The 60,948-nt window shown below is 33.0% G+C and overlaps 7 protein-coding genes across 7 annotated transcripts in view; 1 reads left to right on the top strand and 6 right to left on the bottom strand.

The window, feature by feature from the left end:
* Positions 1–3,562: 3,562 nt before the first annotated feature.
* LOC25489731 (probable methyltransferase PMT24) lies at positions 3,563–7,975 on the top strand. The gene is made up of 9 exons (XM_013605886.3): positions 3,563–3,883; positions 4,422–5,318; positions 5,425–5,574; positions 5,796–6,066; positions 6,170–6,280; positions 6,516–6,690; positions 6,810–7,079; positions 7,168–7,368; positions 7,451–7,975. The coding sequence occupies exons 2-9, from the start codon at positions 4,458–4,460 to the stop codon at positions 7,677–7,679; spliced, it is 2,268 nt and encodes a 755-aa protein (XP_013461340.2). The 5' UTR covers positions 3,563–3,883; positions 4,422–4,457; the 3' UTR covers positions 7,680–7,975.
* Positions 7,976–12,026: 4,051 nt separating this feature from the next.
* Positions 12,027–19,170, bottom strand: LOC25489730 (uncharacterized). The gene is made up of 6 exons (XM_039832087.1): positions 18,276–19,170; positions 17,659–17,833; positions 16,062–17,158; positions 13,764–14,579; positions 13,372–13,549; positions 12,027–13,119 (listed from the first exon to the last, which is right to left on the bottom strand). The coding sequence occupies exons 1-6, from the start codon at positions 19,168–19,170 to the stop codon at positions 12,027–12,029; spliced, it is 4,254 nt and encodes a 1,417-aa protein (XP_039688021.1).
* A 3,434-nt stretch (positions 19,171–22,604) lies between these two features.
* LOC25489728 (wall-associated receptor kinase 3) lies at positions 22,605–25,223 on the bottom strand. Its single transcript, XM_013605883.2, has 3 exons — positions 24,683–25,223; positions 23,847–24,017; positions 22,605–23,647 (listed from the first exon to the last, which is right to left on the bottom strand). Exons 1-3 carry the CDS (start codon positions 25,221–25,223, stop codon positions 22,605–22,607), a joined length of 1,755 nt encoding a protein of 584 aa, XP_013461337.2.
* An 8,867-nt stretch (positions 25,224–34,090) lies between these two features.
* Positions 34,091–37,373, bottom strand: LOC25489726 (wall-associated receptor kinase 2). Its single transcript, XM_013605881.3, has 3 exons — positions 36,490–37,373; positions 35,750–35,920; positions 34,091–35,445 (listed from the first exon to the last, which is right to left on the bottom strand). The coding sequence occupies exons 1-3, from the start codon at positions 37,370–37,372 to the stop codon at positions 34,244–34,246; spliced, it is 2,256 nt and encodes a 751-aa protein (XP_013461335.2). The 5' UTR covers position 37,373; the 3' UTR covers positions 34,091–34,243.
* Positions 37,374–40,543: 3,170 nt separating this feature from the next.
* Positions 40,544–43,876, bottom strand: LOC25489725 (wall-associated receptor kinase 2). Its single transcript, XM_013605880.3, has 3 exons — positions 42,913–43,876; positions 42,191–42,373; positions 40,544–41,902 (listed from the first exon to the last, which is right to left on the bottom strand). Exons 1-3 carry the CDS (start codon positions 43,844–43,846, stop codon positions 40,698–40,700), a joined length of 2,322 nt encoding a protein of 773 aa, XP_013461334.3. The 5' UTR covers positions 43,847–43,876; the 3' UTR covers positions 40,544–40,697.
* A 1,144-nt stretch (positions 43,877–45,020) lies between these two features.
* LOC25489724 (putative wall-associated receptor kinase-like 16) lies at positions 45,021–48,555 on the bottom strand. The gene is made up of 3 exons (XM_013605879.3): positions 47,612–48,555; positions 46,778–46,960; positions 45,021–46,503 (listed from the first exon to the last, which is right to left on the bottom strand). The coding sequence occupies exons 1-3, from the start codon at positions 48,495–48,497 to the stop codon at positions 45,299–45,301; spliced, it is 2,274 nt and encodes a 757-aa protein (XP_013461333.1). The 5' UTR covers positions 48,498–48,555; the 3' UTR covers positions 45,021–45,298.
* Positions 48,556–58,826: 10,271 nt separating this feature from the next.
* LOC25489723 (gibberellin 20 oxidase 2) overlaps positions 58,827–60,948 on the bottom strand; it is a 3,190-nt gene continuing 1,068 nt past the window's right edge. Inside the window, exons 2-3 of the mRNA XM_013605878.3 lie at positions 60,592–60,916; positions 58,827–59,236 (exon numbers count right to left, since the gene is read on the bottom strand). Coding sequence (XP_013461332.1) covers positions 58,949–59,236; positions 60,592–60,916 — 613 coding nt within the window. The 3' untranslated portion in view covers positions 58,827–58,948. The remainder of the gene's footprint in view (positions 59,237–60,591; positions 60,917–60,948) is intronic.

The following is a 60,948-nucleotide window of genomic DNA, read 5'->3' as shown; positions in this document are numbered from 1 at the left end:
GTGTATCTGTGAAGTATCCGATAAAATATTTTTTAAAAGTTAAAATAATTAATTCTGATACTTTCTTGTACGTATCCACGAGTATCCGTGAAGTATTGGTATCTGATACGTATCCAATGCGATACATCTCTGTTTTGGAGTATCCGGGCTTCATAGGTGTTTTTATTTAAAGAAATCGTCATACTAACATGTGCCCTCGACACCAGTTAAGAATACAAAAAAAAAAAAAAAATTAAAAATGAAACTTTTTTGTCTTTTAATGAATTAGTTACACAATTTTCAATGCAATAACTACTATATAATTTCCCTTTTTAGTATCCTTAAAAAGTGTTCGGGACTCTGGAGGCACCACCGGTTAGCATTTTCCTCAGAGAAAGGGTCTTGTTAACGAGTGCCATCCGGGGCGCTCTTTAAGCGTTCTAAATTAAGTAAGTAATTATTCTTTAAAAATGTCAATGTTTTCAATTTTCAATGCACTTTATTACACAAACTTTCTTGAAAATTTACATTTAAAGTTCTTAACCGGTGTTCGGGAGCACTAGCTAACATTTCCCCTTTTCAATTATATACTACTTTTATCGTTCCCAATTTAACATATTTCACTTTGCATTCATGATAATTCTGAATGCACCAATATTTAACAAGGACACTCAAAATTATTTTTTTCTTTCACTTATATATATTTTTTAATATGTGTGAAATGAACAAAAGACTCAGAGACGAAGAGAGTATTTTTTTTCTACATGTAAGGAGTTTCTGCTAACAATTAGATTAGTCTTCCTTTGAAAAATGTTTGATGTACAAAATGCAAGTAATGAGTACATGTATTGACACTTAGGAGCCCATAAGGTATAAGAAAGATACTAAAGTTGTTGTCTATGAGAGTACGAGTATTTTTTACAAGCGTGTGTATAGGGGAGTTCATCTTTGCTCCATTTAGCAAGCCTCCATTTATCCCTGTTCATTTTGTAGATGTCTGACATGTGGCACATATTAAATCAAGGGCTGAAATTAACAGGTTTAACATAAACACTTGTTTAATGAAAAATAAAACACACTCTTTTCTTCTTTCTCTGAATCAGTACTACGCCTCCTTCTTCCCCCTTGTTCCTCATGTCATCATCGCTGCCTCTCCCTCTGCTGGTGCCGCCGTCCCTCTCCCTTCATCCACCAGCGACCTTCTCACTGTTCAATTCCACACACCGCCTCAGAACTCAATTCCGCCGCTGGTTCCTCCTTCAAATAACTGATTGATTGGAGATCTAAATCAAATTACGAGAAACATGTATTGATTTATAAAAGTTCAATTCATAGATGAATCGAAAGTTCGACGATGAGTTAATTGAAAAAGGTGTATTTAACCTCAATTATGTATCATTCATCTTCAATTTTTGTTTTTTGTTTCAATTTTAGATTGTTCCTGTACCATGTTTGGATGAAAGAAAATATCTCATGTTCATGGCAATTTTAATTTTGTAAATGATGGTTTGGAGGGAGGAAGAAGATGGAAAAGGGCGGCTCCGACGAGAGGAATCAGATGGAACGACGTAGGATTTTGTATCAGAGAGAGAAGAAGCGTTTTTTCTTTTCTTTCTATTTTTTATCAAGTGGAGGAAGGAGTAAATGGAGTAAATCTACCTTAGCCATTAGATTTGTTTTTTCCACATGTCAAACATCTATGCATTCAAAAGGATTAAATGGAGTAAGGTTAAATGGAGCAAAGATGAACTCATATAGGGAGGGGGACTACAATACACTGTCCATAAGGTATCCATTGTCATCCCTTTTTCAGACCAATAAACTACGTGTGAAGCAAAAAAGTAGTAACTAATAATCAAAGTAACTTTAAACAAAAACAATAACATACCTATATCCGAATGTTTACAAAGAGATACAAAATTAATAAAAAAAATTGGCTTTCAATAAACTCTTCAAGAACAAATCTAATTTTTACCCATCTCACAATATCTTTTCATGAACAAGAGACTCAATGATTTTCACTTGCCAAGTTGTTTAGCAAAAAAGTAGTAACTAATAATCAAAGTAACTTTAAACAAAAACAATAACATACCTATATCCGAATGTTTACAAAGAGATACAAAATTAATAAAAAAAATTGGCTTTCAATAAACTCTTCAAGAACAAATCTAATTTTTACCCATCTCACAATATCTTTTCATGAACAAGAGACTCAATGATTTTCACTTGCCAAGTTGTTTACAATTATTTTCCAAACCAAGAATCTCACCCAAAGACCTTTATGTTTTTGAAAAGTTCTCTCCTTTGGTTTCATGAGATCCTCAAACCTAGTTAGTACTTAAAATTCATGATTTTATTTTCTTATGGTCTTTAAATCTTCAAATCTATGATCATCGTCTATGTTTGCATAATAATTTTAGATTTGAAGGTTGAAAATGTAACAAAAAGGACAAAATTGAAATGAAAAAAAAAGATAAATTACCAAACTGTTACCTGAAATTAAATTAAGAGAATTCAATTTAATAATAGATCAATCAAAAATCAAAACCCTAAATTAAAAACAAAAACAAAAAAAATCCTAAATGTGTCTCGACATCATCCATGGCAGCTTCCTTCAAAAAAAAAAAAAAAAAATTATCCATGGCAGCTTAACTTTCATCATTTCCTTCTTCTACTTCAATAAACTCATTTTTATATCTATCGATTTTGATGTGTTGTAAGATAGTAAAGTTGGATCATTATTTGAATGGAGATGAAGAACTTCTGATTTTGTATTCAGAAACTGAATCTCCATTTCTTTCCGTAAAACTTTCAAAAATGTGAGAAACTAAAGGAAAATGATTTTAGTTTGTTTCTGAGGGTAAAATGGACAATTAATGCAAAATGTAGGGGTGAAGGTATAATTAATAGGGTACAAGTTAAAACCTCCTCCACTCTAGTACATTTTCTTAGCTGTCATATACATTTCAAATGTATCAATTTTACCATACGCCTCTAATTTTCATGTCTATCCATGTGACTAACTTTGGATTCTGAAAAATAAACTGTTGTAACTTTTATTTTTGAAAGAAAACTATTGTAACTTGTGATTCAATAAATTATTTCTATCACATAAAAAAATTTGCAGCAAAATCTATTATTGATTTTCAATTTTAACTCTTAAAAATGTCTTCCAAACTTTGATAACGAAAAATTTAAAGGATCAAAGTTTAAAAAATTGTTTTTTGGTAACCGCATCAAGAAAGTTTTTAAAAACACCAAAAATAAAAGTCGATATATTTAAAGAATTATGTTATTTAAACAAGTTTTTATATAATAATAACTTATGAGATAATTGTTCTATATGTGAGTTAACCGAGACAATGTATGAGATTTGAAGTTTAAACTTCAACACCACAAAAGTCAATGTAATAATATGAAAAAAATGTTGTGACGTCATTTCTCATATTTAAATAGATTAAAATCATATTCCCACGATAATTATTATAGTCTATCGTGATAAAAAGTTGAATACCGACACCTATAAGATAGAAGTAAATTTTTATAAAAATATGGAGGTATATGAGAAAAAAAAACATTTGATGGCATGATTATTAGTTGCTGTAATTGTCAGAAAAAACAATTTGCAGACAAACCGCTGTTGTCACAAATGAAACTGAAGCTGCTAGCACAACACAATACAACTGTCTCTCATGCTTTACTTCATATTTCAGCTACTTCATATCAACATACACACTGTTCTTTTTTTCTTCCAAAAATCTCTTAACAACTTTCTCCTTCTAAATTATAAATCCATATTCCACAAAAACATCATTGTACTTCTGTCTGGTTGTAACAATAGAACTGAATCCAATTCATTCATTCTCAGATGTGCTCTACTGTGTTGGTTGGATGACATATGAAGGTGACCAAACTTTATGCTTTTTTTAACTTCATTCATCTCTGTTTTTTTACTCAAAGTTACTTACAAACTCAATGCATCTGACTTTCTGTTTTTTCATTTCAATTTCCATATGTTTTTTCCAATAAGGTATGTGCAATTATTGGATTTCCCACTACCCTTTAATATATATTCCTTCAATAGTTTGGTTGGACTATTTTGGCAAAGTTTCTAATCTTTTTCTTAATCAAACTTTACTTTTTTGACTAATAGTACAAGTTTGTTTTTTTTTAACAAAGAAAGAAACTTTTAAGGTATTAAACAAGATTACAAGTTCATAAAGTTTGATCCTTTTTTTGTTGTCAGCACCAAGTTAAATAGTTGCCAATTCTTCTCTTTCTCTGTTAATAGCTACCCCTTTTGTTTGTTTGAGTTTTGCTGAACCAAATTTGTTTGATCTATGCTTCTTCTCATTTCCTTCAAATTTTGAAGCTTATAAGCAAATTTGTTTGATCTATGATTCTTCTTAATGGATTTGGTAATGCTTTGTTTCACTGTCTAGGTGCATTTATCTTGTAATAGAAGTAACTAAGAATAAATGGCACTAGTGAAGAATTCCCGAGGAGGGGACGGGAGGAACTCATCAAATTACTGTTCAACGGTTCCAGTAGCTGTGTTTGTTGCATTTTGTTTAGTTGGTATATGGATTGCGATGTCATCCATTGTTCCACTTCAGGATTCAGTCATGGAGGTATCCGAGACGATTAATGAGGTGAAAAATATAGCTAATCAAACTGGTTCTAGGCAATATGAAGACAAGATAGGGGATACACCAAATGAATCAGCAATGAGAGATAACCTCACCCCGATATCTCAGAGCGAAAATCGTTCAGAATCTGCAGAAACAGAAAAACTTGATGGTCAAAATGATAATAACCAACTCAGAGGATCATCGGAAACTTTAGATGAAATTAAATCTGACAAGAGCTTAGACGATAGCAAATTAGGGACAGAAAATAGTGTCAGTGAAGTCTCACAACAAGATGAGGGTGAGACTAAGAAGGAGGAAATCAAGGAAAATCTGCAAACAAATACACAAGATAGTACTGGAGAGAGTAACATGGAAAGCCTTGAAAATTCAAAAGATGAAACTTTAATTGAAGCTGGAACCAAAAATGGAACCTGGTTAACTCAAGATTCTGAGTCACAGCATGACAAGGATTCACAGAAGTCTTCGATCTCTATTGATAGCAGCAAATACGACTGGAAACTTTGTAATACAACATCGGGATCAGAGTACATCCCTTGTCTTGACAATTTGAAAGCAATTAAAAAACTTCAAAGCATAAGTCACTATGAACATCGAGAGAGGCACTGTCCGGATGAAGTTTCCACTTGTCTTGTTTCACTTCCGGAGGGCTATAGAAGCCCAATTAGGTGGCCCAAAAGCAGGGAAATGGTATGGAAGCACAAACAGGATTACAAGCCAAATGCTACTTATTCTTGAAATTCAATAACTGACCCAAAATAAATAATGAAATTCAATATTTTGGTGCCTATTGCAGATATGGTACAACAATGCTCCTCACACAAAGCTTGTAGAATCTAAGGGTCATCAAAACTGGATTAAAGTTTCTGGTGAATACCTTAGTTTTCCTGGTGGTGGAACTCAATTTAAGCATGGTGCTCTTCATTACATCGAATTCATTGAGAAAGTAAGTCTTTTGCAGGTTGCTATGTTGCAATACTTCAATTTGTTTTTCTAATATGTTACTTTGCTTAGCCAGTTGATCATAATTTTTTTCAATCAAAATTGAAAAGATTAGAACAAGCTTCGTAGACATGGGAAAACAAAAGCCTCTTACATAGGTTCTGTGCACATAATATATCCAAGTTTTTTGAAGTTTTGTAATTGGGCTCTGGTTTAACAATGCAGTCTTTGCCTAATATTGCATGGGGGAAGAGAAGTCGTGTCATATTAGATGTTGGGTGTGGGGTAGCAAGCTTTGGTGGCTATCTGTTTGAAAAAGATGTTTTGACCATGTCATTTGCTCCTAAAGATGTGCATGAGGCACAAGTGCAATTTGCACTGGAACGTGGAATTCCTGCAACTTTAGGCGTCATGGGCACCAAAAGATTACCATTCCCCGGTTCTGTCTTTGATCTTATCCACTGTGCCCGTTGTAGAGTCCCTTGGCACATAGAAGGTTTGATCGACATCTTGATTAAATTTTCTTTTCCTCAAATATATATATTTTTTCCACTTATGTTTGTTTCTTCTAGTTATACTATATTGTTTGAATTATGCAGGTGGAAAGTTACTCTTAGAGCTTAATCGTGTCTTGCGACCTGGTGGTTACTTTGTGTGGTCTGCTACTCCAGTGTATCAAAAGGATCCAGAAAGTGTTGGCATTTGGAAAGGTAAAACCATTAAATCCAAATTATTTTCACTCTAAAGCCCTGTTTTATATATGCTATACACTGTTTTTATAAACTATCCTGGAGAACTTATGGAAGTAAGCTGAAAACAGCTTATGAATGCTGTTCCATAATCTCTGTCAAACCGTTTCACTAGATAGGCTCATATAGTCAGTCCAAATAGGCTCTAAGAGATGAACTGATGAACTGCTTTTTTTACAAAACCATTTTGTTGCAGACATGCGTACAATTACAAAGTCAATGTGCTGGGATCTGGTGGTTATTGCAAAAGACAGATTGGATGGAGTTGCAGCAGCAATATATAGAAAACCAACCGACAATAAATGCTACGAGAGAAGACTGAAAAATGAGCCACCAATGTGTAGCGAATCTGATGATCCCAATGCAGCCTGGTATATTTTTTTCTTTCTTTCTTGTATATATGAATTCACGAGTCTTGGTAGCACTTTATTTATTTGGAGATTATTTGCGGTTGCTCTAAATTTTTATTTTCCAACTTCCATATCTTCAGGAACATATCACTACAGGCTTGTATGCACAAAGTGCCATTAGGTGAATCAGAGCGTGGAACAATCTGGCCAGAGCAATGGCCACTGAGGTTGGAGAAACCACCTTACTGGTTAAACTCTCAGACCGGTGTTTATGGAAGAGATGCTCCAGTGGAATTCACCGCTGACACCAGGCATTGGAAAGTTGTTATTTCACATTCATATTTGAATGGAATGGGAATCAATTGGTCTTCGGTAAGAAATGTCATGGACATGAAATCTGTTTATGGAGGGTAAGCTATTCTTTCTACTTGTCTATATTCCTTGGTCTCTAATCAACCTTGTCAATTTTTATTAATATTGCATTCTGTGTGTTTTTAGATTTGCCGCGGCACTCAGATTGTTGAAATTGAATGTTTGGGTAATGAATGTGGTTCCAGTTGATTCTCCAGACACATTGCCTCTAATATACGAGCGTGGATTATTCGGTATTTATCATGATTGGTGCGAGTCGTTTAGTACCTATCCTAGATCTTATGATCTTCTCCATGCGGATTTTTTATTCTCAGCACTTAAAGAAAGGTATGTTATGTTCACTATCCTTAATTCATCATCCTTGCGATTTATTCGGCTGATTTTATTTTACTTTTAATTTTGGATTCAGGTGCAATATTGTGGCAGTGATTGCAGAAGTTGATAGAATGTTGAGACCAGAAGGATACTTGATAATAAGAGACAATGAGGAAATAATTGGTGAGATAGAGAACATGGCAAAATCTCTACATTGGGATATTCGGTCGAGTTATGCTAAAAACGGGGAAGGTTTACTTTGCCTTCAGAAGACATTCTGGCGACCAACAAAGGTTGAAACTGTTGTGTCGGCCTTTGCTTAATTTTTTATGCTTCAGCTTCACTTTTCACTCATTGTTTTGGCAGAATGGGTATTTTCTTATTCTTTACTTCTATGTTTGTATTATTGAAGAATGTCTTTTTTTTTTTTTTTTTTTTTTTTTTAACCTCCGGTTCCTAGGGGAATGTGGCCCTAGTAATCTGGAGTTCGGCCGAGAGGTAAGTAAAGCCGATTCGTCCTATGGGAGCTATTGAAGAATGTCATTTGTAGAACTCTGTAATGTAATATTTATTTATTATTTTAATGTAAATATATATGTGGTTTATCATTCTTTTGGCACCCTAAATGTTCATATTCCATATCAGAGAAGTCTTTATAAAAGTTTCTAATATAAGAGACCCTGTTTTAGCATTAATCTTCAGTATTCACCATATACTATTTGTTAAATAATATCAAACATTAGTATTGTGATCAAATATTTAACTAGAGTAGTACGTGGTATTTGAATATTAAATCACTCCAAGGGTTAATGTTATAATGGGTTTTCCTTTACTTAGGTAAGCTACTATTCCATAGATGAGATTTGAGACATATGAAGCAATTTTTAGGGAAACTAGTGATTTGTGAACCTGTTTGATAAGAGGCTCTCACAAACCTGCACTGAGAAGGAAAAAGGGTAACAGTGGAGGTGGAGGGGACAAATAAAATGTGACATTTAAAAATGAAAAGTAACTAGGAGATATGTCATAATTTTAAATTTTGATTATTTATCAGATTTAATAATAGTGTAACTAATAAACATACTAAGAAGTACGGAATAAAAAAGAAAACTATAAATCAAATTATTGAAAGAGTTATAGGTAAGTGGCTCTTAAATTTGAATCTGAGTATTGGCTTTAGTTTGTACACACCAACAGCAATGTAAAATAATTTTACCCATTAGTTCAATTGAATATCACCAGTTAGATATTTATTTAGATTTTTTGAAATATAATACTATGTTGTATTTAAATAGTTAAATTTGATTCATCGATATTAGTTTTTTTTTCCGTGGAGGTAACTACGAACATTACTTCGCCTCAATATGAGAGTTTAACCCCTTCTGCTAGACCCAACCCCGTAAAAAGAAGTGATCCAATAAACAGTGGCGGATCTCTTTGGTGGCTGGCAGGAGCCACAGTATCCCGCAAGATTAACTTATATAGTATAATAGATGTACTATATTAGTTAGATCTCGCTGCTGCAGTGATAAGGGGTGCCAGAAATTGCCTAGGGTTGCGGGTTCAACCCTCCACACTCTTCTTTTTACATATTTATTTCCTATTTTTAGATATTGTATTATTAATAGGAAATTCAATTAATTCATTGCTGATAAAAAGAAGTGATATATGAAATTCAATTTATTTCCTATTTTTAGATATTGTATTATTAATAGGAAATTCAATTAATTCATTGCTGATAAAAAGAAGTGATATATGAAATTCAATGATTAAATTAATTCATTTTACCTACTTCAAAAATTTATTTATTTAACCTACTATAGAAAATATTTCATTTTACATATAGAAACTAGTATTCTCACACGTTACTATATACTGCACAGTTTTCTGAGATGTGTTTATATATTGGAATATATGCTAACTGATTATGTTTGTCGCCATCATATAATTACTAATAGTATTTTTAATTACTTGCAAAATACGTTTATGTTTTTCCTGGGAAGGTTCCATTTTTCTTTCTTTCTGGATGTTGAGGAAGCTGAAGCAATGAAACAAAGAACATTACAGAGCTATGAAGCTAGCTAGTAGCCACTAATCAAACTTGAACCACCCTAACATACCACTTTCATTTTTAAATCCATTTTTCTACAATTTTAAATGTATATATATATATATCCCTTGAATGCTATAAACTATACACACTTCACTGACACCACTGGTTCAATTATCTTCCTATACTTAAATACACTGTTGTCGGAAAAAACAGCATATAAAGTGTCAAGTACACTTTTCCTTTTGTGGACACTTATTCTAACTACCTAACTTTTTTCATTAGCCACTGAAAATGAGCCCTCTCCTCATGTTTGCATGATTAATATTCAGGAAACAAATAATAACTCTTTAAGCATATTTGATAATCTTTTCCTAGCATGCACTCTAATGCATAAATATAGGAAATTTTTTCTTCAGAATGCTAATTATACAATTTAGAACAAAATCTGTCTGATAACAAATATATACCATTATTATGTACCTTAAATGTGTGTCATACTAGGAATATTTTTTTTTTTGTTGACAAATGGAATATTAATCTCTAGCTTACTGAATAAGGGATACTGTGATTATGAAAGACATTGATAATTAATTATCATTAGCATTCAAGTAATAAGGAGTCAAAGTGATTACTATTATTTTATTCAACAAAAAATTCTCACACATGCACACTCATATTCTATTAGTTTATTACATAATGAGAGCAACAACAAGGATTGCTTAACGGCTTATAATTATCAAATACCTCTTTGTCTGCCATTGACACATCTTTCCCCAACCAAACAAGTTGGCATTCTCCTTACATTACTGAACATGTCAGCTTCCTAAAGCTGCTGCTCCTTTTTAAGCCAATGTGCACTTCTTCTGAGTAGGAATAATCTTAACTCTTACTATTCATCATAATGTCTTGTTATTGGAGGAACCAGTTTTTGTTCTTCATTCTGCTTACTTCTGTTGTTGTATCACAAGGATCAAGATTTCCAAAGAATTTTTGGGAGCAGATGCTTCCAAAGAAGCTGCCAAGTCCTTCTTCTTCTCCCTCCAAAGGCACAAACTCCGTGTCTTCCACATCTTTCACAACCTGGAAAAAAGATAGTATTCCTTCATCAGATGGAAAAGTTTAATGTAAATCAAAATTCCTACATCTCTCTCTTAAGAGTAGTACAGTTATTGTAGAGTGATGATTTTGACGAAAGCATCGAAATTTTGTAAAGGAATCCCTTAGATGTGTCTGATATGCTGCTTAATACTTACAACTCAATCACACTCTTTTAGATTTATTGATCTGTGTTTGAAGATAGTTCCTTGTAAAGATAATTGAGTAATAATAACTCTATTGGATAAGATAAGTTTAGTGATGACAGTAATTTAGCATGAATAAATATTGCTGGCTTGACCAGGTTACTTGTAATTGTAAAATCCCTTGAGAAGTATTTCAATTCTAAGAAATCATCATTGTCATGTTTCCCTGAATGCACAATATTTTGGTTGTTCTGTGTATTATTCTTAGAATCATCAGTTTTCTTTTTCTTTTTCATTATTCTTAGTTCTAATACTTCTGTTCCAAAGTACATTAAAACTAGAGTTGTGATTTCATTTACCACTCAAGTCTAAGCCAATAATCTTTACCACTCAATAACATTGGAATTTAGTTTCGTTGTGGAGGATCTTGCTCTTTATTTTTTTCCACACTATCGACATTCCTTCGCTACCATTGAGAAAAAGAGAAGGGAAGGAAAGAAGGCATCTTGTTTGTTCGTACCCAATCGTGAATCAAATCGTCCAACAGCTGACGGGGCTAGGCTAACTAGCAGTGGTGTTGCGTCACAGGTATAAGCAGACGCGGGGGAGATGCAGGATTTTGCGCATCAAGCGGCGGAGTCTTAGAAGAAGTTTGCTATAGTTAGATGCTTATCTTTTGTTCGTGCCTTCATTTCTATCTGTGTTTAGGATAATAATCATAGCCATAAATATGTTTGTTATATGCATGCACAATTATTTTGCTCTTTTCTTATTTAATTTTATATTTTATTATGCCAGTTATTCAATCTAACTACTGACAAAATAAATTTGAACACATAGATTAAACTCAATTTACATGTGAACGATGTTGTTTCAAAATCTAACCGGTTTCTCGAGGTTCATATTCAGATCCGTATTACATATAAATCCTTACAAAAGTGACTTATTAGTAAAAGATGTACTTTAAAACGATCATAAATTACTACAAAGATTTAGTACCGTGTAACTCAGATGTCTTGTGCTTGTATTAGGTTCTTTTTTTCGACAATTAGAATTTTATTAATAGAATCCAACTCAACATCATAATGAGAAAATTATAGCCACCTTCTAGGATCCACCCTATCATATGCTAGAAAATTAGACTAAGAAAATACATCAAACAGAGTCTAAAATCAAAACAACTCCAAAAGGAGCACAACAGCTGGCCTAACACCCTAACCAAAACAAGAAAACCTGCCAAGCTACACCAGATAGACTAACATCTAATTCGAGTTTTACTATCAACTAATCATATTCCACCAATCAATGATATCCTAATCTGCTTTAAGCTACATGAGTTGGAAGAATGAATGCCACCTCTTCTGCCAACACAATATTCAACATTTAATGGATGACGTCTCATTTGAAGACTCACTTCCCAAAGGCTGCTCTTCAATAACTAATATTCCCTCTAGTTCCACTGCCACTTCTTTCATGGTCGGTCTTTCCTCACTGTTCATCTTTAAACACCTTTCTGCAATTATGGCAACTTCCTTTAGATGATCAACATCTTCCCAATCAATGCTGCTGTCCAGAATATGAAGCAACTGATCTTCTTTCATTGAAGAAACAAAATGCATTGCAAGGCTTCTTTCTACATCTGGCCTGCTAAAACATAGTGCTTTCTTTCCTGTCAATAGCTCTGCTAGAACAACCCCAAAGCTATAAACATCACTCTTCTCAGTTAACATGCTTGTCTGGAAGTATTCTGGGTCAAGATACCCCAATGTCCCCTGCACAAGAGTGTTTATCTGAGTGTGATCAAGAGGAACAATCTTTGAAGCTCCAAAATCAGAAACCTTTGCAATGAGATTGCCATCTAGGAGGATGTTTGTAGATTTTATATCTCTATGAATGATTGGAGTAGAAGCAGCAGAATGTAAGTATGCCAAGACTCCAGCAGTTTCTGTTGCTATTCTTAATCTTGTGTTCCATGTAAGCTTTATAGACTGGTTTTGATCATGAAGATGATCATAAACAGTACCATTGGAAATAAACTCATAAACAAGCAATGGAACTTCTGTTTCTAAACAGCAACCCAAAAGCTGTACCACATTTCTATGGTTGATTTGAGAAAGAATGATCACTTCATTGATGAACGGCTCAATCTGGTTTTGGTCACTGATTGTGGACTTTTTTATTGCGACAATTCTGTTATCTTGTAAAACTCCTTTGTAAACTGTTCCCTGACCACCTTGGCCTAGGATCCTGCTTTCATTGAAGTTGTTGGTTGCTTTATTTAGCTCCTCAATAGTGAAGACTTTAGGTGTTCCGGCTGATCCTCCATGCTTTGCTATTTGTTGTTGTAACAGTAAACCACCGTTTTGTTGAAAAAAATGTTCTTTAAGTTTAACAAGACTTCTTTTCTTCAATGCTAAATATGCATACATGCTTCCTACCAGTAGTGCTACGAGGCCTACGCAGACACCTGTACATAAAAAATGGAAACATAATCACTTTCTTGTTGTTGTGCTTTGTTGATGTTTCAAGTCAAATTCATGTATTCAAAGACATTAGTTAAGATCTCAAAATGTTACTGTTCTGATGGATTAATGTTGTTGATTTCCAATGAAATTCCTTTCAAGTTTCAACAATTTTCATTGTGATAGTAATCTTGTAGACATGATGATCATGTTATGAATGAATTGAAATAGAGAATAAAATTAGTTTTACTAACTCAATGCAATGATATCCAAGATATCATTCCTTGATTTGGTACTGGAGTTCGGACTGCATCCTGTTCCATTATTTTTCCCGTCTCCCTCATATCCTTCTGGGCATGAACAATGGTAGCTTCCGGGATGATTGATGCATCTCGCCTCCTCAACACAGTAATTGGATTCCATGCAATCATTAACATCTAAAGGATAATATGTCAGTTTCAATTTTTGTTTTCACAATGAATAGTAGAGTTTTCAAAGAATAATAGTTATCTTATTATGTAAATGTGTAAATAAAATCCTTTTTAGCCAGAAAAATTGAAATTTGCACCAAAATTCTAGAAATATGTTCATTAAAAGCATACTATGTCCCTCGAGAAGAATCATACAAATGTCTCAAAAAATATATAATACCTTGGCAACCATGAACGAGATAAGGATTTCCCCGATATCCATGAGAGCATCTACAAAGGTAACCAGATCTGTCAGTTGTTGCATCGTAACATGTACTTTTGTCGGCCTTACACGCATAAGTGGAAAGATCCTTCTGAGCTTGATGACAAGTTTGGTTCCCTACTGCCCAGTCCAACAACACAGGAAACTCCTTGTTATTCAACTTGAGGTCTGTGGAATTGAAGCTGTAGGCTCCATATTCAACCACAAAAGCATAACCACATGAACGGAAGTCATGTTCTACTATGTGATTATTCAATACACTTGCAGAATCATATGATACCCCTGTTGTCACATGACCGGTGGGCATTGAACTCTCACAAGAACAAGGTTCATGGACCGTGATATTATCATTCGTGTTGCACAAAGTCAAACATCCAGTGGTATAGTTGTGTCCATCAGAATCATATGTTGTGAGTAGTCCAACTGTGTAATAGCCAACTACTATCAATTTGTTTCGAGTCGGTGAGACCTGAAAATGCGTCACGATGATATCTTGAGATGTTTGGGCCAAGAGCATGACACTGTTTGCATAACAATGACTGGCTACTGGCCATGCGACACGCAATTCACCATTGAGTGAGATATTTAGGACCCTTTGGTTAGTGTTTGCCAAGAAAGGTTTGTATGTTGTGGATTTTGGTGTTGAAGATGTATTGTAGCAACTAATGATGAACTTACTGTCGAGGGAACAATCTTTTGTGATTCCAAATGGAAAGGGTATGGTGACAGAACCACATTTTGTTTGACAGTTTGGTAGTGACATAGGTTGACTTGCTACTTTTGTATAAAAAACAGCAAAAACTACCATCAGAAGCACCTGTTTTGACACAGCCATGGTTTTTTTTGTTTGTTAAATCTAAGGAGTCTGTCTAACAAATAACAATGCAGTTCACGTTTTGATACTGGTTGTGCTTTTATTTTGTGTTCATTACTAAAATGGAACTAATCATTCAATTCATAATCAATATATCTTTTTTTCGGAAGGTAATCAATTCATATTCAATATCAATCAAATATTAGAAGCAACATTTACCATTTTCAGTACTAATCATTACCCTTTCTCTTTGATTTACCTCCCTATAATTTCTTCAAACTAAAAAAAATAAAACATTTACACCAAAAAAATTGGAATTTAGAAATTTTTTTTGACTATGACTTTTTGGAATATATTATTGCCATAAAAGCATTTGGAGTTTGCATCATGAAATTTCTTTGTCATATCCTACATTCGTTTTTTGAGGGATATCCTACATTCGTAATAAAAAAAAGGTTAATAAGAACCTTAATTTGTGTTATGCATATCCGATAAATATTCAAATTTTAAGTAACCTTAACTATGTACACCTAATTAGAATAAATATATATCATGTACCTTGACTGTGTGTCATATATACCTGGAATATTAATCCAGGTATTAATCCAATAAATTTTAATATTAAGTGAGGCCTAAAATAAGTTTAAATATTTGGGGCCTTTTTTGTCTACATATGAGACTTTTTTGTTTATAAAACTCTTCTGAGTAATATTTTGTTTGAGTCTAAAACTAATAGCCATACATACCATTGGGTCGGCATTGAAGAATTCTCACAGATGCACACTCAGATTCGATTAGTTTATTAAGAACAATAACAAGGACTGCTTAGATGTGATGATTTTGAAGAGCATCCAAAGTTTTGTAAAGGAATCCCTTAGATGTGTCTAATATATGCCGCTTAATACTGAAACTCTTGTGCGAAAATTCTTGCCAAGTTAGGAGCTAACCATTTGGGACCTCTTGTGATGGTGCATGAGTTGCTGCCTTATTTGAATCTCTCTACATCGTTTTATCGGATGTAGTTTGTTTTCTTCTTTTATTTTTTCCACTTTTTAATTTTCTCTCATCTAAAATTGCTGTAATTTTTTCAATTTATAGGCAGAAGATTAATGTCTGTATCTCACGAGACAACACCAACTAATGTCTTATTAAATTTGATGTAGTACACAATAGAAACAAAAAACACTATTACTCCATTGTAACTACACTGTAATACTCTTCTTGGAAGAACATTTGTGATAACATCATCCCCAATCCAGCTTAGAAGATATATCCTTCACGACATCCCCTTACAAATGAAAGCCATTTGAATTATCAATATCTAGTCATGAGTATAGATAGATTTATTAATTACTATAATTTCACAGTCAATATCAGGTAATCATCTTCTACCAATCAATCACATGGAAATTTAGTTTAAGTTGAGTACGAATAATTAAAACCACTTCCGCCATCGCCATCTTCAACATTGATAACGGACGGTGTTGCATTGATCATGTTTTCATTCTCTTCAGTAACTAATATTCCCTCTAGTCCCATTGCCACTTCTTTCATGGTTGGTCTTTCCTCACTCTTCACCCTTAAACACCTTTCTGCAATTAGGGCAACTTCCTTTAGATGTTCAATATTTTTCTCATCTATATTTTTGTCTAGAATATGAAGTAATTGATCCTCTTTAATCCAAGACACAAAGTACATTGCAAGGTTTCTATCTACCTCTGGCCTGCCAAAAGATAATGCCTTTTCTCCTGTTAGTAGCTCTGCTAGGACAACTCCGAAGCTATAGACGTCACTCTTCTCTGTTAACTGGCTTGTGTGGAAGTACTCAGGGTCAAGATACCCGAGTGTCCCTTGCACTAGGGTGGTTATCTGAGTTTTATCAAGAGGAACGATCTTTGAAGCTCCAAAGTCAGCCACCTTTGCAGTGAGATTTTCATCTAGTAGTATATTTGTAGATTTGACATCTCTATGTATGATTGGTGTGGAAGCAGCAGAATGTAAGTATGCCAGGACTCCAGCAGTTTCTTTTGCTATTCTCAATCTTGTTTTCCATGTAAGCTTTCTAGATTCGTTTTGGTCATGAATATGCTCATAAACTGTACCATTGGGAATAAATTCATAAACAAGCAATGGAACTTCTGTTTCTAAACAACAACCTACAAGTTTTACCACATTCCTATGGTTGATTTGGGAAAGCACGGCCACTTCATTGATGAACGACTCAATCTGGTTTGGGTCACTGATTTTTGACTTCTTTATTGCTACAATACTTTTATCTTCTAAAACTCCTTTGTAAACTGTTCCCTGACCACCTTGGCCTAGGATTTTGCCTTCATTGAAGTTGCTGGTTGCCTCATTTAACTCCTCAATAGTGAAGATTTTAAGTGTTTTAGACGACCCTCCATGCTTCACTATTTGTTGTTCTAACAGTAAGCCACCGTTTTGCTTAAAAAACTCTTCTTTAAGTTTAATGATCTTTATTTTCTTCAAAGCCCAATAAGCATAAAAGCTTCCCACCAGTAGTCCTACGAGGCTTACACTAACACCTGGACATAAACAAATGGAAACATAATCATATTTTTTTGGACTCGATTACCTGCTGTTAAAATGTATGCAGTTACACTCCTTGATTTGAGATCAAACGGTTCAAATTACACCATAAGTAAATTAATACTAAAATATTCTCGACCATTTATTTGAGATCAGACGGTCGAGATCTGTGACTACATGTTGCATTACAACAAGGAATCTAACGTAATTTTATTTCTTCTTTGCCTAGCTTGTTGACGCTTCAAGTCAACTTCATGTTGTTTATGATGTTAGTCAAAAATTTTAAATGTCACTCTTCTGGTGTTGAAGGGTTGAATTCCTTGGCTATGAGTTTCAGGTCGGTAATTGAATTCCTTGGCACATCAACTTGTAACATGGATTAATAATATTGTTGATTTCAAATGAAATATGTTTCAAGTTTCAACCATTTTCATTGTTATAATAAAATTGGTTGACATTTGAATGAATAGAGAATAGAATGCGTTGTACTCACTCAATGCAGTGACCAATATGTACTCTTTCCTTGATTTGGTAATGGATTTTTGACTGCATCTTTTTCCGTCTCCTTCATATCCTTTTGGGCATAAACAATGGTAACTTCCAGGAAGATTGGTGCATGTCGCCCCCTTAAAACAGTCATTGGATTCCTTGCATTCATCAACATCTAAAGTGTATTTTGTCAGGTTCGGTCTTTGTTTTCATCAACAACGGTTTGGTCTTTGTTTTCAAAATGGACAATGGAACTTTTGAGGAATAACAGTTATTTTACTAGGTACAATATAAATAAAATCCTATTTAGCCAAACAACATTTAAAATTTGTACCAAAAATCTCGAAAAATTTAAATGATAAAAAAATATGGAAGTTTCCTTAATTTTGTACCAAACAACAAAATACAATGACCAAATTCATAGTAATTTTGACTTGGAGGATAGCAACCGGTTGGTAAGTAAATCAACTGTATATATTATAAATAACATAACGTATGGATCAGTGAATTAACTTTTTTTATATGTTCCTAGGATAAAATGTCACTTGAGAATAATAATATAAATGTCTAAAATTTACTTTTGGCCAATCAAGAGATAAGAAATATTATATTCATACCTTGGCAGCCATGGTTGAGGTAAGGATTACCCCAATATCCATCCCTGCATCTGCAGAGGTAACCAGATTTGTGAGTTGGTGCATCATAACATTTACTTTTGTCTGCCTTACATGCATAAGTGGAAAGATCCTTCCGAGCTTGCTGGCACGTTTGGTTCCCTACTGCCCAGTCCAACAACACAGGAAAGTTCCTCTTCTTTAGCTTTTGGAGGTCTGTGATTGCAAAGCGGTAGGCTCCATTTTCCACCAAAAACGTATAACCACATGGATTGAAGGGCTGTACTAATGCCTGATTATTGTTCAATCCGTGTTCAGAAATATAGGCAACTTCCGTAAACACACGACCTTTGGGTATTGAAATCTCACAACAACCTGGGCCGGAACAAGATTCATTGGCCACAATATCACTAAGCCTGTTGCACAAGGCCACACATGCAGTGGTGTATGTGTTTCCTTTAGAATCAATTGCTTCGAGTAGTCCCATTGTGTCACATCCAACTGCTATCAACTTGTTTTGAGTTGGCGAGACGTGAAAATGTGGCATCTTGATATCTGGTGTTGTAGGTTTGCTCTTTTTTGGATAGCAATGTCTGGCTACTGGCCATGCAACATGCAGTTCACCATTAAGTGATATATTTAAGACACGTTGATTAGTTTTTGACAAAAAAGCTACGTGTTTTGTTGAGTTTGATGCAGTAGATGATGTTTTGTTGCAATTGATGAGGAAAGCGTTGTCTAGGGAGCAATCTTTGGTGATTCCAAATGGGAAGGGGATTTTGATGGAACCACACTTTGCTGTACAGTTTGGTAGTGACATCGGTTGAGTTGCTGCTTTTGTATAAAAGACAGCGACAACCACCATGAGAAACAACTGTTTTGAGTACTCCACAGCCATGGCTTAACTTGCTAATTTTTCTGGTTCGTCGTTATATATATACAAATCCTAGGATTTTAATTAATTAGTACAATTGCAATGATATTTAAAAGAGAAAAGTCAAAATGAATGATTTTTGTTGTACAGATTGGAATGATGAAATTAAACATGGTTTTGTCTAATCTTTATTGTAAACTGAAAAAAGCTATTTGGTACCAAGAGATAGACACGATTATTGTGCTTTTAACACTGCATATGCAAAGTGGTCTGATTTTGGACATCAAAACATTGATCTTTTTCCAAAATTGTGAGTATATTGACTCTGATTTCTTGTATATCATCACTATCTAATTTTTTGTTAACAACATCTCCATTAAATCTATTACTAATAATGTGGGACATTTTACTATTCACACTTAAATTCTTAACGTGCAGTTAGTTTTATAGTACACTTGTATACATGCTCATTATTGGCTAGTTTTTAATAGGTTTAATTTCATACATGTGCCATTAAGCCACGTGAATTATGATTTGTATAAGCACATCATGATTTTTGTTTCCTTCATTAGTACATACATATAGCTGCTATAAATATTAGATGAAAAAGTGATGAAATATCTTGGAAGTACAACTTAATTGGTAAAAAAATTACAGAGACATTTGATATGTTGTAGTGGGGGTTCGAATCTACAATACTAATTTTTTTCTACATTTAGTGTGTATGACCAAAAAGAAAGAAAAAGATTGATCAAATAAATCCATGTCAAATGCAATACATGGTGTTGTTTTTACTTGCGACTGTTTTGGTTTTAGCTCAGTAATGGAAAGGGATTTCATATTTGCAGAAAGTTGGAGGCTTAATACCTTTACAAGATGAATTGATTACTCTGGAATATTTTACTCGACGAAGATTAGTCACTTATAAACAAAAGTAGAAACTTCTTACTGATAGTATGGTAAAAAAATATAATTCTAATTGTCTCTTTTGAAATGAAATGAAATGACATGTTGAGCAAACGTAGTGTTGTGGCTCAGTGCACAAGTCATTATAAAAAAGTAAACAATTTTCAACTAAGAACAAAGATGTTCCAACTTTCTATATTCAGGACAAAAAATTATTTTTACTATAAAAAAGTAAACAATTTTCAACTAAGAACAAAGATGTTCCAACTTTCTATATTCAGGGCAAAAAATTATTTTTACTGACGTAGACAAGCTGAAAGCACGAATCGAGGAAGAAGCGGCACACAAGAAAGGTTCAGTCGGAACGGTGCAGATTTTGCATCCGGTGTCCGTTTGACCCGAATTATACCATTTCGGAAAGCCTCAGACCTCATGAGTCTTTGCGATGATGTAGGGGTTATTTTAGTCATTCCAGGTAATCATAAGGCCCGAAACCGCCTTTTAATATTATAGCAATTTCTAGAACTTTCTTTTATTATTTCGTTTCGTTTTATTTCGGTCTAAGGGTTTGTTATTTTTTTTGCTATTTAAAACATTATGCAGCCTAAGAGGCACTTATTTTCATTCAATAAAATTAGGGTTAATTAAGTTTTTAGTCCCTATAAATATTCACAGTTTTGTTTTTAGTCCCTACAAAATAAAATCACACTTTTTAATCCCTGTGACATTTTCCTTAAGCATTTTAGGGACTAAAAATGCTGATGGGAAATTTTTATAGGAACTAAAAATGTTTATGAAAAATTTTATAAGGACTAAAAATGTTGATGAAAATTTTTATAGGGACTAAAAAGTGTGATTTTATTTTATAGGGACTAAAAACAAAATTCTGAATATTTATAGGGACTAAAAACTTAATTAACCGGCCCATAAAATTATTCGAGATTTTCTCTCAATTTTGGTGGATTCCGAAAACCCTTATTTGATAGGTTTGTCGCTTGCAACCCGTCTGTTTTTTTTTTGGTTTAGCGCTTACTAACCCTTGCTTCCGTTATGCGTCATTTACCAAAGTGAATAGCTTTTTGCTTATCAAAAGAAAAAAAAATAATACTTCGGTTAGAATTGTGGATATATTGTGTTTGAGGTTTAGTCCATCTCTGATATATGTTAATGGTTATAGTAAATATGCAAATTGAATTATATCTTTTGATATTCATTTTCATTTTTGCTATAAGTCTATTCCTCACTTTGACAAAATAGCACTTAGTTACCAATATTGATACATGTTTAGGCCTCAAATACTTGCATCTTGGCATTCAAAATACAACTGTTCAACCCTTTCAGTAGCTCTTTTAAAAAAAAAAAAACCTTTCAGTAGCTATTTTTTGTTTCTCTAAAATTAAAATGTAACTATAATATTGTAGTATATATAAAGGTATGTTTGTGACAGAGGTTCTGGTTCTAAGTATATTGTTGTGAATTCGGAACAAAATCACACCAATGAATAACAACAAAGATGTGTGGAGCAAAGGAAGTGGTAATCAATGGATAAAATGTCTCCAAGCAACAACAACAAAAACAGACCTAAATCTAAGTGTAGAGCAACACCACAAGCATAATCAAAGCAATAGAGATAAGCAATGAAAGAAAAGGAACAAACACACCAAGATTGTTGACCCAGTTCGGTCCAATATGACCTAATCTGTGGGAGAGAGAAGCTCTCCAATCGACTATGATGAAAGTGTTACAAAAGAGTTACAAGAAATTAGCTTACAAGCTTACACAAGAACAAAATCTAATTTCTACCCATTTTGTGTCACCCACTCTCACAATATGAATCCTAAGAGAAAACACAAAAGGAAGCTTTTTGATCCTTCCAATGGTGAAATCTCACTACCCAAGGTGTTTACAATGTTTCCCAACCCAAGAGATCCTCACTACAAAGACACTCAACCCTAAAGTTACCTCCTTTGTAATCCAAGTTTCTCTCTCTTCAAGCTCTCATTCAAAATCTGCACAAGAACACTTATATAGCGGTCTTCAGCTGTCAAAATCGTGTCACGTTTGTCCAAATCGTGACACGATTGGTGTGTACGATCCAAGGTACGACCAACCTTATCCTGAAAACGTGTCCAGCAAGTTGAAAATCGTGTCACGTTTTCCCAAAATCGTGACACGATTGAGCTCCCTGAAAAACCATGCTCGTTGCCTGGAAATTGTGACACGTTGATGAAATCATGTCACGATTTCTCCGTTCTTCCAAACCACAAATTTGAAGCCAATTAACAACATATATCATAAGTTTTTGCACAATATGTTTTAATAATAAACAAAACAAACACAATTTAGAAACAAATCCTGGTTGTTTCCAATGAAAAACATATGTTGAGAGCACTCAACCCGTAAATGAAGTTAAGTTATCTCAAAAAATCAAGCCTAGTAAAACCAAAAACACTATGAGAAAATATAATTTAGCTTGTAATATGGTCCGCACAACACGCGGGTCTAATTCAAGTTATATATAAATGGAAAAACACTATGTTGCTTCTCCAATCCTACTCTTCAATAACTAATATTCCTTCCAGTTCCATTGCCACTTCTTTCATGGATGGTCTTTCCTCACTGTTCACCCTTAAACACCTTTCTGCAATTAGGGCAACTTCCTTTAGATGCTCAACATTTCCCGCATCGATGTTGCTGTCCAGAATATGAACTAACCGATCTTCTTTCATTGAAGAAACAAAGTACATCGCAAGGCTTCTTTCTACCACTGGTCTGCTATAACATAGTGCTTTCTTTCCTGTCAGTAGCTCTGCTAGGACAACCCCAAAGCTGTAGACATCACTCTTCTCCGTTAACACGCTAGTTTGCAAGTATTCTGGGTCGAGATACCCCAATGTCCCTTGCACTAGAGTGGTTATCAGACTGTGATCAAGAGGAACAATCTTTGATGCTCCAAAATCAGAAACCTTTGCAATGAGATTGACATCGAGGAGGATGTTTGTAGATTTTATATCTCTATGAATGATTGGAGTAGAAGCAGCAGAATGTAAGTATGCCAGGACTCCAGCAGTTTCTTTTGCTATTCTTAACCTTGTTTTCCATGTCAGCTTTATAGATTGGTTTTGATCATGAAGATGATCGTAAACAGTTCCATTGGGAATGAATTCATAAACAAGCAATGGAACTTCTGTCTCTAAACAACAACCCAAAATTCTTACCACATTTCTATGGTTGATTTGAGAAAGAACGACCACTTCATTGATGAATGGCTCAATCTGGTTTTGGTCATTGATTTTGGACTTTTTTATTGCTACAATACTTTTATCTTGTAAAACTCCTTTGTAAACTGTTCCCTGAGAACCTTTGCCTAGAATCTTTCCTTCATCAAAATTGTTAGTTGCTTCATTTAGCTCCTCAATAGTGAACACTCTGGGTGTTTCGGTTGACCTTTCATGCCTTCCTATCTTTTGTTGCAACAGTAAGCCACCATTTTGTTGAAAAAATTGTTCTTTAAGTTTATCAAGCTTTCTTTGTTTCAATGCCAAATAAGCATAATTGCTTCCAACCAGTAGTGCTACGAGGCCTACGCAGACACCTAGACATAAAAAATGGAAACATAATCACTTTCATGCTGCTCTAATTTGTTGATGTATTGAAAGACATTAGTCAAAATACTACTATTCTGCCAATGAAATGCCTTTCAAGTGTCAACATTTTTCCTTGTGGAAGTTAACTTGTTGACATGATCATCTTATGAATGAAATGAAATAGAGAATAGGATTAGTTGTACTCACTCAATGCAATGATATAGATGATATCTTTCCTTGATTTTGGATTGCATTTTGTGCCATTCATCTTTCCGTCTCCCTCATGTCCTTTCGGGCATAAACAATGGTAGCTTCCAGGAAGATTGTCGCATGTTGCCTCTTGAACACAGTCATTAGACTCCGTGCATTCATTAATATCTAAAGAATAATTTGTCAGTTTTTTTTAACAACCAAAAAATTGCATTGACTCAAATCCGAGCTCATGACATACCCGAATTTGAGACATAAAGAAAACCAGCCTGCAAAACTTAATGCAAAAGGCAAATCAAAGGACATTAACCCCACCCCACACTTCATTAAAACAGAAACATCACATGACCCAAAAACAACAAACCAAGGAGCTCTAAAAATACAAAAAACAGCAGGTTCTAGTGACCAAAAAACTCAGCAACAAACCATCTTGTAAGCACCAGAACAAAACAGAAAATTACTAGCTCTAACATTAAATAAGATGCAACACAATGCCTCAAACAAAGGACCAAAAATCTGCCCTGCCCGCCAACACCACGATGCATCAGGCCTAGAAAAACTGCAGTCAAGCAACTTCCCTCAGTAAATTTGTTAAATCAATTTTGGCCATTAACAAATGTAACAGAATTGTAGCATACCTAAATCTAAATACTATACCGTATCTGCTTGTAACATATTTTGAGACACTTATCTTATCTTATGTAAAATGATGAAAAAATCCAATTTAGCCGGGAAATAGAAAAAAAAGAACAAAAAAAAATGTCCCTTAAAGAAGAATTGTACAAATATGTCAAAATTATGATCGAGAGAAGAGATAAAAAAATACATGATACCTTCGCAACCATGAATGAGGTAAGGATTTCCCCTATATCCATCAAAGCATTTGCAAAGGTAACCAGATTTGATGGTTTCTGCATCGTAACATATACTTCTGTCTGCCTTACAAGCATACTTACTTGAAAGATCCTTCTGAGCTTGCTGACAGGTTTGGTTTCCTACTGCCCAGTCCAACAACACAGGAAAGTTCTTCTTCTTTAGCTTGGGGAGGTCTGTGGTTGCGAAAATGTAGTCTCCATTTTCAACAATAAAAACATAACCACACGGATTGAAGTCATATACTGCTGAGTGACTCGACGAGCTAAGAGGAAAATAGAATACTTCCGTTAACACACGACCTTGGGGTACCGAAATCTGGCAACAACCAGGACCAGAACAAGACTCATTGGCAACGAGATCAGCGTGCCTGTTGCACCAAGCCAAACATCCAGAGGTGTAGTTGTTTCCTTCAGAATCAATTACTCCGAGTATTCCAGATGTATCACAGCCAACTGCTACCAACTTGTTTCGAGTGGGAGAGAGGTGAAAATGTGTCATGTTGATAAACTGAATTGTTTGTTCCGTTCGTATGCTATTTTTTGAATAGCAATCCTTGGCTACTGGCCATGCAACGTGTAGTTCACCGTTAAGTGTGATATTTAAGACCGTTTGGTTAGTGTTTGGTAAGAAAGGTACGAGTTTTTTTGAGTTTGATGTTTTGTTGCAATTGATAAGGAATGTGCTGTCGAGAAAACAACCCTCGGTGAATCCAAATGGAAAAGGGATGGTTACGGAACCACACATTTCTGGACAGTTTGGTAGTGACATAGGTTGAGTTGCTACTTTTGTATAAAGCACAACAAGAAGCAACATCAGAAGAATCTGTTTTGAGTGCACAGCCATGGTTACTTTTGTCTGCCTTACAACCACTTTCTTTGATCTAACAATGAAGTTCACGCGCAGGTTCATGCTTTTATGTTGGTGAATTACTAAAATGGAAGTAACCAATCAATCCATAATCAATATATCTTGTTTTGGAAGGAAATTAATTCATAATCAATATGAATCAATATTAATAGTAACATTTACCATTTTCGAATGCAATCATAACCCTTTCTCTTTGATTTGATTCCTATAATTTCTCACAAACTAAAAAATAAATAAAAATTTACATCAACAACAAAATCAGCATATATAATTTTTTTGGTTATGACTTTTAGAATATTGTCTCGCTAGACTTAGCAATTTCCATATATTTATTCTAAAGTATACACAGCTATGGTTAGTTTTTTATTTTTTATTTTTTTACAATAAGCTAAGGTTAGTTAAAATTAGAATATTTGCGGATGTGACAAGTAATTTGTTGATATACAAACTCCAAATACTTTGATGGCAATAATATGGAAATTACTAGAAGAGTTAATGCCACTTCCACCAACACTGTCTTCAACATTGAGAGCAGATGGCGCGCTTCTTTGAGCAGATGGCATTTCCCCTCTCTTCAACCTTATACACCTTTCTGCAATGTAAGCAGCTTCCTTTATTTGCTATACATTTGCCTCATCTATTATATGTCTCTCCACAATATGAAGTAACCGTCTGTCTTTCATCGAGTAAACAAAGTACACTCTAAGGTTTCTGTGTCATCCTCTTGCCTATCAAAAGAGAATGCATTCTGTCCCTTTCGCCAAAGTTGTTATTTGACTTCATTCAAGAGGAACAATCCTAGAAGCTCTAAAATCCCAAAACTTTGCAGTGAGATTGTGATCAAGTACATTTGAAGTTTTCACATCTCTATGTATGATTGGTGTTGAAGGCTGAAATGTTGTGTAAGTTTTGAGGTTTCTTTTCTTCAATGCAAATATGCATAAAAGCTTCCATTTAGTAGTGTTATGACACTTACACTCACAGTTAAATGTGATTTATTCCATGGAAAACAATTAATATACTCATTCAAAGAAATTATGAGGGTGATATGATCTGTTTTGGTTTTATGACTGCATCATCTCCGCCATATCCTTCTGGACATGTGCAATAGTAGCACCCAGGAAGGTAAATGCATGCTGCCTCATCAACACAGTTGTTGGATTCTTTGCATTCATCAATATCCAAAAATAAATATCTGTCAGTTCTTTTTCAAGAAGAACGATTGGTACTTTTGTATTTGATTTGTTAACATAACTAGATTTGTAAAAGTCAGAAGATGCAGGTATAGAGCCAGAGAACTTAAAATCTATATAGAAACGCATAAAATCGAAATAAAAAATAAAACCAATTGGTCTCTGGCTTGTATTACAAGTTAGCTAGAGAACTTAAAATCTATACAGAACGGGAGAAAAATCAAAATAAAAAATAACAGAAGTTGTCTCCTTAGCTAATTTAGCTATTATTATATCTATTAATTCTGCCTCCCGAATTGTGGTGATGACACATCAGCTCTCCATACGCCCTTTAATATAATTATTGCCACGTCGTAAATATTTTGATAGTTAGTGACACCTCTAAGAGACTACTCTCCCATTCTCCTGTGCATTTTTGCATCACTATATTCACTTTCTTCTACTACAAAAAAAATATTTTTTTGACATTCAGTTACAAAATGTTTAAAACCGCCTTTTTCATGAATTTCTTAAATTTAATTGATCGATTCCTCTATCATGGAGGCTTATAAACCATAATATGTTAAGATGAGAAAGCCTAACAAACTAAGGTTACCATATCATTGTGATAGCATCTTATATTTTGAAGCTCTCTTCAAAATTGTGGACCAAACCAAATTTTTTTCCAATCCACCACCTCTCACACCTGGAAAAATTCTTCCGCTCATGCTACTGAACTCTTCTTATAACTATGGAACAATGTTAGTTACCGTCTTGGCAAATGGCAGACTGTTGCGGCTATCAAACAAAAACAACATGTATGAGTAGAGGTTCGATCTATGCAAAAACAATCCTTAAGGTGGACGCGATTCACATCAGAAACAGAGTTTCCCGCCTTACTAACAACAAATGTGGCGGTTTAAGTACAACAACGCTTATAACTATTCTATTATTATGGTCTATATCTATCTTCATCTTGCTGTTGTATTTGTAGAAAGCTTTATAATGTGAGTTTTTAGACAATAGCACATTACCATGTTACTAAAACAAATTTTGATCCTATGACTCATTATCACTTTCATTATATGTTGTTAAGTTTCTTATAATTATTCAAAAAATTCAACATCATTCCCTATATCTTTTTCCAAACTTTACTCTAACAATATCTTTAAAGTTTATGCATGAATTTGCCTCATGCTAATATATCAAATTTTTCCAAACAACGTAAGTTAGCATCCGTCTCTAGTCCACAATGACATTCTGCATCCGCGCGTAGCGCGGACCACAATCTAGTCTAGTGTATTAAAGTTCCTAATAACTCCACACAATTGATTATCCGTGTTATGGCTAAACCAAAAAGTTACAGAATTAATTCACTGAGTAATTAATAAATGGGTCTTATGGTGATATAATAATCTGTTTATGAAACTAATATCGAACAATCACCCAAAAAACAACTAACTATCAATTAATTGATTTGATCACAATCAACTGATTTTTTTCTCTCCCCTAAACAAAGTGATTTTTTGGCAAATAATCAAATGATTTGAGAGTTTTTCTACTTGCACCCTAGTTAATCATGGTTGCACCCCAAAATGACAAGATTACCCTTTCATAAAATTTGATTTTCAAAAAGCATATTCCTTCTTTCTTGGTTACACCCCAAAACCTCTCTTCCAAAACCATAATTCTCCAATCGATCGATTGTGTTCTGCGAAGATTTTCAAAACCATACTTTCTCACGTCCATTCATGATTTTAAAGAAAATTCGAAGCAAATCAAGTTAGCAAGTGTTGTTCTTCAATCGATTGTGTTTTTCTTCTTATGGGTTCTCAGTTCTGCGATTTTGTGTTTTCCTTGTTCTATAAACTCAGTTTAAGTAGGTTCATGTAAACTCAGTTTAAGTAAGTTCATGTAAACTCAATTTAAGTAGGTTCATGTAAACTCAGTTTAAGTAGGTTCATGTAAACTTAATTTAAGTAGGTTCATGTAAACTCAGTTTAAGTAGGTTTATGTAAACAACTGAATTTAAGTTAACCTTACCAATGTAAATTAAAACCGTAATCGTACAGTGCATCAGTGCAGTTGAAGGAAAAAAAATTGAAACTTGCAAATAGAAGAAGAAATTCACTTACTTATATCCAATTGAGTATGGATGAAGAATATTTTGATTCACTCTTTAATTTTCATGGAGATTGATATTGAACATCAAATTGTTTGATCGTGATCGCTTGTGGGGTGAAAGAGGGTGAAACTCAGTGACAATGAATAAAATTAGGGTTTTAAGAAAATTTATATAAAAGACAATTTTGGTATTATAAAAAACTTTTAAGAAAATTTGGGTGTAACCAGAAAAACATGGGGTGTAAATAAAAAAACTCATGATTTGATCACCATCAATTTTTTTGAGGTTAATAATTCATATCAATTATCAATTAATTGATTTGATCACAATCAATGCTAACTGCAAATAATTCATATAAATGTCAGATCCTCTATTAAAGGAAATAGTGTATAATATCAACCCGATTTAAAAGTGAACTTTATTGTTTTAATAAATTTAATAAAATATTATATTTATTTCTCTGTTTTTTTTTTAATATAAGTTATTCTTTTACAAAAAAAAAGGTAAGGGTATCCATCCATCTTTAAAACATTTTTTTAGAGGTCTAAGATTTAGATACACCATGAAAGGAACTTATGAGTTTAGTTACCAAAACTCTGAAAAATTCTTGCCTATATAAAAAAGGAGTTAATAAGAAAATAATATATATCATCAAAAGTTTTAGTGGAAAATAATATATTAAAGCCATATTTTGTCAAAAAATAATAATATTAAAGCCATATAACTGGTCTAGTGGGGAGATATTTGAGTAGTATGTATGAGCTCATAGATTCAAACTTCATTGACTCCTTACTACATCAAAAATATATATTAAATTCTATCTAAGTATAGGTATGGTGGAATTGACTTGTGACCTTAGGTGCTTCTTTCAAGTTAGATTCTTCTCAATGTTAATTGCAATGGATTAGTGGGTTTTAGAAAATATATTGAGTTTTTTTTTTTAAATATAGATACTAAATATATTTGTTAAAACATGTGTATTTGTTTTAAGTTATATTTGTAGATTCCTGAGAATAAAATCATAAAAATGCATATGTCTATGTTTTCTACAAGTTTATTAAATTTTATTTTCGGATATAAAATATAGAAAAGTTTTTCCAAAGAAAATGGTGGGAATAAAGTTCCCATGGAGATGGGAATAAAATTATGTGTAATCACCTATTATATTTCCTATTTTTAAGGTTCCTTGGAATATTATAATGTTAACCAAACATCTTTTTTTTAAATACCTTGAAATAAAATTCCTATCTTTATATTTGAAGGAATGTTATTCTTAGGAATAAATTTGTTACACTTGAAACAAACACACGTTAGTTCGAGCTTAACATTGTAACAACAAAGTACTAAAGTGCTTAAATCGCCTCGGTCACTATTTTAAAATGGTTATTAATGTCACAAATTAATATAAAAAAAAGTACCCTTTCCCCCAATATTTAAAAAAAAAAATACAAAGTACAAAATGCATAAGAAATACACTTTTTTATCAAAGGAAGGACAAAACTACAATCTTAGGCGAGTGACTGTGAATGGAGCAAAATGTACAATAAAAACAAATTTATTCACTTTGTTCCCGGAGATATTAATAGAAGACATGAATATAGGTTTTTTTTTTTTTGGTCAGGCATGAATATAGGTTTTTGAATATTAACTTTTAACCGAGAAGCATTACAAAAACTATCTAACATCTCTTTCATTATTATGGCTTGAGAGTATTATTTAGCTTGAGTAAATAAAAGAAATAAATGACAAATAATCATACCATTATTGGAGATTTTGATCGGGTACCATTCGTTGTATTGAATCTTAATTCTCCTGAATTAACATAGAAAATTTTCCATGTAACATAGAAAACTTTCATTCCATGCAATGATAAAAAGGTAATGAGACATAAGATCCATTTACTTTTAAGCCTTTTTTAGAATAAAACTCTATAGTTTGTCTCTTATCTGCTTCAAAGATAAAGCAGAAGAGGTTATGCAGTTCATAATAAGAGTAACAATGGAAGTAGGAAAACCAAAATCCTAAAAACTAATGCCAATGAAATTTCAATATACTACATCATAAGCTTTTTTGAAATTAATTTTAAACATCAAATAATTTTTTTCCTTTTCTTCTTAGTCATGTTATGAACTATTTCCTGGACGATAATAACATTATCAACCGTACCTCTTTACCTGGACGATAATAACATTATCAACCATACCTCTTTAGGAATAAAACCACTTTGAATTGGGTTGATAAGGCTATTTAAGTGATGTATAAACCTCATCACCAGCACCTTTGAAGTAATTTTAAGCATAACCAACACCTTTGAAATAATTTTAAGCATAATATTTGCAAAGGCTAATAGGCCTAAAAAAAACTTAAAAACAAAGGAGCATCAATCAATTTTAGGAATTGATATTATAAGAGCCGCAATCATTTTTGGATCAATAGTACCTGATTGAAAAGCAGAGGAAACCAATTTATGAACTTAAGGAAACAATATTCCAAAATGTTTTCAAGAAAATAAGTTGGAACCCATTTGGAAAAGGATCCATATATGAATTCATCGATAAAAGAGCTGACTTGACCTCTTTGAGGACTTGGGTTAAGGCAAAGAGAGTCGTAAAGATCAGCGCTGATATGAGGAAAGTTCGAGAACTGGATGCTAGCAAAACTAGTTGATCCCTTGTCTTGAAATAAGCTCCCAAAGGATTGACAAAGATATTGTATTCTTATTCTCAAATTTAACCCAATTCTCTCTTGATTTTTTATACCATAACATCTTGTCTTGAGCCAAAACCTTGTTATACTCATTTGGCAAATGTCTTTCAAAATTGACAAGATCAGAAGATTGACAATAATCAAGTTGTTGATGCATTCCTTCCATCCTAGCCTCCAACTGTCTTTTATTTTTATAATGTTGCCAAAGATATCAGGATTAAATCTCTCTGAAGATTTGTGGACTGCATTAACAACAATGTCACTCTATTGAACTAAAGGTAGCCACATCTACTAGACATCTATCAAGCTTTTCATGAATATCTCCACCATATTGAGAACTTTTCCTCCAACTAAAGATGCCACCAATTGTGTCTAAGTCTACGACCCCACAAGCATCAAACATCTGAGAGACAAGATTGTCCTCAGACAAATTGAAGTTCCCACCAGATATTTTTATGCAATTGCGAACCTTGTTAAAATCACCAATCATGATCCAAGGACCGAAATTGCATTCCTAAATTTACAACACCGTTATAATGAAGATAGAATAACATCAAATTCCAAGGAGTAGTATCAATTAATCGGGGGTAGGAGTGTTCAATTAGTTTGGGCTAAGTATTTAAGAAGTTGAAGCAGATAAAGGACTAGAGTTCCACCAATCAATGACATTGAAATTTGGTATATGCTATCAGAATCAGAAGAATTAATTCCACTTCCGCCAATTCCATCTACAACATTGATGATGAATGACGCAAATTGTCACTTCCCCGAAGGTGCTCTTCAATAACTAACATACCCTGAAACAACATTTTGCAATATGGGAAACTTCCTTTAGTGGCTCAATATTTTCCTCATCTATATTTTTGTTCATAACATGAAGTAATAGACTCTCTTTAATTTAAGAAATAGAGTACAGAATCCCCGTGTGTTATTTACAGAATCAGTTTGTTGATTAAAGTTTTTGTTTTTTGGATGATAGCAACCAGTTGGTGAAATTTGAGTGTAGCTTCATCTGGTATACAATATTTTTAAGTGAATTCAAGCAAATCTGACCATGTGAAATCTAGATACTGTTTGGACCCATCCCTGCGAATAATAATATCTTGAGGGGGTCTCACCACCTTATCTGCTAATTTGAGATGTGGATCAACACCATGATTAATGACTTGGAAAAAACCATGGTTCAAACAAGACTCATTTATGACCGTAGCAGCATGTCTCAAGTCCATCACATGTAACTGTGGCATCCTTATTGGAAGAACATTTATGAAGAATCATCTCAATTCAACTTATCCTTCAGAACAGCCCCTTCCATTCAGTGCTAGCTTGTCTGGTTCCAATGGAAACTTTCGAACTCGTGTTTAAACGTGGTTTGATGCAATAAAGTTGAGGCAAATGATGATATATGAGAGACAGTATAGTAGTTACTGAGATGAGGATAGAAATAAACTAAAATCTTGAGGAGCAAGCTGCACAACTAAATATATATTTTGACTGCCTGGTATAAGGTTTTTGAGGTACAGATCTTTTATTCCATCTAACTTATGTTTTATGACTTGCTGTTTTTAGGATGATAAAATGTTAAATGCAGATAGCTAAAAATGTCTTTAGAGCATTATTCAAATTGAAGATTTTGTTTGAATGGCAAATGCTGATCTAAGTGACTTGAGAATTCAAAATGCAGCAATGGTATCTAGCATCTACTATGTTATCCATCTCCGTGCATTTACTTTTAAGGGTCCATTTTGATTGACTTATCTTTGAGCTTATGCAAAACAACTTATGCAAATAAATAAGCTTTTATGTATTATTAATAAGCTTGTCAAGGTAGTTTATGAAAAAAACAGCGTATGAAGAAACAATTTTCGTTAGTGAGAACTTATGAATTAACATAAAATCTTATTTATTTGCATAAGATATTTTTCATCAACTCAAAAATAAGCCAATTCAAACAGGCCCTAAGTGCATGATTTATGTTAACCAGAAGTGATTATTGGTTATGTGTGGGAAATTAAATAACTCCTGCTTTATGTGCAGTTTTCACACATTTATAACTATTTTAGTATTTTCTTATTTAATCTTCTATGTTATTATGCCAGCGATTTGATCTAACTGGTGGCAGAATAAATTTGAATACATTGACTAACTCAATTTTCATGCGAACAATGTTGTTTCAAAGTCCTAACAGTATTGAATTCTAGAAGTGTAAATCTGTTTTTTTAATGAAAGTAGTTCTGTAGAAAGTTTTGAATTGTTTCTTTGAGTTCATTTTCATATATGCATCATGTATTTCCTAACAAATTTGAGTTTTTACTAGGAACTCAGATGTCTTGTGCTTGTAATAGACTCAGAGCCAGAAATATGATTTTTAAGAAAATTTAATACTAATCAAAACTATACTTATATGTCATGTGAACTATACCATTATATGAAGAAATCTGCCATATAAGAATGAAGAATAAAATATCATTGGCATCGTAATTGAAGAAACCTACTGAAGCATAAAGCAGACTCAATTGTACTGCCTATATTTACTAGGATTATATATATAGGTATGTTCAATATAAATGAAATACATCAAATACTACAACACAATTATAGTGAAGATAGATTAACATATAACCATGAGTATTATTAATATCCATCAATCATCTTCCACCAATCGATATCGAAATCTGGTTTAAGCTATATGAACCAGAAGAATTAATATCACTTCCACCAATACCATCTTGAACATTTTTTACGGATTCTGCTGTTTTGAGCAAGTTTTCAGTCTCTTCTGAAGACAAATAGTCACTTCCCCAACGGAACTCTTCAATAACTAATATTCCCTCAAGTTCCATTGCCACTTCTTTCATAGTTGGTCTGTCCTCTCCCTTCACCCTTAAACACCGTTCTGCAATATCGGCAACCTCTTTAAGTTGCTCAATATTTGTCTCATCTATATTTTTGTCCAAAATATGAAGTAACCGACCCTGTTTCATTGAAGAAACAAAGTATGCGGAAAGGTTTCTATCTACCTCTGGCCTGCCAAAAGATAGTGCCTTCTTTCCCGTTAGTAGCTCTGCTAGGACCACTCCAAAACTATAAACATCACTCTTCTCTGTTAATTGGCTTGTGTGGAAGTATTCTGGGTCAAGATACCCCAATGTTCCCTGCACTAGAGTGTTTATTTGACTATGATCAAGAGGAACAATCCTTGAAGCTCCAAAGTCAGAAACCTTTGCAGTGAGATTATGATCTAGGAGTATATTTGAAGATTTCACATCTCTATGTATGATTGGTGTAGAAGCAGCAGAGTGTAAATATGCCAGCACACCAGCAGCTTCCTTTGCTATTCTTAATCTTGTTTTCCATGTAAGCTTCATAGATTGGGTTTCATCATGAAGATGCTCATAAACAGTACCATTGGGAATAAATTCGTAAACAAGTAACGGAACTTCTGTCTCTAAACAACAACCCAAAATCTTTACCACATTTCTATGATTGATTTGGGAAAGAATGACCACTTCATTGATGAACGACTCAATCTGGTTCGGGTCACTTATTTTGGACTTTTTTATTGCTACAATTCTGTTATCTTGTAAAACTCCTTTGTAAACAATTCCCTGACCACCTTGGCCTAGGATCGTGCCTTCATCGAAGTTGTTGGTTGCATCTTTTAGCTCCTCAACTTTGAAGACTTTAGCTATTTCAGTTGAACCTCCATGCCTCCATATCTGTTGTTGTAACAGTATGCCACCATTTTGTTGGAAAAAATGTTCTTTAAGTTTAATGAACTTTCTTTTCTTGAATGCCAAATATGCATAAAAGCTTCCAATCAGCAGTGCTACGAGGCTTACACTGACACCTGAACATAAAGAAATGGAAACATAATTATTTTCTTGTTGTTCTGCTTTGTTGATGTTTCAAGTCAACTTCATGTATCCTAATAAATTAGTCAAAATCTCAAAATGCTACTCTGGTCTTGAAGGACTGAGTACCTTTGGTAAATGAATTTCAGTTCAGAGCAACAATTTTCAACATGGATTGACGTTGTTGATTGCCAATGAAATGTCTTTCAAGTTTCAACAATTTTCATTGCGATAGTAAACATATTGACATGATCATGTTATGAACGAATTGAAATAAAGAATAGAACGTGTTGTACTCACTCAGTGCAATGATTAACATGATCTCTTTACTTGATTTGGTACTGGATTTTGGACTGCATCTTTTTCCGTCTCCTTCATATCCTTTTGGGCATAAACAATGGTAGCTTCCAGGAAGATTGATGCATGTCGCCCCCTCAAAACAGTAATTGGATTCCTTGCATTCATCAACATCTAAAGTATATTTTGTCAGTTTCGTTTTTGTTTTTACAATATACAATGGAGTTTTCTAAACAATATTTAACTTTTACTGTGGAGTTCTCAGTTGTACAAAATTATAAATAAATCCCTTTTAGCCAAAGAAATTGAAATTTGTACATATAATGCTAGGAAAATTAAAATGATACTAAAAAAATATTTGGAACTTTCAATTTCAATTTTCAGTATTTTTTACTTTTATATCTCAGTTCGGGGATGAAGTTATATTTATTTTTCTTTTTGTCCTCCAATAAAAGTATAATATGTCACTTGAGAACAGTCATACAATTGTCCTAAAACTCTTATTCATTTGGGTGGAAAGAAAGGCAAAAACCCTAAACAGAAACAAAGAATACTAACAATTAAAAGCTCTAGGAAAGAATACATTTCTAAGATCTGCAGGCAGAACTAGAGCGATAAATTCTGGAGCAAAACAAAAAATCATAACTTTGGTAGGAAGGTTTAGACCAAACTTCGTAAAACCAACTTGGTTAATCTCACGAAGAACATGAATCATAACAAAAGAGAAAAAAAATATATAATACCTTGGCAACCATTAATGAGGTAAGGATTTCCCCGATATCCATGAGAGCATCTGCAAAGGTAACCAGATTTGTTGGTTCCTGTTTCGTAACATGTACTTTTAATGGCCTTACAAGCATAATTGGAATGATTCTTCTGAGCTTGCAGGCATGTTTGATTTCCTACTTTCCAGTCCAACAACACAGGAAACTCCTTCTTCATCAACATGAGGTCTGATCGTGTCAAGCTGTAGTTTCCATTTGCAACCAAAAAAGAATAACCACATGGATTGAAGTCATGTACTTTTGAGTCACTTTGATTGTAAAATACGCCTCCAGAAGAACCATAGGCCACTCGCGTTAACATCTGACCTGGGGGTATTGAACTCTCACAGCAACCAATACCAGAGCAAGGTTGATTGGCTTCGATATCATCAAGCCTGTTGCAGAAAGCCACACATCCTGTGGCGTAGGTTTTTTCCTCAGAATCAGCTTCTCCGACTGCGAGTATTCCCACCGTGTCACAACCAACTGCTATAAACTTGTTTTGAGTTGAGATGTGAAAATGTGTCACGTTGATTTCCTGAAATGTTTGGTTTACTTGTGTGCCATTTTTTGAATAGCAATAGCTGGCTACTGGCCATGCAACGTGAAGTTCACCATTAAGTGAGATGTTTAGAACACTTTGATTAGTCTGTGGCAAGAATGGTACCTCTGTTGAGGTTGAAGATGTTTTGTTGCAATCGATGAGAAAGGTGTTGTCTAGAGAACAATCCTTGGTGGTTCCAAATGGGAAGGGAATAGTGACATTGCCACACTTTGTTGGACAGTTTGGTTGAGTTTCTGCTTTCGTATAAAGGACAACAAAAGCCGTAACCAGTAGAAGTTGTTTTATGTGCACAACCATGGCTTGCTATTTTTTATAAAACAAATCCTTCGACTTCGTTTAGTATTTATATACTCCTTGTCATGTTATTCAAAAACAGAAAGGTCAAAATGACTTATTTTCCAATCAAACACGGTTTGTCTAATATTTTTTTCAATTAGATATCCAGTCTGAGTGGATGTTTGAAAAGATGGTATTTCTATCACTTTCAAAAATCTTGTAGCATTCGTGTAAATTGCATGAGTCTTCAACCATCTTTTAGTTGTGTTGTTTAAGACCATTTGATGTTTGAATAATAGAAATCATATATATATATATATATATATATTCATATATGAATGTGGAATTGTAATTTTTGTTATTATTTCAAACATGTCAATGTCTTTCTGTCCATGTTTTATATGTAATTAGTGACATGTATAAGTTATTTTTGTATGGATTATATTCAAATTGAAAGCAATTGCAAGTGAAGAATAAATATAAATATGGGACAGATGTATGAGACTCGATCGTAATTAATCATAAGGTGCACGGTTCACCATAGATTCAATGTTTCCTTTTTTGTTTGTTAGTATTTTCAGATCAGAAGACCAAGAGGAGTCTATATATGATTTATGTGGTGAGTGTAAAGTTGAGAAACAATTAGGAAGTTGAGTGGCATAAGGTATGACTTTTAGAAAAAAAAATTGAAAAGAAAGAAAGGAACAAAAATAAAGGTGGCATATATAATATAAGGAGGACAACAGAAAAAATTGCGTGAGTCTAGAAATTCTAGAGGGTTTGAATGAATGCCAATGCATTGTAACACCCATTCACAAAATAATTTCTCAAAATGCATATGTTTTAAAGAGTTAAATATATTTTTATCTCTATAAATATACCAATTTTTCTTTTTAGTCCCTTTAAAAAAATTCTTCCACTTATAGTCTCTCAAAAAATTTCAATCACCATTTTTTATCCTTATTTTTAAGTCAACTCATTTGTAGTTTTCATACTTTTTGGATGAAAATTTTAAGAAACGTTTAGAATATTATATGAATCTCTCCCAAAAAATTAGAATTTTAAACAAAACAAGAATTAAATATTATTTTTTATGTTTTTAGCAAAATTTATATTTAATTCATGCTTTGGCTAAAAATTCTAATTTTTTTAAAGAGTCTCTTATAATATTCTAAACATTCATACACATTTTCATTTAAAAATATGAAGACTACGTATGAGTTGACTTAAAAGTATGGACCAAAAGTGGTGATTGACAAATTTTGAAGGACTAAAAGTAAAAGAAAAATTTTAGGATGACTAAAACGAAAATTTTGTATAATTATAGGGACCAAAAACATATTTAACCTTCTTTTAAAATCGACATTTTATAAAATGTAAGCAATTTCAATTAAATACCACTAGATTTTGTTGTTGGCTATTAAAAAAAAAATGAGTGTATCAATTAAATACCACAAAACTTAGAATCCGGACTCTTTTTTATAATATTAAGTTATAAACTAAGTGGTCATCGAAAGCTTAGCTCAATTAGTATAGACAATGCATAATATATGCAAGGTCCGGGGTTCAAATCCTAGCGAACACAAAAAAAAAAGTTATAAATTGATAGTTTTTTTTAGGGGATAAACTAATTGATAGTTGAAAAAATATCCAATCTTTTTCTTTCTTTTCCAACCATTTTTACAATATTATACTCCCTCCCTCCCTATATATTTTTTAGGATATTGTTTCTCTATTTTCGTACAAGTTCTTTTGATATTTCCACACATATTAAATTTTAGTACAAATCGTTTTGATATTTTCACACATATTAAAATATATAGTTAATTTTGTATTCCAAAGAAAATTATAAGTAATTTTATAAAATTACCTCTTGTTAGTAACATGAGAAAAAAAAAAAGATTAAAAGAATCGAAAAAATACACAGTAATAAATCGTAAAATATATTATAAGAAAAACTCCTTAGTAATGCATTGAATTTAAAAAAAAAAATGTAATAAATTTCGGAGCAATTAACATGGTTAGAATTTCTAAGGTTATCTATGATTTAGATTATTAATTACTTTCTTCTTGTTCTTGTTCTTAGAGGCTATTTTCACTTTTGCTTCCCTTTTTCTTAGCACTACTCCAACTTTATTTTTCACAAGCTCGATGAATTCATTCTCCACACAAGCATTTTTACCCAAAAAGAAAGAAAAAAAATAATATTCTTCTAAAACCTCTATGCAACTGTCCAAAATCCTTAATATCCCTTTACTCTCAGCTTAGTCCATTTTCTCTCTGATAATGACGGAGTCTTACTCGAAGCTTGCTATGGTTAGTTGCCTTCATTTTAATCTATGTTTTAATTTGCTTTTATGACGATAACCGTAGTCATAGATATGTTATATGCATGTATCTGCAAATGTCGTATAGAGCATGAAGTTTATTATTCTTATGAAGATTTAGTACCATATAAATCAGATGTATTGTGCTTGTATTAGTTTCATAGAGCCAGAAATCTAAGTTGTAAAAATCTTTCATATAAAGCTAAACAAAAATAACATGTCAGTTCATTAAATTTATGTGAGAGAAATTTCCAAGATGTATTTGGAAAGTTGCAATGATGAAATAGAGATCTTCCAACTGGTTGCTTCGATCTTCACCGAAGGACTTAGGTTTCTTTATAATTAGAGACACCATTGAGGCAGAAAATTAGTCAGGAAAGACACAAAATCACATTCTTGTGAGTCAAAATTCTGCCGAAAATAATATTAAATCATTCTTTCTTTTCTCTAGTGCACGAGAGAAATTGACAGAACTTTATTCTGTAAACTATCATTGATTGATACGCTTCGTGTGAATGTGCAAGTCACGTCAAAGATTCCATAGTATCCTGAAGGTAATTCGCTGATATGCCATTTTGCATCCAATTAACATTACTGGTGGGGGTGAATCAAGCTTAAAGGTTAGTGTGTCCCACATACACTTCAGAATTTATGTGCACTCTTCATGTTCATTTTCATCATCTTTTTTATCGAGTTATTGCAGAAGACCCAACACAGATTGTAACAATTTATGCATATGAAGAAATTTGTCATAGAAGAACGAAAATAAATATTATTGAACTCGTATGCTTGTAAAGGTGGAATTAATGTTGTTTTGAGAGTGAAAAGCCATTTAGCAACATAGTTGGAGAAACCTACCAAAGCATAACACAAGTTCACTTGGAAATCCCATATTTACATCGAGACAAATATAAATATCATGTCCAATGGACTAATACAGGGGGAAATACAACATATACGACAACACTATTATACTGAAGATATATTAACATCTAATCCTGAATATTAATATCAACTAATCATCTTCCACCAATCAATGACATCGAAATCTGGTTTAAGCTATAGGATTCATAAGAATTAATGCCACTTCCACCAACGACATCTTCAATGTTTTTAATAGACCGTGCTGTTTTAAGCAAGTTTTCAGCCTCTTCTGAAGATAAATTGTCGCTTCCCCAACGTCGCTCTTCAACAACTAATATTCCCTCAAGTTCCATTGCCACTTCTTTCATGGTTGGTCTGTCCTCGCCCTTCACCCTTAAACACCGTTCTGCAATATGGGCAACCTCTTTTAGTTGCTCAATATTTGCCTCATCTATATTTTTGTCCAAAATATGAAGTAACCGACCCTGTTTCATCGAAGAAACAAAGTATGCGGCAAGGTTTCTATCAACCTCAGGCCTCCCAAAAGATAGCGCTTTCTTTCCTGTCAGTAGCTCTGCTAGGACTACTCCAAAACTATAAACATCACTCTTCTCTGTTAATTGGCTTGTGTGGAAGTATTCTGGGTCAAGATACCCCAATGTTCCCTGAACTAGAGTGTTTATTTGACTATGATCAAGAGGAACAATCCTTGAAGCTCCAAAGTCAGAAACCTTTGCAGTGAGATTGTGATCTAGGAGTATATTTGAAGATTTCACATCTCTATGTATGATTGGTGTCGAAGCAGCAGAGTGTAAGTATGCCAGGACACCGGCTATTTCTTTTGAAATTCTTAACCTTGTTTTCCATGTAAGCTTTATAGATTGGGTTTCGTCATGAAGATGCTCATAAACAGTACCATTGGGAATAAATTCATACACAACTAAGGGAACTTCTGTCTCTAAACAACAGCCCAAGATCTTTACCACATTTCTATGGTTGATTTGGGAAAGTACGACCACTTCATTGATGAACGACTCAACCTGGTTCGGGTCACTTATTTTGGACTTTTTTATTGCTACAATTCTGTTATTTTGTAAAACTCCTTTGTAAACAATTCCTTGACCACCTTGGCCTAGGATCTTGCCTTGATCGAAGTTGTTGGTTGCTTCTTTTAGCTCCTCAACTTTGAAGACTTTAGCTATTTCAGTTGAACCTCCGTGCCTCCCTATCTGTTGTTGTAACAGTAAGCCACCATTTTGTTGAAAAAAATGTTCTTGAAGTTTAATGAACTTTCTTTTCTTGAATGCCAAATATGCATAAAAGCTTCCAATCAGCAGTGCTACGAGGCTTGCACTGACACCTGATAATAAACAAATGGAAACATAATCATTTTCTTGTTGCTCTGCTTTGTTGATGTTTCAAGTCAACTTCATGTATCCAAAGAAATTAGTCAAAATCTCAAAATGCTACTATGGTCTTGAAGGACTGAGTCAAAATCTCATAACAACAATTTACAACATGGATTAATGTTGTTGATTGATAATGAAATGCCTTTCAAGTTTCAACAATTTTCATTGTGATAGTACACTTATGGACATGATCATGTTATGAATGAATTGAAATAAAGAATAGAACGTGTTGTACTCACTCAATGCGATAGTTAACATGATATCTTTCCTTGATTTGGTACTGGATTTTGGACTGCATCCTGTTCCATTATTTTTCCCGTCTCCCTCATATCCTTCTGGGCATAAACAATGGTAGCTCCCAGGAAGATCGATGCATGTTGCCTCCTCAACACAATCATTGTGCTCCAAGCATTCATTATATTCTAAGGGATAATATGTCAGTTTCGTTATTTGTTTTTACAATATACAATGGAGTTTTCGAAGAACAATATTTACCTTTTACCGTGGAGTTTTCGATTATATAAAATTATAAATGAATCCCTTTTAGCCAGAGAAATTGAAATTTGTACATAAAATGCTAGGAAAATTAAAATGAAACTAAAAAAACATTTTAAAATGAAACTAAGTAATTTTGACTTCTATATGTCACTGAGTGTCTTTAGCTAACTAATTTTCAAGAAAAGTATAATATGTCACTTGAGAAAAATCATACAAGTTTTAAAATCTTATTTTTTTGGGTGGAAAGAAAGGGAAAAACCCTAATTAAACGGAAACAAAGAAAAAAAAACAATTAAAAGCTCTAGGAAAGACAATATTTCTAAGATCTGCAGGCAGAACTGGAGCAAAACCAAAAAATTGTAACATTGGTAGGAAGGTTTAAACCAAACTTGGTAAAACCAACTTGATTAATCTCACGATGAACATGAATTATAACAAAAGAGAAAAAAAATATATATAATACCTTCGCAACCATTAATGAGGTAAGGATTTCCCCGATATCCACCAAAGCATCTGCAAAGGTAACCAGATTTGTTGGTTCCTGGATCGTAACATGTACTTTTCTCGGCCTTACATGCATAATTGAAAAGATTCTTCTGAGCTTGCAGGCATGTTTGGTTTCCTACTGTCCAGTTCAACAACACAGGAAACTCCTTATTCTTCAACTTGAGGAGGTCTGATCGTGTTAAGCTGTAGGATCCATTTTCAATCAAAAAAGCATAGCCACATGGATTGAAGTCATGTACTTTTGAGTGACTTTGATTGTAAAATATGCCTCCATAAGAACCATAGAGCACTCGCGTTAACATGTGAACTTGGGGTAATTGAATCTCACAGCAACCAATACCAGAGCAAGGTTGATTGGCGACAATATCAGTACGATTGTTGCAGTAAGCAACACATCCTGTGGCGTAGGTTTTTCGCCCAGAATCAGCTGCTTCTAATACTCCCACCGTGTCACAACCAACTGCTATCAACTTGTTTTTAGTTGGCGAGATGTGAAAATGTGTCATGTTGATATCCTGAATTATTTGGCTCAATTTTGTACCATTTTCTGAATAGCAATCACTTGCTACTGGCCATGCAGCACGCAGTTCACCGTCGAGTGAGATGTTTAGAACACTTTGATTAGTCTGTGGCAAGAATGGTACGTCTGTTGAGGTTGAAGATGTTTTGTTGCAATCAATGAGAAAGGTGTTGTCTAGAGAACAATTATTGGTGGTTCCAAATGGGAAGGGAATAGTGACATTGCCACACTTTGTTGGACAATTTGGTAGTGACACCGGTTGAGTCGCAACTTTTGTATAAATGACAGCGACCACCATTAGCAGCAGCTGTTTTGAGTGCACATCCATGTCTTTGCTATTTTTTTCAGGTTCATCGTTACAAAAATCCATGGATTTGTTTAGTATTTATTCTACTTTGTAATGCAATTTAAAAATAGAAAAATCAAAATGACTGATTTTTCCTACGGAATCGAATGATCAAATTAAGATGGTCTGTCTAATATTTATTTTAATGTAACTTTAGTTTTTGGCAACAGTGATTGCAACGTTTCTAACTAGTTGTTTAAGATTTAAAGGTAGAACAGGTCACAAAAGGAGGTTAATTAAACGTTATCAGAGGCTAGCTGGTGATAGATAACATTGTCTTTCGACCTATAAAACTTAAACAGCATGCTTACTTGCTTAGAGACATTGCAATCACTAATATTATTTAAAACTAAAAATACATTATAATAATAAATGTATATATTATTTCCAGTCAAAAATATTGTTTATATATTATGTTTCTGTCAAAAAGAATGTTTATGTTATGATCCTAAATGTGAATTGGTATAAATATTACATTATCAATGGTCTAACCATTTTGATCATGATAATTTAATAATGATATATACTATATAGTAACATCTGGGTTATTGACAAAGTCTCTGTTTTTGCTGACATAGATGTGTATGATAATTGCATACATATTATTTATTGATGTAATGTAAGTGAGCTTGTGAATTCAAACTGCAGTAATGACATCTAGTATTTACAAATTATGTTGTCCATCTCCGTGAAATTTACTTTTAATTGCATTTTATATGTTAATCGATCGGTTTATGTGTGCTATTTTCACACATTTATTTTGTTCCCTTCTTATAATCTTCTATTTTATATGCCAATGATTCAATCTAACTGGCGTCATAATAAATTGGAACTCACTGATTAACACAAATTTCACGTTTGTTTCAAAATCTTAACGATTTTTCCATTTCCAATCCCTATATTGAGTTCTAGTAGTGTAAATCATTTTTATTTAAAGGAAGAAGTACTGTGAAATACTTTGCATCTTTTCTTGTTGTTCATATTCATATTTACATCACATAAATCCTTATGAAGATTTAGTACCATATAACTCAAATGTATTTTAAAGAAGTGACTTTTTAGTAAAAGAAGTATATTTTAAAGCAGTCATAAATTCTTATGAAGATTTACTGCCATATAACTTAGATGTCTTGTGCTTGTCTTAGTTTCATAGAGCAAGAAATCTAAGCTGTATGAACCTTTAATATTAAGCAAAACATTAGTTAAGTTCATTAAATTTATTCATATGAAGAAATTTGTCACATAAGAATGAAAATAAATATTACTGAAATAATATGCTTCTAAAGGTGGAACTAATGTTGCTTGAGAAACCTACCAAAGCATAACACAAACTCAATTGCAAATCCTATTTTTACATCGATACAAATATGAATATCATGTGCAATAGACCAATACAGGGGAAAATACAACATATACGACAACACTATTATAATGAAGATAGATTCACATCTAATCCTGAATACTAATATCAACCAATCATCTTCCACCAATCAATGACATCGAAATCTGGTTTAAGCTATATGATTCAGAAGAATTAATGCCACTTCCACCAACAACATCTTCAACGTTTTTAATGGACCGTGCTGTTTTAAGCAACTTTTCAGTCTCTTCTGAAGATAAATTGTCGCTTCCCCAACGACGCTCTTCACTAACTAATATTCCCTCTAATTCCATTGCCACTTCTTTCATGGTGGGTCTGTCCTCACCCTTCACCCTTAAACACCGTTCTACAATAAGAGCAACCTCCTTTAGTTGCTCAATATCAGCATTATCTATACTTTTGTCCAAAATATGAAGTAACCGACCCTCTTTCATTGAAGAAACAAAGTACGCGGCAAGGTTTCTATCAACCTCTGGCCTGCCCAAAGATAGTGCCTTCTTTCCTGTCAGTAGCTCTGCTAGGACCACCCCAAAACTATAAACATCACTCTTCTCTGTTAACTGGCTTGTGAGGAAGTATTCTGGGTCAAGATACCCTAATGTCCCTTGTACTAGAGTGGTTATCTGACTATGATCAAGAGGAACAATCCTTGAAGCTCCAAAGTCAGAAACCTTCGCAGTGAGATTGTGATCTAGGAGTATATTTGTAGATTTCACATCTCTATGTATGATTGGTGTTGAAGCCGCAGAGTGTAAGTATGCCAGGACTCCAGCAGTTTCTTTTGCTATTCTTAATCTGGTTTTCCATGTAAGTTTTATAGTTTGGTTTTGATCATGAAGATGCTCGTAAACAGTGCCGTTGGAAATGAATTCATAAACAAGCAAGGGAACTTCTGTCTCTAAACAACAACCCAAGAGCTTTACCACATTTCTATGGTTGATTTGGGAAAGAACGACCACTTCATTGATGAACGGCTCAATCTGGTTTGGGTCACTGACTTTGGACTTTTTTATTGCTACAATTCTTTTATTTTGTAAAACTCCTTTGTAAACAGTTCCCTGACCACCTTGGCCTAGGATCTTACCTTCATCAAAGTTATTGGTTGCTTCATTTAGCTCCTCAACAGTGAACACTTTAGCTGTTTCAGTTGACCCTCCATGCCTAACTATCTGTTGTTGTAACAGTAAGCCACCGTTTTGTTGAAAAAATTGTTCTTTAAGTCGAATGAGCTTTCTTTTCTTCAATGCCCAATACGCATAAAAGCTACCCACCAGTAGTAATATGAGGCTTACGCTGACACCTGGACATAAACAAATGGAAACTTATTCATTTCCTTTCTGCTTTTCGTAGCTTGTTGATGTTTCAAGTCAGTTTCATGTTGTCAACATCTCAAAATGCCACTGTTATGAATACGTGTATGACTTTCAGTTCTGAACAACAATTTATGACATGGAATAACATTGTGGTTGTCAATGAAATGTTTCAAGTTTCAACAATTTAATTGTGAAAATAAAATTTGTTTGCATGATCTTTGTTATGAATGAATCCAGAATAGAGTGTGTTGTTGTACTCACTCAATGAAATGATCAATATAATCTCTTTCCTTTGTTTGGTACTGGATTTTGAACTGCATCTTGTTCCATTACTTTTCCCGTCTCCTTCATATCCTTCCGGGCATAAACAGTGATAGCTTCCAGGAAAGTTGATGCATGTTGCCCCATCAACACAATTGTTGGATTCCATGCATTCATTAATATCTAGAGAATAATTTGTCAGTTTCGATTTCTGTTTTCACAATGGATAGTAGAGTTTTCAAATAAAAATAGTTGCCTTTTACTGTCGAGTTTTAGATTATTTAAAATTATAAACAAATACCTTTTAGCCAGAAACATTGAAATTTGTACTAAAAGTGCTAGAAAAATTAAAATGAAACTGAAAAAACATTTGCAAGTTTCCTTGATTAAGCGTCAAGCAACAAAATAGAAAGACCAATTTCAACTTCAAGTTATTCCGACTATATCATATCTCAGTTCAGAGATGAACTTATGATCATAAGAAACTTAGGTGTCTTTGGCTAACTAATTTAAACGTTACATAACTGTTTGTATCCTTTTACAGGGAATATCATTCATGCACCCAATAAATAGCATTATTATAATCTGCTTGTAAATGTAAATGTAAATTTTATTTATTTCTAGGAGTATATATAAATGAGGAACCAGCTGAGTGTAAGTCACTCAAGCATTTCACGAATCTCTTAGTCTTTTCTCTAAGCCTGTCAACAAGATAAAATCAGGAACAAAATGAAAAAAATAACAGTTTAGGAAGGTTTGGACCAAACTTGGCAAGTCAAACTTGAGCCTCATGGTGAACACGGATCATAACAAGGGAGAAGATATATATAGTACCTTGGCAACCATGAATGAGGTAAGGATTTCCCCGATATCCATGCACACATCTACAAAGGTAGCCAGATCTCTCGGCTGAATTGTAACATGTACTTTTGCTGGCCTTACATGCATAATTGGAAAGATCATTCTGAGCATGCTGGCATGTTTGGTTCCCTACTGCCCAGTCGAACAACACAGGAAACTCCTTCTTCTTTAACTCAAGGAGGTCTGTGGATTCGAAGCTGTAGGCTCCATTTTCAACCACAAAAGAATAACCACAGGGATTGAAATCATGTACGTCTGAGTGATTGTTGAATATACCTGCAGAAGTATAGGCCACTTCTCTCAACACACGACCTTGGGGTATTGAAATCTCGCAACAACCAGTACCTGAGCAAGATTGACTGGCCATAATATCATCAAGCCTGTTGCATAAAGCCACACATCCTGTGGTGTAGTTGTTTCCCCCAGAATCAATCGCCGAGAGTGCTCCAATCGTGTCACAGCCAACTGCTGTCAACTTGTTTCGAGTTGGCGAGATGTAAAAATGTGTCATGTTCATATCCCGCAGCGTTTGGTATATGAATCTGCCCTTTTCTGCGTAGCAATCGCTGGCTACTGGCCATGCAACGTGCAATTCACCATTGAGTGAGATATTTAGGACATTTTGATTACTCTTATCCAAGTAGGGAACATGTGTTGAGGTTGGAGTTGAAGATGTTTTGTTGCAATTAATGAGAAAGGTATTGTCGAGGGAACAATTCTTAGTGGTTCCAAATGGAAAGGGAATGGTGACGGAACCACATTTTGTTGGGCAATTTGGAAGTGACATCGGTTGAGTTGCAGCTTTTATATAAATGACAGCAGCCACCATCAGCAGCAATTGTTTTGAGTGCACAGCCATGGCTTTGCTATTTTTTTCAGGTTCATCGGTATACAAATCCTTAGATTTTGTTTAGTATTTATTTATTCTCCTTGTAACCTTAATAATAGAAAAGTCAAAATGATTGAATTTTCCTGTATGGAATGGAATGATCAAATTAAACACGGTTTTGTCTAACATTTATTATAATGTAACTTTAGTTTTTGGTAACAGTGATTGCAATGTCTCTAATCAGTTGTTTAAGTTTTAAAAGTAGAATAGGTCAGAACTCAGAATGCACACCTGTGTTAGCAAAATGAAATTAATTAAACATTATCAAAAGCTAGCATGCTTAGAGACATTGCAATTACTACTATATAGTCATGTTTATATAATATGTCCAGTCAAAAATATTGTTATATATTCTGTTTTTGTCAAAAACCATGTTTGTATATTATGTATAAAAAGAAACCGTTGAGTAGTTATGATTCTAAACGTGAATTATTTGTATACATATTTATATTATAAATGGTCTAATCCTTTTGATCATGATAATGTTATATATACTAACGTCTCTGTTATTGACAAAGTCTTTGTTTTTGATGACATTGATGTGCATATTTGTATGCATATTATTGGTATTCAAAGAAGTGGTTCCTGCCCTCGAGGGTGAAAGTTGTGAGCTGATGTGGGAGAGTGATAGGCATTGTTTTTTCGGATGTGAGGCTGCGACAGAAGTTTGGTATGAAGCTGAATTCAGAGAAGCCGAAGAACATAGGACGTGGGTGGTGTTACAATGGCTCCAACCCATGAACCAATCACATAATAATATAGACAGATTGTGCACAAGTGAAGTGAGGAATAAAACTTGGATTTTGGACAATACTGAATTCAGAGAGTTGATTGGTAAATGTAGGGATTCTTTTATCGAATTATAATAATTTTGGAGTAAGTTTGATTCGAAGACAAGCCAATCAAATTGATCATTCTTCCGCAAGGGCATTTCGATATTCTGATAGCCACCATTATTCAGGAATTTTTTTGTTCGAAATTATCGAGGATTTTATCATGAATGAAATGCAATGTGTTTTATCCTTATGAAATAAAAAGTAGGAGTGACAATTACATCTATTAATTCACATTATCAAATTCATCTAATCCATTCATCCAATAAGCAAGCTAATCGATGGAGTGGAACAAATTCATTTCATAATATAGATCCATAGAATATGGAGGGGATTCAAAGCCAAATTTGTATTATGAAAACATGCGATCACAGTAAACTTTCTTACATATGCCTCCACAAAAAATATATATTTAAAAAAATTTGCTTAAAAAGATTTGGTTGAAAGGAATTAGCCTAATCTCCAAACAAAATGGTAAGTCCCATTAGTGCCAAGCAAAATTAAACATGTATCTCAGACTATTTTTCCAGTAAAAGCAACGGTTTAGGTGAATTCAATTTTAAGAATTCTCATAGTACTGCTGATGTAGACTTTTTTGATGTAGTGTTTGATATTTTTACTTGGTTACTTGAACTGCTATAAAAAACCTTTTTTACATCGATTATAAGATTATAACTGATGCACAAAATGTTTTTTTTTTCTGCAATACTTTTTGGATCCCCCTATTTTTTTTTAAAAAAAAGAAAAAGTGTTGGTAGGAATGGCAATTGGACCCAGGCCCAATGGGTAGGGTAAAACCCCGCTATCATGAATCTGGGGACGGGTTTGGGTAATACCCACTAATTTAAATGGGTATGGGCACGGGTAAGGGTACTATACTGCCCAGAGCCGCATATACATATTTATTTAATATCATAAGTAATTTATTTTTTTTCGTGTATAATTAAATAATTTATTTAACTATTTAAGTCTAAACTAAAACCTAAACTAGAAAATTGTTTAATACAATAACAACTCCATTCTGCCGGTGTACAATTTTTAAGAGATATTTTGGATGTTTTTAATTTGACTAAATGCTACGATTCGTATTATTTGATGAGTTAATTTTAAAATATTTAGACCATAGTTTTATTTCAATTGTGATGTTTTTATTTTCTTTTCATTGTTAAAGTGCGGGTAATTAATGGGTACGGTTATGGGCACTTAGATACTCATAGGGTATGGGGAAGGGCACTAAAGTTGTTGCCCACGGAGATACGGGCACGAATACGGGTAATTTTTACAAATGCGGGTATGGGGATGGGTATTGTAGTACCCTACACATTGGGTACCTATTGCCATCCCCGAGTGTTGGTCCCCATTTTAAAAATTAGTTTTTATTTTAACCCAAAATATGGTGGGGGACCAAAACTCAAAAAAATGAAACTAAAGGAACAAAAAGCTGAAATTTAAAATGGGAACCGATGTAAACAGCAAACCATAGTTTTTAATTTGTTTTATTTATACTTTTACATCGACCATTGAAAAACCAATGCAAAATCCTTTTTTTTATCATAATATTGAAGAATTTATTACAAAGTTGTCAATTTCTCTAATTATATATGTTTGAGGAAAAGCTTACTTAGGCTCTGTTTGGTTATCCCCAAAAAGTAGCTTTTAGCTTTTAGCTTATAGCTTATAAGCTCGTTTGACAAAAAAAGCTCTGTTTGGTAACACTTTTTCACCATGAGCTTATAGCTTATTTCACGAGCTTATAAGCTATTTTTCAGAAGCTATTCCAAGTAGCGTTTGAGCTTATAGCTTATAGCTTCTCACTTTTTCTTCCAATTTTACCCTTATTATTTCATTTAAATTGTATTTTTATCCATTATAATTTTTATAATAAGCTACGTAATAAAGACTACTATCCCTTTATTTCAATTTTTGTAAATATATCAGCTGACCTTTTTTTTTTTTTTTGAAAAAATATATACCTTCATTTTTTTTACGAAACAAAATACTATTGTTCTATTAGTGTTACTTTTTTTATTTTTTTTGAGGTAAGTGTTATTTTCTTTATTCTCTGTTATTAGTATTACTCTATTAGTGCTACCTTTTTTTTTGTTTTTGAGGTAAATGTTATTTTTTTTATAAAGTGGAAACACTTAAATGATAATAAATATAAGATAAAATTTTAGTGAATAAAATTTAATTTAATTTATAATACATAGGATATATTAAATTAATAAATTTAAAGTATTTTTTTAAAGAAAAATTAGTTTACAAAATTACAAATACTTAAATTAATGATATAATTTTTATTATGAATTAAGAATACCCTTTATGTCATTTTACATTTATCAGCTAGTTGAACCGCTGTTTTTACCAAACACTTCAGTTAGCTTATCAGCTAAAAGCTATCAGCTAGCTTATCAGCTATAAGCTATCAGCTAGCTTATCAGCTAAAAGCTATCAGCTAGCTTATCAGCTATCCGCTATTTTTACCAAACAGAGCCTTAATAGTTTTTTTTCCCAGTTTTTTTAAGAGTTGGATTTTTTTTGTCGAAAAGCTTCTTTTTAAGAAGTGGACCAAGATAACGATTTTAATTTAGGTCTTCTGAGATGACGATGTTGTGTTAAATGTGTGGTAAGACTAGACGAAATATGAATAGAGATGAGAACATTATAGAGAGAGTTTGAGTAGCTCCTACGGTAGAGAAAAAGGTGGAAAATAGGCTTAGGTAATTTAGCTATGTAGAGAGAAACTTTTAGATTATGTAATAAGGAGAGTAGATCACTAGAGGCAATGTTAAACCTAAAAAAAATATATAAGAATAACTATTAAAAAAGAATTAGAGATTAATGAGTTGAATTCAAATATAACTTATAACAAAAACTATCGTAATTTAATCTATGTAGCCGACCTACCTAATATCACAAAGCTTGGTAGTTGTTGTTTGGAAATTCATTAGAATGAATGGTTGAAGATATAAGACTCATTTGGTGGTTAGAGTGAGTTAAAAAGTTTGAGAGCTCTTTTTCTGGGGGAAAGTTTGACAGCTCTATTCTCCACAAAATACTACTATAACATTTGTCTAGCTAAATTTATTTTCTCTCATCTCCCTTCCATTCTTTAGAAAAAACAGCCTAAAGCACAAGTTAGCATTACCTTAATTAAAATGATTTTCTCTATTAATAATTCTTTCATCCATTCTCCCTTAAACACTTCTGATGAGCCCTATAAAAAAAATATATATATATACGGCATGCACGGGGACAGTAATTTAGTATGCCCCCAAATAATGCAATGCTACCTTTTCTGTACAAGTATTATTGTTCTTAACTGCATATGGAAAGTGGTCCATGAAAGTATGATGTTTTCGGTATTTATCTGGTTAAAAGTATATATAGCTGAGGGAGTCCCCCACACCCTTTTCAAATACCATTCTCGTATAGTCAATCAATCCCCAAAAACATGAGTCTGTCTCTGCTCATATATAATATCGATGGATATCAACAAAAATAAATCCGGCGTTTGTCCTTATTCTTGTCCTAATCATCATGTCTATGCATCATATATATGACCCCCACTCCCCACCCCTCCCCTTCAAAAAAATACTCACATGTTTTGTCTTTTCATTTCTCAAATTAATGTATGCTGGATCTAAAGGATGTGAGAGTCCAATATACAATTAAAAGTTAAAAAGTTCATACATTGCTCAATGTGATATACCAATCCAACATACAATATATAATAGCCGAAACAAATCTAAACTAATAGAAAAACAAGTAAAATTTGAATAGACCACATTATGAACTTGGAAATAGGTTATAAGATTGAACTGTCGGTAGAGGTAAAGCGGTTCGAGAGTTTGATTCACACCCAACAAACAACATAATACTAATAATACTAAATTGGTCGTTTAAAAAATAAATTGGAAACACAACTTTATTCAAGATTTCTCCTTCTAATTCCTTTTTTGGTGGATTTGGTATAGATTTCCTCCGCTAGAAATAATCATAATCGAGGCACGACTCACATTTGAATGTGAATACCTCTCTATTTCTCGGTTGAGATTCAAAATTTGGTACACTATGTTGTAGAAATCTATTACCTTTTGTTAGACACAATCTCTTGGTTGTTCATTCTAATTCTAATCTTTTGTTTTACCAACATCTCCATCTAATATATTCCTATCCTAATAATACGTGGGACATTTTATCCCCTAGATACCAACAATTTATGTGTTTGGTTAGTTCATTCAAAGTTTTTTTTTTTACCTTTAAATGGACACATGGTAATGGACAAAAAGATTGATCTCTTGTGTTAGTCGGTCTTTAGTTAGATATTGAGTTGGCTTAAATATTGCACTCGTCCCTGCAAATATGGTCCGTTTAAGTTTTGGTCCTTGTAAAATAAAAATTCAGAAATCAGTCCCCGCAAAAAAATCTGTCTTTTAAAAATACCCCTGGGCCCATTTAAGTCATGACAAATCACTAAAATACCTACGTGGCACACGCTGATTGAACCCATTTTGTAGTTTTTGGTCCCTGCAAAATATTTTATTTTTTAAAAAGGTCCCTCCAAAATTTTTTGTTATCCAGGAACTATTTTCAAAAACAAAAAATTTTGCAAGGACTGATTTCTGAATTTTTTTTTACAGGGACTAAAATTAAAACGAGGCATATTTGCAGGGACGGGTGCAATATTTAAGCCTATTGAGTTTAACAAAAAATGCGAAACCTTTATGTTATAAAAATGTGAGACATTTTACTGTTCACACTTATATTTCCATCACGGAGTGATTGGTTGTATGTGTCCTAGGTTTAATCCAATAATAGGTTCCTTGTTGGCTAAATTTAATCATGTTACTAGTACTTTTTTTTTTGTTAACTTGTGTCTTGACCGGACATGTTAAAGATTCTAAACCGAGCAATTTCATATTGATATAAACTTTATTTTTTTTACTTTAAAAATATTGAATGCACGATTTTTAAGACAATATTACTACATTGAGTTATTTAACAAATGCTCTTAGGCACATGCTAGCATCATCTTTTTTTTATATCATAGATTTTCTCTATCGAATACAATCTTATTTAAGCCATGTTGGACATTAAATATAGATACTTCTTTTCATTTATGACTTGAATATTGGGTTGTTACGTCGTGAATGTCCAGTCTTTTTTTAGACCCAACTTTTTTTTATCCACTTATTAATGTTACTACTTGGCCCTAATTATATGCAAAAGCATTTAAATCATAGAGTTGTTTATTGTTGTAATTTTTTATTCTTCCAAAACACGTTTATGAAAGAAAAAAATAGTTACATCAAATACACACAAATTATTTTTACTATATTAAATACGCATACTTTTTTTTTTTTGGTAGATAGACGAAATGACAAAGCCATTATAAACTCACACACACAAGTGGAGGTATCGGAGTTCGAACCCCGATCAAGGCATCCGACCTAACAATTTCGGCATTTTATCAGTTGAGCTAGGACTTCTGGATATACGCATACTTTTTTTACCATACACCCTTTGATTACTATTATATGAAGAAAAAAAATCAAGTTTTTGAATAGCTATTATGTTGGTTTATAATATTGACGAGATACGTATGTTAGACAATGAATCTAAAACGTTGTTTTTCACTTATTATAGTAACTAGACCGTATATTAAACACACATACTTATATTAGAAAAACATATATTTTAAAGTTAAAACTACCTCTCATCCTTTATTTTATGTATTTGTAAAACTTGGGTTCTTTATTTATTTTGCCATGTTTAACTCCTTTATCTTTTAAAATATACACAAATAAATCCTTTTTTTCATTTTTTTATTGAAAAAACACGGAGTTGGCAAACCACGCAGGATAATCTTATTTGTTTAAAATATTATTTGAGCTTAATTGTAATTTTAGTCCTCATATTTTTGCTATTTTGTAGAATTGTTCCCCCTATTTTATGATTTGATAGTTTTGCTACCTACGTCAAATATTTGGTCTAAAACATGGTGATATGACATGTTTGAAATGAAATTTTTAGAGAATTTTCTTATAATGTCATCAATGTTGATGATTTCACATCATCAGATCATATACCATATTATTAAATGATATTTGTTTAACCAATTTGTGACAACTTTTGTACAACTTTCTCCCTCATACTCACATGATGGTCTTATCATCTCTTTTCCTTTTTCTCTCTCCATCGTTTTGATCAATAAGAAGAGAGAAAAATAAGGTTGTCACTAAAGTTGTTATGGAATGAATGTACAAATATCATTGCTCCTATTTAAAACATCATGTCACTAAAATCTAACAATTTTGATCCCTTCCTCATATTTTTGAACTATAAAATTAATCCACAAAATAAAATAAGAGGACTAAACTTGCAATTAAACCTATTTTTTATTAAAAATAAAGAAACCTAGAATATCTTCATCATCTTCATACCTTCGTCATCTTCTCCTTGAACCAAAAACAATGTTTACTCAAATACACCTCTAAATAGAATGAATCTCGATATTATGTTCACATCCATATTCTTTTAAAATCAAAACTCAAAATCCATAAAATTCTCAATAAACTCTAGAAAAAATTTAGGATTATAAAATTTCTCAACAAACACAAAAACTTTATGTCCTCTCGACCATTAGCATTTTTTGTGCTCATTGCCCCATCACTGTCAATTTTGAATTAGGAGCGTTGAAGTTTTTTTTTTTTTACATAAGGAGAGTTGAAGTTATGTTTGAACATACATATCCTTTTAATTTGGACAGTTAATTGTTTGTTGTGCTGCATTTTTTATCAATCTTTCTCTAACATTGTTGTGTAATTCGAATCTGCAAGCAAACAAAATCAACAAACCTCATTTAGTATTCAGTGAGGCTGAACATAGAAATTTGCATGCAAACAAACAACATTCGAGCAAGAAACACATGGAGAAGAGCGCGAGGATAGGGAAAAGGCAGTGATTGGAAGATACAAACAAGGAAAATGAGATTTGGAAATGGTGAAGGGAAAAAAATTGCGTTTATAAAATTTCTCAACGAATCCAATTTTTTTTAAGGTTTATTAAGAATTTGAGGATTTTGATTTTGAATTTAGAAGAAGATGAACGGGATTCTTTAGCACTGAAATCCATACTATTTGGAGGATTATTTGTGTAAGCATTTGTTTTATGTTCAAGGAAAAAGATGTTAGATGTTCATAACTTCTTGGGTTTCTCTATTTTTACTAATAAAATTAATTAAGAAAAAAAATAAGATTATCTTATGTGGCTTGCCAACTTAGTATTTTTCTGTAAAAAATTAAGAAAAAAAGATTTATTTGTGCACGTTTTAAAAGATGAAAAACTTAGACGGGACAAAAAAGATAAATGATCAAGTGTTACAAATAAATCAGATAAATAACTCTTGAGTAATTTATAAATAAATCAGATAAATAACTCTCGAGTATTTTTTCTTTTTTTCTTGTCTGTTTATTTTGCCTGTTTTAAATGAGAGTAAAAAGTCTCCGTGAGCATAACTCAGTTGGCAAGGACAATGCATTGTTATACGCAAGGGCAGTGGTTCGAACCTCGAACATTTCATTTATTCACCTAAATAAAAGGTGAATTCTAACCACTATAATACTTGATTAAAAAAATGAGGGTAAACGATTTATTTAAACTCGAAAATAAAAAAGTTACCTAAACAATAATAGGTACTTAAAATTTATAACTTTTTCTTAGAAATCAGACTAAAAATCATCAGAAAATCTCTTATATTTAATATTGGAGTCGTAATATGGGTACCAAGACACATGATCCAACACTCACAAAATTTATGCAGTGGTTAGGGGTTTGATTTATGAATTTTGCATTCAAAGAATATTCAGTTTGGACGTGCATGATGACTAATGTTATGTGTATGATAAATAAGTTATGCTATTTACTGCAAAGGAAAAGCACGTGAAATCATCATGTAACGTGTTTCATGGTTAAAATGGTATTACGGTAGAAAAAAAAAAATGCAGAATTAGGGGAAATCAAAGGTAGCAATGATAATGGGTAACTGAAATACACATGTGTACTCGTGAATTTTATTTTTGCTGAACATAGCATTTTCCCATAAATTTATTAATGGAGATTAGTCATTTAAACGATAGTGTATACTCCATTTTTATTTTATTTTTTTAACAAAAACAAAACGATATTCATTCATTCAAATCGACATAGTACATCAAATACAAACATCGCTAAAAACATAAAGGGTGAATCTGCGAACAAACTCACAACACCCAAGTGCATAGCATACAACGGCAAAATGCCTACAAATAATATGATAAAACTTAAGTCACCAAAATACACATGCTTCCGGATTTACAACGTTGACGTCCAAATCATTGGTTGAATTTGTAATTGACTGATGTAGATCTTTCAAGAGGAACTGAACAAACACCGCGAAATCAAACGCCGCACAAGACGACGAACAACACAACGCCGCACTTAGACGACGAAATCACATAAAACACAAAAGGGAAAACTTGATAGATATGAAAACCACTTATTTATATCAAAAGAAAAGGGAAAAAAAGATGTGGAGGGGTGATTCTAGGTCAAAAAATGACCTAAAACCACCCCTCCTCGATGAACGAATGAGAAAGAAAGTTTAGAAAGAAGTTGGAGTTTCTCCCACTAGAAAACTAGGGCCGGCTGGCCAAAACAAAACAAAAATGTATACTCCATCTTAATAACTATAAAAATTACACATCATATAATTTTTTTTGTTTCCTTTACTAGTACATCGTCTTCAATAGTGTAAAACTTATATTTTCACCAGTTCTTTTCTAAAAAAAAATTCTACAAAGTTTGGCATCGAAACTCACACATAAGTGTTGACAGGGGAGAAATTGTGAGTTTGAATCCTCAACTTTTATTCTAAAGAGTTTAGATGTAAAACTAACACACGCTAAATATTAGAAGGTGAGGAATTGTTAGTTTGAATTTGTGTCTCTATTTCAAAATATTCTTGCAGTTTTTTACCGTATGAGTCGCACTTATAAGATGGTTTTCATCTATTTCTTTTTAGTTGTCATTTTAAGCTAACTTATACATCTCAATAAAAGGAATATATTATTTCTTAACATTATCTTTTTTGCAATAATACTGTCAACTATTTATTATCATGTTCTTTCTATTTCTCTCTTTACGATAAGTAGTTTGTGTTATCGTTGACAAAATAATAGTTAATTTTTTTTTTTTAGGGGACAAAATAATAGTTAATGTTATATTAAAATTTGAAAATGACAAAATAAAATAAAAAATTCTAAGAAACAACGATTTAAAAGGAATAAATGGTATGAATAGATTGCAATCAAATAAATACATGCATTTATTTTAATAACAAAAAAATATAAATAGATAAACAGAATACAAGATTTAATTTAAAAAAAAAAAAAAAAAACACTAACAGAGTACAAGGGATAAATAAATACATATAAAATGCAATACATATAGTAGGAAGTTTTGCAATGTAGGAAAACGACAGGGAGAATTTAAAGGAAAGATTGCGTTTGAACCTCTTATAAAAATAAAGTAGCATAACAACAGAATCTATTTGTTGATTAACGTAAAGTTTTGTGATTTGGAAGATAGCAACCAGTTGGTGAAATTTGAGAGTGTGGATTCATCTGCTCTGTAATAATTTTGAGTGAATTCAAGCAAATCTGACCATGTAAAATCTGGATACTGTTTGGTCCCATCTCTGCTAATAATATCATGAGGGGGTCTCACCACCTTATCTTCTTTGGGACATAGAAAGAAAGCCAACGACCTTCTCTGCTTATGCTGGTTAACCACTGCCCTATGTAGGCAACTCTTGTACCTTCCATTTGATAATGCCTGCACAACCCAACAAATTTATTTATGCTTGGATTTTGATTGGGTTCCAGTCGGCATCCATGACTGCATGTCGTCAGTGAGATTATGACCGTCCGATTAAAATCAAACGGTTCAGATTTTAAGGTCAAAATTTATATTTTAAAAATTGTATTATAGTTTGGAACATCTGATTTTGATCCGACGACTATCAACAACTTAACTACACACAAGCTAAATGCATTCAATCCATTTCCTATTATTATGCACACCTTAAAATCATCATTTCTTGTCTAATCAAGTCATATCTAATCATTTTAAATCAAAGGTTTGTGTTGTGTCATAGATGGTATTTATATAGAAAATGATATTTGAACCATCATTTTAAAACAACTTTTGTGATATCTTTCTCTCTTATAATCACATTGTGTTTTTACTTTTTCTCTTTCTATTGCTTTAGTTTTTGTGTCAATATCTACGTTTTTTTTTTGGATATTTTAGTTGCACACAATTGTCTTAAAAGATAGTTGTTCAAATAATATTTCTCGTATTAATATTCCAATCTCGTATTTGTAAATCCACACATTTGCGCATATTGATTAATTTTGATTATTAATATGAGATAAGTCACTTCATGTTAATATTTTCACTAAAATATCTTCCTTCATAAAAAACTTTACTAAATTATCTTTAAATAATGTATATCATTGATTTGAGGTAGGACGATGTGATTAATTATGTGAGTATTTTTTTTAATTTTATGTAGGTTATTTAAGATATACAAAATACTAAATATGTATATATCTCTCAACTGAGATTCAAACTTTGTTTATCATGTTGTGGATGTTTAGTCTACTTTACACTATGTATGTATTTTAGTGCATCTATATATAGTTTATCTAACGTAATTATGGAAGAAACTACTTAAAGACACTGCTTATTTATAGGCCAGTTATATGGCATATAAGCGAGACATATTTTACATCATCCATAAGTTAGTTTTTATCATTAAAAAAATAAGTCATACGATTAAAGTAAATGATATATGATGTAACTTATTGATCCAGACATAAAATACATATTTGTGCATAGTGGAAGACAATTTTAGTTATGCATATTAGACAGAGAGAAATGCTAGCAACACACAATTTTCAATACACTCTCTTTGATTGGTTAAAACTCACATGAGTTCCATCAAATTTATATGGGTCTCACATGATTTGGTGGGACCCATGTGAATTTTAATCAATTGAAGAGAGTTTTTAAAAAGTGTGTTAAAATGTGTGTTGCTAGTATTTCTCAGTAGACAAATAGTTAAAGTGGAAACAAATAGTTGTGTGTTAGTAATATTAAACATTAGTCATTTGAAATGTACTTACCATGAAGGTATCTCCAATATTCACAACTATTGCGTTAGGAAGGGGTTGAACCGTATGCCACTTGTTGTCAACAAAAACTTGAAGACCTCCAACTTGATCTTGATGAAGTAGTGTTATTGAGGTTGGATCACAATGAGGGCCTGTACCCAGGACAAGACTAGGTTGCTTGCAACATGGGTAATTGTTGCACCTCATAATGGAACAACCTTCTTCAAACAACTCCCTATAATGTAACCGATCATTCACTTCTAAGCTTATTGCCAATAGCTCTGTTAGATTCATTCCCAGCTCTTTCATTGCATTACAGTACTTCTCAAATGTCACTCTGGAAAATTCATTCATTCACAACGAATTAAT

This window comes from Medicago truncatula, chromosome 3 (genome assembly GCF_003473485.1).
Source record: "Medicago truncatula cultivar Jemalong A17 chromosome 3, MtrunA17r5.0-ANR, whole genome shotgun sequence".
Lineage (NCBI taxonomy): Eukaryota > Viridiplantae > Streptophyta > Magnoliopsida > Fabales > Fabaceae > Medicago > Medicago truncatula.
Note: the sequence above shows the minus strand (reverse complement) of the source record. Positions and strands in the feature narration are given on the sequence as shown.

Excerpts from the sequence above, each read along its gene's own strand:
- LOC25489724 (XM_013605879.3), bottom strand. The coding sequence starts at position 48,497 with ATGGCTGTGCACTCAAAACAATTGCTGCTGATGGTGGCTGCTGTCATT. Across the intron at positions 46,961-47,611 it reads CCTCATTCATGGTTGCCAAG|ATATTAATGAATGCATGGAA; the intron begins GTACTATATATA and ends ATTATTCTCTAG. Across the intron at positions 46,504-46,777 it reads TATATTGATCATTTCATTGA|GTGTCAGCGTAAGCCTCATA; the intron begins GTGAGTACAACA and ends GTTTATGTCCAG.
- LOC25489730 (XM_039832087.1), bottom strand. The coding sequence starts at position 19,170 with ATGGCTGTGGAGTACTCAAAACAGTTGTTTCTCATGGTGGTTGTCGCT. Across the intron at positions 17,834-18,275 it reads CCTCAACCATGGCTGCCAAG|ATGTTGATGAATGCAAGGAA; the intron begins GTATGAATATAA and ends AATACACTTTAG. Across the intron at positions 14,580-16,061 it reads AGATGGCGATGGCGGAAGTG|CAAGTCAACCTATGTCACTA; the intron begins GTTTTAATTATT and ends ATACAAAAGTAG.
- LOC25489725 (XM_013605880.3), bottom strand. The coding sequence starts at position 43,846 with ATGGATTTTTGTAACGATGAACCTGAAAAAAATAGCAAAGACATGGAT. Across the intron at positions 42,374-42,912 it reads CCTCATTAATGGTTGCGAAG|AATATAATGAATGCTTGGAG; the intron begins GTATTATATATA and ends ATTATCCCTTAG. Across the intron at positions 41,903-42,190 it reads CATGTTAACTATCGCATTGA|GTGTCAGTGCAAGCCTCGTA; the intron begins GTGAGTACAACA and ends GTTTATTATCAG.
- LOC25489728 (XM_013605883.2), bottom strand. The coding sequence starts at position 25,223 with ATGACACATTTTCACCTCTCTCCCACTCGAAACAAGTTGGTAGCAGTT. Across the intron at positions 24,018-24,682 it reads CCTCATTCATGGTTGCGAAG|ATATTAATGAATGCACGGAG; the intron begins GTATCATGTATT and ends ATTATTCTTTAG. Across the intron at positions 23,648-23,846 it reads CATCTATATCATTGCATTGA|GTGTCTGCGTAGGCCTCGTA; the intron begins GTGAGTACAACT and ends TTTTATGTCTAG.
- LOC25489726 (XM_013605881.3), bottom strand. The coding sequence starts at position 37,372 with ATGGTTGTGCACATAAAACAACTTCTACTGGTTACGGCTTTTGTTGTC. Across the intron at positions 35,921-36,489 it reads CCTCATTAATGGTTGCCAAG|ATGTTGATGAATGCAAGGAA; the intron begins GTATTATATATT and ends AATATACTTTAG. Across the intron at positions 35,446-35,749 it reads CATGTTAATCATTGCACTGA|GTGTCAGTGTAAGCCTCGTA; the intron begins GTGAGTACAACA and ends CTTTATGTTCAG.
- LOC25489731 (XM_013605886.3), top strand. The coding sequence starts at position 4,458 with ATGGCACTAGTGAAGAATTCCCGAGGAGGGGACGGGAGGAACTCATCA. Across the intron at positions 6,691-6,809 it reads GATGATCCCAATGCAGCCTG|GAACATATCACTACAGGCTT; the intron begins GTATATTTTTTT and ends CCATATCTTCAG. Across the intron at positions 7,080-7,167 it reads ATGAAATCTGTTTATGGAGG|ATTTGCCGCGGCACTCAGAT; the intron begins GTAAGCTATTCT and ends GTGTGTTTTTAG.